Source organism: Pristiophorus japonicus, chromosome 5, assembly GCF_044704955.1.
Source record: "Pristiophorus japonicus isolate sPriJap1 chromosome 5, sPriJap1.hap1, whole genome shotgun sequence".
In the NCBI taxonomy this organism is placed as follows: Eukaryota; Metazoa; Chordata; class Chondrichthyes; family Pristiophoridae; genus Pristiophorus; species Pristiophorus japonicus.
This window is the reverse complement of record NC_091981.1, coordinates 57396992-57469080: the sequence shown is the minus strand read 5'-3', so window position 1 is coordinate 57469080 and position 72089 is coordinate 57396992. Positions and strand designations below refer to the sequence as shown.

At 44.0% G+C, this 72089-nt stretch overlaps 1 protein-coding gene across 2 annotated transcripts; it reads left to right on the top strand.

Annotated features, from left to right (window-relative positions):
- The first annotated feature begins 16664 nt into the window (after positions 1 to 16664).
- rbm24a (RNA binding motif protein 24a) lies at positions 16665 to 53938 on the top strand. 2 transcript variants are annotated; one of them, XM_070880654.1, is made up of 5 exons: positions 16665 to 16774; positions 40214 to 40438; positions 40600 to 40723; positions 41013 to 41067; positions 51807 to 53938. In XM_070880654.1, exons 2-5 carry the CDS (start codon positions 40271 to 40273, stop codon positions 52147 to 52149), a joined length of 690 nt encoding a protein of 229 aa, XP_070736755.1. In that variant the 5' UTR covers positions 16665 to 16774; positions 40214 to 40270; the 3' UTR covers positions 52150 to 53938. The 2 variants fall into 2 exon arrangements, with proteins under 2 accessions (XP_070736755.1, XP_070736756.1); XM_070880655.1 differs by lacking the exon at positions 16665 to 16774 and adding an exon at positions 40013 to 40045.
- The last annotated feature ends 18151 nt before the right edge of the window (positions 53939 to 72089 follow it).

Genomic DNA, 72089 nt, shown 5'->3' with positions numbered 1-72089 from the left:
GAAGCCACTTGGGACCTTGTCCATAATTCAATACAAATACAGGATCATTGATTTCAATTTCGCGTGACACATTTGCACGATCATGATATGTACTTTGTTGAAGTCGCCTGCTCTCTACCTGTTCATGTAGATCAGGGTGAACTAACGAGAGCCTTGTCTTAAGTGCCCTTTTCTTGAGCAGTTCAGCAGGTGGAATCCCAGTGAGCAAGTGGAGTCTCGTTCGGTAACTAAGTAGGACTCGGGATAGGCGAGTCTTCAGTGAGCCTTCAATTACCCTCTTCAAGTCTTGCTTGATAGTTTGCACTGCTCTTTCTGCCTGACCATTGGATGCTGGTTTGAACGGGGCAGATGTGACATGTTTGATCCCTTTGTGGGTCATGAATACTTGGAACTCGGCACTGGTAAAACATGCCCCGTTGTCGCTCACAGGGACATCGGGTAGTCCATGCGTGGCAAACATGGCCCGCAGGCTTTCAGTGGTGGCAGCGGATGAGCTTGCCGACATTATCTCACATTCAATTCATTTGGAGTATACATCTACAACCACAAGGAACATTTTACCCAAGAATGGGCCTGCATAGTTGACATGGACCCTAGACCACGGTTTGGAGGGCCAAGACCATAAACTTAGTGGCATCTCCCTGGGTGCATTACTTAACTGCGAGCATATATTACATCTGTGCATGCAGGACTCTAAGTCTGCATCAATACCGGGCCACCACACGTGGGATCAGGCTATTGCTTTCATCATTACAATGCCTGGGTGGGTACTGTGGAGGTCACTGATGAAAGTGTCTCTGCCCTTCTTGAGAACCACTACCCAATTTCCCCAAAGAAGGCAGTCTGCCTGTATAGACATTTCATCTTTACGCCGCTGCCACGACTTTATCTCTTCCTGCATTTCCACTGGGACACTGGACCAGCTCCCGTGAAGCACACAGTTTTTAACTAGGGACAGTAAGGGGTCCTGGCTCGTCCAGGTTCTAATCTGTCGGGCTGTGGCGGGTGATTGCTCACGATCAAATGCTTCCATTACCATGACTAAATCTGCGGACAGCGCCATTTCCAGCCCCGTGGTGGGCAATGGCAGCCTACTGAGAGCATCGGCATAGTTTTCTGTGCCTGGCCTGTGGCGGATGGCGTAGTTGTACTCGGACAACGTGAGCGCCCATCTCTGGATATGGGCCGTGCATTAGTATTTATCCCCTTACTCTCGGAAAACAGGGATATCAGTGGCTTATGGTGAATTTCCAATTCAAATTTTAGCTCAAACACATATTGATGCATTTTCTTTACCCCATAGACACACGTTAACGCTTCTTTTTCAATCATGCTGTCGGCTATCTCAGCCTTAGACAGACTCCTGGATGCATAAGCAACTGGTTGCAATTTCCCAAAATCATTAGCTTGTTGCAATACAAACCCGACGCCATACGATGATGTATCACATGCTAGTACCAAACGCTTACATGGATCATACAACACAAGCAATTTGTTTGAGCATAACAATTTTCTAGCTTTTACAAAGGCATTTTCTTAGCTTTTGCCCCATACCCATTCGTCTCCTTTAAGCAGTAAGGCGTGCAGTGGTTCCAACAGTGTGCTGAGACCCGGTAAGAAGTTACAAAAGATAGTTCAGGAGTCCTAGAAACGACCGCAGCTCCATCACGTTCTGTGGCCTCGGTGCGTTCTCGATTGCCTCTGTCTTCGAATCGGTGCGTCTGAACCGTTTTTCTGGAGCAAGCAGGTTTTTCATGAGGCCATACGTTGGTGCGCTGCAGATGGCGAGGAGAATTGCCCTTCATTTGGCAGTGTTTGCTTCTCCTTCCAGCTTGTTGGCCACAAAATATTGGTCGAGTCACTCCACGAAGGTTTCCAAATCCTCTCCCTCCGAGAATTTCTCCAGGATGCCCATTGTTCTCTGCATCATTGGGTTCGTCATTTGTATCTCGTCGCCAGTTGTTATGTATGAATAAAAATTCTGACTGGATACTGTGAGCTCAAAGTAAAGTGTGACCTTATTCTTTTATTGCAGGTCTCCAGATTGCCTCTCCAGCCTGTGAGGCCTCCTTAAGTACCTGTGCTCCCAAGGTATTATGGGATCCCTTGGGACTTCAGGGGATGAGCCCTCTGGTGACTGTACAAAGTATATACAAGTTTACATCTATAACAGTGGGGATGTTGCACTTTATCAGGGAGGCTTTGAGGGTGTCCTTGTAGCATTTCTGCTGCCCACCTTTGGCTCGTTTGCCATGAAGGAGTGCCGCTGGAGTGGAACTAAACTACAGAACTATGGGAACCTGTTTAATCTGCGCCGTCTCCAGGTCAGATCCAAGACCACTCAACCTCTGTTGTCGAGCTACAGTATGCAGACGGCGCCTGCGTCTGCGCACATACAGAGGCTGCACTCCAGGACGTAGTCGACGTATTTACTGAGGCGTACGAAAGCATAGGCCTTACGCTAAACATCCGTAAGACAAATGTCCTCCACCAGCCTGTCCTCACCGCACAGCACTGCCCCCCAGTCATCAAGATCCATGGCGCGGCCTTATACACCGTGGACCACTTCCCGTATCTCGGGAGCCTCTTATCAACAAGAGCAGGCATCGACCACGAGATCCAACACCAGTGCGCCAGTGCAGCCTTCAGCCGCCTGAGGAAAAGAGTATTTGAAGACCAGGTCCTCAAAACTGCCACCAAGTTCATGGTCTACAGGGCTGTAGTAATAGCAGACACCTCAAGTTGCTGGAGAAATATCACCAACGATGTCTCCGCAAGATCCTACAAATCCCCTGGGAGGACAGGTGCACCAACATCAGTGTCCTCATTCAGGCTAACAGCCCCAGTGTTGACGCACTGACCACACTCGATCAGCTCCGCTGGGCAGACCACATAGTCCACATGCCAGACACGAGACTCCCAAAGCAGGTGCTCTACTCGGTGCTTTATACACATGCAGACACAGAGCCCAGTGGAAGTACAGTAGCAATTATTGTTTTTTAATGTGAACTGAATTATAGAATCCATGAATTAAGATGGAGATTGCTAAAATATTGGTGACATACTAAACATGCAATATCATAGAAACATAGAAAATAGGAGCAGTAGTAAGCCATTCGGCCCTTCGAGTCTGCACCGCCATTCAATATGATCATGGCTGATCCTCTCACCTCAACACCATATTCCCGCTTTTGCCCCATACCCCTTGATGCCTTTTGTTTCTAGAAATCTATCTATCTCCCTCTTAAATATATTGAGTGACTTGGCCTCCACAGCCTTCTGTGGTAGAGAATTCCACAAGTTCACCACCCTCTGAGTGAAAAAATGTCTCCTCATCTCGGTCCTAAATTTCCTACTCCATATCCTGAGACTGTGACCCCTTGTTCTAGACTTCCCAGCCAGGGGAAACATCCTTCCCGCATCCAGTCTATCCAACCCAGTCAGAATTTTATACATTTCAATGCAATCCCCTCTCATTCTTCTAAACTCTAGTGAATACAGACCTAGTCGACCCAATCTCTCCTCATACGACAGTCCTGCCATTCCAGGAATCAGTCTGGTGAACCTTCGCTGCACTCCCTCTATGGCATGTATATCCAAGGCCCAGTATAACTGTAGTAAGGCATCCTTGCTCCTGTACTCAAATCCTCTTGCAATGAAGGCCAGCATACTATTTGCCTTCTTAACTGCTTGCTGCACCTGCATGTTTGCTTTCAATGACTGGTGTACAAGGACACCCAGGTCCCTCTGTACATCGACACTTCCCAAGCCATCACCATTTAAATAATACTTTGTCCTTATGTTTTTCCTAATTTCACATTTATCCACATTATACTGCATCTGCCATGTGTTTGCCCACTCACTCAACCTATCTAAATTGTCTTGCAGCGTCTTTGCATCCTCCTCACAACTCACAGTCCCACCTAGTTTTGTGACTTCAGCAAACTTGGAAATATTACATTTGGTTTCCTCATCCAAATCATTTATATATATTGTGAATAGCTGGGGCCCAAGCACTGATCCCTGTGGTACCCCACTAGTCACTGCCCGCCACCCCGAAAAAGACCCGTTTACTCCTACTCTTTGTTTCCTGTCAGTTAACCAATTTTCAATACATGCCAATACATTACCCCCAATCCTATGTGCTTTCATTTTCACACTAATCTCTTATGTGGGACTTTATCAAAGGCCTTCTGAAAATACAAATACACTACATCCACTGGTTCTCCCTTATCTATTCTATCAGTTACATCCTCAAAAAACTCCAGTAGGTTTGTCAAACATGATTTTCCTTTCATGTTGACTTTGTTTAATCCCATTGATATTATCTAAATGTGCCATTATCACATCCTTTATAATAGACTCCAGCATTTTCCCTACTACTGATGTCAGGCTAACCGGTCTGTAGTTCCCTGTTTTCTCTCTCCCTCCTTTTTTAAATAGTGGGGTTACATTTGCCACCCCTCAATCTGCAGGAATGTTCCATAATCTATAGAATTTTGGAAGATGACAACCAATGCATCTGCTATTTCCATGGCTACCTCTTTTAGTACTCTGGGATGCAGATCATCAGGCCCTGGGGATTTATCTGCCTTTAGTCCCATTAGTTTCTCCAGCACTATTTTCTTATTAATAATTATTTCCTTTAATTCCTCTTGCTCACTAGACCCTTGGTTCCCTAGCATTTCTGGGACTTTACTCCTCTTCCGAGAAGACAGAACCTAAGTATTTATTTAATTGTTCTGCCATTTCCTTGTTCCCCATTACAAATGATCCGTTTCTGTCTGTAAAGGACCTACATTTGTCTTCACTAATCTTTTTCTTTTTACGTACTTGTAGAGACTTTTGCAGTCGGTTTTTATGTTCCTTGCAAGTTTAATCTCATACTCTATTCCCTTCTTAATCAATCTCTTGGTCCTTTTTTGCTGAATTCTAAACCACTCCCAATCCTCAGGCTTGCTACTTTTTCTGGCAACTTTGTATAAATATCAGGACAGTATTTTACTGAATTTAAAATCATTAGTTAATTAGGCAACAGCAGCACTATTGCAGAGAATTCTGGGGGTCTATTTCAGGTAAATAAATTGCTGATTTGTTCAAATCAGATACTTATGAAAAAATACTGAAAAGGAACAAGCAGCCAATACAAAACCAAGAACTAAATTACTTATTTGCTAATAAAGGTGCCAATCCAGTAGCAGCACCTATCACAGGGCAAACCAATTGCATCACTCAATTTATTTTGTCAAATTGGCTTGATTTGCCATCTTTATTTCTGAATATATAAGCCATGTGACAAACATTAAAAATTAAATAATTAATATTAATGTGTTTAAATGTACCCATACCCATGATTTTCTGTTCGGTTACATGTTGTATGCTGTTCTAAATTACAGTAACATTCCCTTCCAGAGGTCTACCTGCTCTCAGAAGCCTGGAACTTCAGAAGTCCAGTTCTTCTGTTGGACTTTACTGCATTTTGTTTCCCTTATAAATGGGCCCAATCATGGAGTTCCAATGTGGTTGGGGGCCCTATGTGTGCATAGCATTTTACATCTAGCCTTTTGTATTTTCCTCTCAGATATTTCATTCTGTTATCATTTTGGCCTCCATGGAGTTACATTAGTTTGTATTTAATTTAAGCTTTGTTTTACATTTTCCCCATTTTCAATTCAGGCTAATCTTGCATGTGCAATCTGGCCCTGCTTTAGCGATCTTTGAATCTTTCTGTACTCCCATTATTCACAATGTCTATTTTTTTACTTAATTTGTTCAACTGTTTCTATTGTAATATATATAAATATATTCTGGGTTACATAGATTATTAATCCTGTTATAAATAGCATATTATCTAACTCACCATGAGCAATGATATATAACATTCTTGTGTCTAAAAAGAAAGACTTACATTTATATAACATTTTTCAGGACCTCAAGATATCCCATAGTTACTTTGTACAAATGCTCTATCAACAAAACTTCCAGAATGTATCAGTGTCATTATCTGCAAGGAATCTGTGCATTACAACTCCAAGAATACAACTAAGGCTTCCTCACATCTGAGTCTAATGAATACCACCACATTTTGGAGTTGGGCATTGTTGTTTCCCCAGAGTGTATTCCTTGCTTCCAAAGTAGTGTTCAACATAGCGCAGTATTGATTCATCAATTGAGCAGGCTGGTAGATGGTAATCAGCAGGAGGTTTCCTTTCACTTTTCTGACCTGATGACTTCATGGAGTCCACAGTCAATGCTGAGGCCACCCAGAGCCATCTCTACCTGACTATATTCACCTGTGCCTCCACCTCTGCTGGGTCTTTCCTCCTGATGGAGAGCAGAGAGACAAAAGTGAAGGAGGACAGAGAATCAGAAGTAAAGTGAAAGAGAGAAGTAAAGGAGACAGAGTGAGCAAAATGGTGGAGAGCAAAGTGAAACGGAAAGCAGAGAGACAAAATAAAGAAAAAAGACGCGTATATATATGTGCCTTTCATGACCTCAGAATGTCCCAATGCACTTTACAGCCAATTAAGTCATTTTGAAATGTAATGTCGGAAACGCGGTGGGCGCCACAAACAGCAATGTGATAATGACCAGATTGTCCGTTTTACTGACATAGAAACATAGAAACATAGAAATTAGGTGCAGGAGTAAGCCATTCGGCCCTTCAAGCCTGCACCACCATTCAATAAGATCATGGCTGATCATTCCTTCAGTATCCCTTTCGTGCTTTCGCTCCATACCCCTTGATCCCTTTAGCCGTAAGGGCCATATTTAACTCCCTCTTGAATATATCAGATGAACTGGCATCAACAACTCTCTGCGGCAGGGAATTCCGTGGGTTAACAACTCTCTGAGTGAGGAAGTTTCTCCTCATCTCAGTCCTAAATGGCCTGCCCCTTATCCTAAGACTCTGCCGCTGGTTCTGAACTTCCCCAACATCGGGAACATTCTTCCCGCATCTAGCCTGTCCAGTCCTATCAGAATCTTATATGCTTCTATGAGATCCCCTCTCATCCTTCTAAACTCCAGTGTATAAAGGCCCAGTTGATCCAGTCTCTCCTATGTCAGTCCAACCATCCCTGGAATCAGTCTGGTGAACCTTCGCTGCACTCCCTCAATAGCAAGAATGCTCTTCCTCAAATTAGGAGATCAAAACTGGACACAATATTCCAGGTGGGGCCTCACCAAGGCCCTGTACAACTGCAGCAAGACTTCCCTGCTCCTATACTCAAATCCCCTTGCTATAAAGGCCAACATACCATTTGCCTTCTTCACCGCCTGCTGTACCTGCATGTTAACTTTCAATGAGTGATGAACCATGTCACCCAGGTCTCGCTGCACCTCCCCTTTTCCTAATCTGCCGCCATTCAGATAATATTCTGCCTTCGTGTTTTTGCCCCCAAAGTGGATAAGCTCACATTTATCCACATTATACTGCATCTGCCATGTACTTGCCCACTCGCCTAACCTGTCCAAATCACCCTGCAGCCTCTTAGCGTCCTCCTCACAGCTCACACTGTCATCCAGTTTCGTGTCATCTGCAAACTTGGAGATATTACACTCAATTCCATCATTTAAATCATTAATATATATTGTAAATAGCTGGGGTCCCAGCACTGAGCCCTGCAGCACTCCACTAATCACGGCCTGCCATTCTGAAAAGGACCTGTTAATCCTGACTCTCTGCTTCCTGTCTGCCAACCAGTTCTCTATCCACGTCAGTACATTACCGCCAATACCATGTGCTTTGATTTTGCACACCAATCTCCTGTGTGGGAGCTTGTCAAAAGCCTTTTGAAAGTCCAAATACACCACATCCACTGGTTCTCCCTTGTCCACTCTACTAGTTACAGCCTCAAAAAATTCCAGAAGATTTTTCAAGCATGATTTCCCTTTCATAAATCCATGCTGACTTGGACCTATCCTACACTGCTCTCCAAATGCGCTGCTATTTCATGCTTAATGATTGATTCCAACATTTTCCTCAAGACCAATGTCAGGCTAACCGGTCTATAATTAACCGTTTTCTCTCCCCCTCCTTTTTTAAAAAGTGGTGTTACATTAGCAACCCTCCAGTTCATAGGAACTGATCCAGAGTCCATAGACTGTTGGAAAATGATCACCAATGCATCCACTATTTCTCAGGCCACTTCCTTAAGTACTCTGGGATGTAGACTATCAGGCTCTGGGGATTTTTCGGCCTTCAATCCCATCAATTTCCCTAACACAATTTCCCGCCTAATAAGGATATCCTTCAGTTCCTCCTTCTCACTAGACCCTCGGTCCCCTACTACATCGGAAGGTTATTTGTGTCCTCCTTCGTGAAGACAGAACCAATTGGTCTGCCATTTCTTTGTTCCTATTATAAATTCACCCGAATCTGACTGCAAGGGACCTACGTTTGTCTTCATCAATCTTTTTCTCTTCACATATTTATAGAAGCTTTTGCAGTCAGTTTTTATGTTCTCGGCAAGCTTCCTCTCATACTCTATTTCCCCCCTCTTAATTAAACCCTTTGTCCTCCTGCTGAATTCTAAAATTCTCCCAGTCCTCCGGGTTGCTGCTTTTTCTAGCTAATTTGTATCCTTCATCTTTGGAATTAATACTATCCTTCATTTCCTTTGTTAGCCACGGTTGAGCCACCTTCCCCGTTTTATTTTTACTCCAGATAGGGATGTACAATTGCTGAAGTTCGTCCATATGATCTTTAAAGGTTTGCCATTGCCTATCCACCGTCAACCCTTCAAGTATCATTTGCCAGTCTAATCTAGCCAATTCGTGCCTCATACCATCAAAGTTACCTTTCCTTAAGTTCAGGACCTTAGTTTCTGAATTAACTTTGTCACTCTCCATCTTAATAAGGAATTCTACCATATTATGGTCACTCTTCCCTAAGCGGCCTCGCACAACAAGATTGCTAATTAGTCCCTTCTCATTACACATCACCCAGTCTAGGATAGCCAGCTCTCTAGTTGATTCCTCAACATATTGGTCTAGAAAACCATCCCTAATACACTCAAGGAAATCCTTCTCCACCGTTTTGCTACCAGTTAGGTTAGCCCAATCAATATGTAGATTAAAGTCGCCCATGATTACTGCTTTACCTTTATTGCACAAATCCCTTATTTCTTGTTTGATGCTGTCCCCAACCTCACAACTACTATTTGGTGGCCTGTACACAACTCCCACTAACGTTTTCTGCCCTTTGGTATTCCGTAGCTCCACCCGTTACGATTCCACATCATCCAAGCTAATGTCCTTCCTTACAATTGCATTAATTTCCTCTTTAACCAGCAATGCCACCCCGCCTCCTTTTCCTTTTTGTCTGTCCTTCCTAAATGCTGAATACCCTTGGATGTTGAGTTCCCAGCCTTGGTCACCCTGGAGCCATGTCTCCGTGATGCCAATCACATCGTATCCGTTAACTGCTATCTGCGCAGTTAACTCATCCACCTTATTCCGAATACTCCTCGCATTGAGGCACAGAGCCTTCAGGCTTGTCTTTTTAACACACTTTGACCCTTTAGAATTTTGCTGTAAAGTGGCCCTTTTTGTTTTTTGCCTTGGGTTTCTCTGCCCTCCACTTTTACCATTCTCCTTTCTAGCTTTTGCTTCTGTCTCCATTTTATTTCCCTCTGTCTCCCTGCATAAGTTCCCATCCCCTGCCATATTAGTTTAACTCCTCCTGAACAGCACTAGCAAACACTCCCCCTCGGGCATTGGTTCCGGTCCTGCCTAGGTGCAGACCTTGCGGTTTGTACTGGTCCCACCTCCCCCAGAACCGGTTCCAATGCCCCAGGAATTTGAATCCCTCCCTTCTGCACCACTGCTCAAGCCACGTACACATTTGAGCTATCCTGCGATTCCTACTCTGACTAGCACGTGGCACTGGTAGCAATCCTGAGATTACTACCTTTGAGGTCCTGCTTTTTAATTTCACTCCTAGCTCCCTAAATTCGTCTCGTAGGACCTCATCCCGTTTTTTACCTATATCGTTGGTACCTATATGTACCACGACAACCGGCTGTTCACCCTCCCTTTTCAGAATGTCCTGCGCCTGCTCCGAGACATCCTTGAACCTTGCACCAGCGAGGCAACATACCACCCTGGAGTCTCGGTTGCGGCCGCAGAAATGCCTATCTATTCCCCTTACAATTGAATCCCCTATCACTACAGCTCTCCCACTCTTTTTCCTGCCCTCCTGTGCAGCAGAGCCACCCACGGTGCCATGGACTTGGCTGCTGCTACTCTCCCCTGATGAGCCATCCCGCTCAACAGTACTCAAAGCGGTGTATCTGTTTTGCAGGGGGATGACCGCAGGGGACCCCTGCATTATCTTCCTTGCACTGCTCTTCCTGTTGGTCTTCCATTCCCTATCTGGCTGTGTACCCTTCTCCTGCGGTAAGACCAACTCACTACACGTGCTATTCATGTCATTCTCAGCATTGTGGATGCTCCAGAGTAAATCCACCCACAGTTCCAGTTTCACAACGCGGTCCGTCAGGAGCTGCAGATGGATGCACTTCCCGCACACGTAGTGGTCAGGGACACCGGAAGCGTCCCTGACTTCCCACATAGTACAGGCGGAGCATAACACATGTCCGAGCTCTCCTTCCATTGACTTAACCCCTAGATAAACTTAATGTGGCAACAACAAGGCTAAAGGTTAGTTCCTGATATAGAAAAGAAAAAAGAAAAGCTACTTACTAATCACCAGCCAATCACTTACCCCCTTGGCGGTGACGTCACCTTTCAATTTCTTTCTACTTCTTTTTTGCCTTCTCTCCCCACTGCAGCTGCACAAGCTGGGCCTTTATAGGCCTCCCGACACCACGCACTCCGCCTCTCGGACTGCCGCCACCTCTCGCTGCTGTTGGGCCTTTATAAGCCTCCCGACACCACACATTCCCGCCTCTCGGACTGCCCCCGCCTCTCGCTGCCGCTGGGCCTTTATAGGCCTCCCGACACCACGCACTTCCGCCTCTCGGACTGTTGCTGCCTCTCGCTGCCGCTAGGCCTTTATTGGCCTCCCGACACCACGCACTCCCGCCTCTCGGACTGCCGTCGCCTCTCGCTGCTGCTGGGCCTTTATAGGCCTCCCGTCACCACGCACTCCTGCCTCTCGGACTCAGGGATAAATATTGGCCAGGACACCGGAGAGAACTCCCCTGCCCTTCTTTAAAATAATGCCATGGCACCTTTGTGGCCACCTGAGAGGACAGATGGGGCCTTGGTTTAATGTCTCATGAGAAAGACAGCATCTGCAACAGTGCAACGTTCCTTCAGTACTGCACTAAAGAGTCAGCCTAGATTATGTGCTCTTAAAACCACAATGGGCCGAATGGCCTCCTTCTGTGCTGCATCACGATATGATTCTGTGTCTGGAATGGGACTTGAACCCATGATTTTTGGGGTCAGAGGCAAGACACTGAGTCATGACAGACATAAAGTGAAAGACAGCAGAGAGAGATGGCGATGGAGGAGTGCAGAGGGACAGAAGTGTAGGAAAGCAGAGAGGACAGCAGAACAATAACAACAACTTGTATTTATATAGCACCTTTGACATAGTAAAACGTCCCAAGGCACTTCGCAAGTGTATTATAAGAAAAAAAAATTGACACCAAGCCACATAAGAAGAAATTAGGGCAGAGGACCAAAAACATGTTCAAAGAGGAGCGTTTTAAGGAGTGTTTTAAAGGAGGAGAGAGAGGTAGAGAGGTTTAGGCAGGGAATTCCAGAGCTTAGGGCCTAGGCAACAGACGGCATGGCACCAATGGTTGAACGATTATAATCAGGGATGCTCAAGAATTAAACAAGCGCAGATATCTCGGGGGGGCAGGCGGGGGGCGGCGTTGTGGGGCTGGAGGAGATTATAGAGATAGTCACTGGGGGGCAAGGCCATGGAGGGATTTGAAAACAAGGATGAGAATTTTTTAAATGAGGACTTGCTTAACCGGGAGCCAATGAAAGTCAGCGAGCACAGGGGTGATGGGTGAATGGGACTTGGTGTGAGTTAGGTCACAGGCAGCCGAGTGTTGAATGACCGCAAGTGTAGGTAGGATAGAACGTGGGAGACCAGCCAGGAGTGCATTGGAATAGTCAGGTCCAGAAGTAACAAAAGCATGGATAAAGGTTTCAGCAGTGGATAAACTGAGGCAAGGGTGGAGACGGGTAATGTTACGGAGGTGGAGATAAGCGATTTTAGTTACGCCTCTGCTATGTGGTTGGAAGCTCATTTCATAGAAACATAGAAAATAGGTGCAGGAGTAGGCCATTCGGCCCTTTGAACCTGCACCACCGTTCAATAATATCATGGCTGATCATTCACCTCAGTACCCCTTTCCTGTTTTCTCTCCATACCCCTTGATCCCTTTAGCCGTAAGGGCCATATCTAACCCCCTCTTGAATATATCTAACGAACTGGCCTCAACAACTTCCGCGGCAGCGAATTCCACAGGTTACCAACTCTCTGAGTGAAGAAGTTTCTCCTCATCTCGGTCCTAAATGGCTTACCCCTTATCCTTAGACTGTGACCCCTGGTTCTGGACTTGCCCAGTATCGGGAACATTCTTCCTGCCTCTAACCTGTCCAATTCCGTCAGAATTTTATATGTTTCTATGAGATCCCCTCTCATTCTTCTAAACTCCAGTGAATACAGTACTAGTCGATCCAGTCTCTCCTCATATGTCAGTCCTGCCCTCCCGGGAATCAGTCTGGTGAACCTTCGCTGCACTCCCTCAATAGCAAGAATGTCTTTCCTCAGATTAGGAGACCAAAACTGAACACAATATGCCAGGTGAGGCCTCACCAAGGCCCTGTACAACTGTAGTAAGACCTCCCTGCTCCTATACTCAAATCCCCTAGCTATGAAGGCCAACATGCCATTTGCCTTCTTCACTGCCTGCTGTACTTGCATGCCAACTTTCAATGACTGATGTACCATGACACCCAGGTCTCATTGCACCTCCCCTTTTCCTAATCTATCGCCACTCAGATAATATTCTGCTTTGCTGTTTTTGCCACCAAAGTGGATAATCTCACATTTATCCACATTATACTGCATCTGCCATGCATTTGCCACTCACCTAACCTGTCCAAGTCACCCTGCAGCCTTTTAGCATCCTCCTCACAGCTTAGTGTCATCTGCAAACTTGGAGATTTAACACTTAATTCCTTCATCTAAATCATTGATGTATATTGTAAATAGCTGGGGTCCCAGCACTGAACCCTGCGGCATCCCACTAGTCCCTGCTGCCATTCTGAAAAGGACCCATTTATCCCGACTCTCTGCTTCCTGTCTGCTAACTAGTTCTCTATCCACATCAATGCATTACCCCAATACCACATACTTTAATTTTGCACACTAATCTCTTGTGTGGGACCTTGTCAAAAGTCTTTTGAAAGTCCAAATACACCACATCCACTGGTTCTCCCTTGTCCACTCTACTAGTTACAGCCTCAAAAAATTCTAGAAGATTTGTTAAGCATGATTTCCATTTCGTAAATCCATGCTGACTTGGGCCAATCCTGTCACTGCTTTCCAAATGCGCTGCTATTTCATCTTTAATAATTGAATCCGACATTTTCCCCACTATCGATGTCAGGCTAACCAGTCTATAATTACCCGTTTTCTCTCTCCCTCCTTTTTTAAAAAGTGGTGTTACATTAGCTACCCTCCAGTCCATAGGAACTGATCCAGAGTTGATAGACTGTTGGAAAATTGATCACCAATGCATCCACTATTTCTAGGGCCACTTCCTTAAGTACTCTGGGATGCAGACTATCAGGCCCTGGGGATTTATCGGCCTTCAATCCCATCAATTTCCCTAACACAATTTCCTGACTAATAAGGATTTCCTTCAGTTCCTCCTTCTCGCTAGACCCTCAGTCCCCTCGTATTTCCGGAAGGTTATTTGTGTCTTCCTTTGTGAAGACAGAACCAAAGTATTTGTTCAATTGGTCTGCCATTTCTTTGTTCCCTGTTATAAATTCACCTGATTCCGACTACAAGGGACCTATGTTTGTTTTCACTAATCTTTTTCTCTTCACATATCTATAGAAGCTTTTGCAGTCAGTTTTAATGTTCCCACCAAGTGTCCTCTCATATCTACTTTCCCCATCCTAATTAAACCCTTTGTCCTCCTCTGCTGAATTCTAAATTTCTCTCAGTCCTCAGGTTTGCTGCTTTTTCTGGCCAATTTATATGCCTCTTCCTTGGAATTAACACTATCCCTAATTTCCCTTGTTAGCCACAGTTGAGCCACCTTCCCCGTTTTACTTTTACTCCAGACAGGGATGTACAATTGTTGAAGTTCATCCATGTGATCTTTAAATGTCTGCCATTGTCTATCCATCATCAACCCTTTAAGTATCATTCGACAGTCTATTCTAGCCAATTCACGTCTCATATCATCGAAGTTACCTTTCCTTAAGTTCAGGACCCTAGTCTCTGAATTAACTGTGTCACTCTCCATCTTAATAAAGAATTCTACCATATTATGGTCACTCTTCCCCAAGGGGCCTCGCACAACAAGATTGCTAATTAGTCCTTTCTCATTACACATCACCCAGTCTAGGATGGCCAGCCCTCTAGTTGGTTCCTCGACATATTGGTCGAGAAAACCATCCCTAATACACTCCAGGAAATCCTCCTGCACCGCATTGCTACCAGTTTGGTTAGTCCAATCAATATGTAGATTAAAGTTGCCCATGATAACTGCTGTACCTTTATTGCACACATCCCTAATTTCTTGATGCTGTCCCCAACCTCACTACTGCTGTTTGGTGGTCTGTACACAACTCCCACTAGCGTTTTCTGCCCTTTGGTATTCTGCAGCTCTACCCATACAGATTCCACATCATCCAAGCTAATAGCCTTCCTTACCATTTCAGGGTCAAATATGACACCAAGGTTGTGAACCATGTTGTTCAGCCTCAGGCAGATTTTAGGGAGAAGGATGGAGTTAGTGGCTAGGGAACAGAGTTTGTGGCGGGGTACAAAAACAATGGCTTTGGTCTTTCCATATTTAATTGAAGAAAATTTCTGCTCATCCAGAACTGAATGCTGGACAGGCAGTCTGGCAATTTAGAGAGCGTGGAGGGGTCGAGCGAAGTGGTGGTGAGGTAGAGCTGGGTGTCATCAGCACACATGTGGAAACTGACGCTGTGTTTTCGGATGATGTCCCCAAGGGGCAGCATGTCGATGAGAAATAGGAGGGGGCCAAGGATAGATCCTTGGGGGACACCAGAGATAATGATGCGGGAGCGGGAAGAGAGGCCATTACAGGTGATTCTCTGGCTACGATTAGATAGATAAGAATGGAACCTGGCAAGTGTAGTCCCACCCAGCTGAACAATGGTGGAGAGGCAGTGGAGAAGGATGGAATGATCAACCATGTCAAAGGCTGCAGACAGGTCAAAGAGGACGAGGAGGGATAGTTTACCTTTGTCACAGCTGCAAATTATGTCTTTTGTGACTTTGATGAGAACCATTTCGGTACTGTGGCAGGGGCAGAAACCTGATTGGAGGGATTCAAACATGGAGTTGCAGAAAAGATGGGCACGGATTTGGGAGGCGGCAATATATTCCAGGACTTTGGAGAAGAAAGAAGCTAATAAAAGAGAGAACCATAAGTGTAGAAACGGTGCAGAGAGGGAGGGAGGAGAAGGAGGGGAGACAGAGTGATTGAGGAGGGGAGAGAAAAAGAGCAGAAATGGCAGAGAAAACGACAGAAATGAACCAGGAGACCAACAGAGTGAAGAAGGGGAGAGAGGAACATTGAAATAACAGAGACACATGGAGGAGACTGACAAAAGTGATGGGGAGACAGACAGTGAAGTAAGAAAAAGAGATAGACAGAAGTGAACAGAGACTGAAGGGAAGAAACAGAAAGGAAAGGTCGCCCCCTCCCCCCACACACCCATAACGCAGTTTTTTTCAGGTTTTGCGCCGATCTTCCGCCGAAATTGCAGTGGATGATCAGGAGAATCCCTACGGCAATAAATGGATAGAGCGAAGCGAAGAAAGGAAGGCTGAGACTGAAGAAAAGTCATTTTAATCGGCGATCCAGGAATTGTAAGAAAAGCAAAACAGATTGAGAGCTGGACGTGTCATTTCTCCACGATTCTGCTTGACTCAAACACGGTTTGATCAGTCTGGGACTGATTGACTTCGAGGTGCCAGGGATAAATGAGTAGTCTCCAAGTTAATTTAAACCAACATGATGCCAAGAATCGGTTGCCATCATGCTCCCCCATAAGGTAAATAAGGTATGGTGTTGGTATACGTGCGAGAGGGTTTTCTCTCAATAGCTGAATATGAAAACTGTTGTAAGCGGGGTTAATTTTTTTGCAAATGATGAATAAAATTGAATATAGTTAATTAATATAGATCAGTAATGTAGGAAGACCGCCCCTGCAATACTAAACGCGTGTAAACCAAATTAAGTGAGGACATTCCGTATGGTGGTTATTGTCTGTTCAAGGCTGGGAGACGGGCTGTCGAAAGGCGGCGCTCCGGGTCACTACATGGTCCGGTTGAACCCAGGAAGAGGGTTACTGAAGGACAGGGACTCGCTGCCACTCAACGACATCAGCCCAACCGGTACACAGAGCCGGTACAACATACAAACTCGCCTCTCGTACCCGGGTCATTCGGCCACATGACACCGCGGGTCTCGGGCGATGCGATGCGCATCTGGCGATGATAAATAAATAAAGAGGCGTCTGATTACACCCCGATCGGGTAACGCTATTCACCAGCTTGCAGCATTGGGTGAGTTCGCATTTAGCCGCTGCACTTTTATTGGGGGGAATAGCAGAAAACAAAAGCATCATGAGGCAAGTTTGCCAACTGTAAGTGATAGCCCGCGGGTCTGTAATACTCTCGTCAGGAGACCATCTCTTTCTCAAGTTATTTATAAAATGTACATATTCATAAATTATATATATATTCATTATATATTTATAAAATGTATATATTTAACATATATTTATAAAATGTATATATTTATAACATATTTACAAAATACATATATTCAAAAAATACATTTATAAAATGTATATATTTATAAAATATCTTTAGACAACATATAAAATGTCCCGAGTTAATGTTCGAGTCGGCATCTTATAATTTTAAAATAGACCATTTTAAAACTATTTCACATTTTTGAAAGTTCCAATATAGCTTTTTGACATCTAAACGGGTTATTTGAAGGTCAGTGATCCGCTGGTGGTAATTTAAAAACCTGTGGGTGTGAATTGCCCCAAGCTTGCTACAAACTTGCTGCTGTCGTAAACTAGGTGGTGAAATAGGGAAACAGCGGAGTGTGCCTACTTTTTCTCACTTGACATTTGGTAATCGTCAAAATCCACAAGACTCCACTGACTGTGTCAATAACCTGCCGCAAGCTGCCCGCGTAGCACGGGCCGGCCACGGCTCTTACGGGTGTATTTATGATCTTACACCAGGCGAAACACTAAGTGAGCCAAGGCAGACCAAAAAACACACACGCTGTATCCAGTTTTCCATTTCATATAAGTACAAAAAAATCATTATCGACTTGGATCAATTTGCATACATCTATCTGCATGTAGCCATGCATGTTTAGTGTCAGCACTTTACATGTATAGATTTGATTAGGATTGCATTTTGCTCATTGATTTCAGTACAACTTCACATCGCCTTTGTTCAGTTTCACTCCGGAAACTTAGTTAAGCAAAGTACAGTAGTAGCAACGTTTTAGTAAACTCCATCGTCACAAGGTTGGTTCGGTTACCTCAGTATCCATTTATAGGCAGTCTCAATGTATGCTGGTTTGTTTAGTCGGCTCAGTTTTGCAGCCTTTGTTCTCAAAGTACTGGTTTAACACCAGCACATGCTTTGAAGATGACAGCACCGATTTACTGGCTGCTCCGCACTGCTCTCTGATCAAGGAAAAACAGGACTGTGCATGGGTACATAAATGAATGGCCAGTGTTCTGCTAACTGCTGTTGGAAGTTTTAGAGACTGTCTTTCAGCTCTATACTAAAATAAAAAAAACTTAAAGGATGGCCCAGCCCACAAAATAGAAACATTTTAAAACTTTAATTGTAAAGTTTAAAACGATTGTTTTGTAGCAGACCGAGCTATATTGTAGCTGGTGAGAAGCTGGAGCAGTACAAGATTCTGAAGGGGATTGACAGGGTAGATGCTGAGGGGCTGTTTCCCCTGGCTGGAATGTCTAGAACCAGGGGTCACAGTCTCATGATAAGGGGAAAGCCATTTAAGACAGCGATGAGGAGGAATTTCTTCACTCAGAGGGTTGCGAATCTTTGGAATTCTCTGCCCCAGAGGGTTATGGAAGCTGAGTCTCTGAATATATTCAAGTCTGAGGTAGATCGATTTTTGGAGTCTAGGGGAATCAAGGGATATGGAGATTGGGCGGGAAAGTGGAGTTGAGGTCGATGATCAGCCATGATCTTATTGAATGGTGGAGCAGGCTCGATGGGCCGTAGGGCCTACTCATGCTCCTATTTCTTATGTTCTTATGTCGGAGTACTTCAAGCTGGTTTCACACCTGAGGATCAAACTCAAACTAAGGTCATTTTGGCCACATTTGTACTGCATTGCTGCAGAGTAAAACTGCCGTGTAACTGGTCTGTTGGTTAATATGTAATGTCAAATTCACAGAGTTTCTTCTGTTCCCATAAATTTATAAGGAACTTAATAAGCATAGGAATAAATACAGATATACCAAGAAATATATATGTAGTGCATAAAACTAGTTATTGTTTTCATTGATATCCCTAGCACTGTAACCTCCTTCAGCCCCACAAATCTTCAAGAGCTCTGTGTTCCTCCAACTCTGGCCTCTTGTGCATTCCCCATTACCTTCACCCCATCATTGGCGACCATACCTTCAGCTGTTTAGGCCAAAAGCTCTGAAGTTCCCTCCCTAAACCTCTCTGACACTCCACCTCTCTCTCCTCCTTTAAGACACTGCTTAAAACCTACCTATTTGACCAAGCTTTGATCACCTGTCCTAATGTCTCCTTCTTTGGCTCAATATCACTTTATGCCTGATTACATTACTGGGAAGCGCTTTGGGATGTTAAAGGCTCAATATAAATCAAGTTTGTTGTTGATATATAAATTGTTGTTTTTCGGATTTCAAAGAATTAGATTTTAGCCATTTGTGAAGTTTAACATATGTAGTTATTTTGGATAATTAAATACAAAAGTAAAAGCCCATTAAGGGAATGGTATTTTTCTAAAGACAATGTAACACTTCGGATCAGTGAACACAGGTTGTATTTCAGAAATGCTTAAAAAATCTATGTAGAATTCAAATCAACAACCCAAATCTGTGAGCGCTGTAAACAGATCTGAGGTATTTTTAAGTCTGGAATGAAATATGGCACCTGTTCAATGTAACCTTTTTCACTGCTGGGCCAATAGTCCTTAATGCAGTAACCAAATAAACAAGACTGGCCTAAGGGAATGTTATGAGCGATAGATCCAAATATAATAATAAATAAGATGGCATTACTGTGACTTTTATTTGGATCCAACTGAAGAAAGATGCTGAAGTTGAAAAATGTGTGGAGTCCACCTGGGTTTCTGGAAACAAGAATTGTTGCTAGGAGATATGCCTAGGATCAGTTGTTGGAAAAATCAACTGCAAACTGAAATACTTTGCCAATTCAAATCAATCTTCTTTTGAAGTATAATTATCATATTTAAATAAAGACTGCCATTAGATGAAAAAGTATGTTCAGTAGGAACTTTTAGATCACCACAGGATGTAGTAATAAAGGAATGTTCCAGGATCACCACTACAGAAGAATGGTAAATCCTTGGTGTCTGTAAAACCAGTGGAAATTGTATGTTCTATCATATACTATTGGTTTTTGCCAGCTGTAGACATATAAAAACTAAGCATTGATTGGGCTTTGGGAAAACTCCAAATTTGCCTTTGATACCCAATATGGTCTCTCCAAGTCTTTCTATGATCTGTACAACCACAAGGGTTAATTCTGAAATATCTGTCCTTATTGTATGCTATGATTCTAGCTCATACAGAAAAAAAGTGAACTCCTATTTCCTTCACAATTATAATTAGGTTGAAATTGTCCTTTAATTATATAACTATTATCCTTCATCAATACACAGAGGGATAAATTCACAACCCTGTCACACTTTCCAATGGCAAATGAAGACAGATTATCAAACATTATATATAAACATGTCAAATGTACTAGGATAATTACGCAATTCTTGTCAAAAATTGTGCTGAATGAATAGACATGCCAGAATTTTTTCATCCTGTGGACCTTGTGTCAAATGCATGCCCTATCCCACCAAGGTCACCACAATGTAAAATTGCACAATTATTTTTATGATGACATGAATATAGGAGCAAAACATAAATGAAAATAGTTAAGAGAAGAACAATGAGTTAAAATACAATGGCAACTATGAGGCTGACGCAGGGGGGAGGGGGGTGTGAGGGGTGGTGGCGGAAGGGTTGGTTTAAAACAATAGCTAATGAATTAGCAGTGTTAGATTTTTTCTCCTCTGATTGCCTGGTGTATTTTGATCTGATGGGCTTCTATTACCAATCTCACATTCAGTTAAGATAGAAATGTTAAACAAAAGTTTACTGACGACATAGTAAATACACCACAGTTGTATCAAAGTTTCACACCAGGTAATCCCCACATAGCGAGTTCCTGGTTTCAGTACTAATGTTGAGTGAGGTAATAACTGGAGACAAGGGTATTCAGCATTTAGGAAGGATAGACAGAAAGGAAAAGGAGGCGAGGTGGCGTTGCTGGTTAAAGAGGAAATTAATGCAATTGTAAGGAAGGACATTAGCCTGGATGATGTGGAATCGGTATGGGTAGAGCTACGGAATACCAAAGGGCAGAAAACGCTAGTGGGAGTTGTGTACAGACCACCAAACAGTAGTAGTGAGGTTGGGGACAGCATCAAACAAGAAATAAGGGATGTGTACAATAAAGGTACAGCAGTTATCATGGGTGACTTTAATTTACATATAGATTGGGCTAACCTAACTGGTAGCAATGCGGTGGAGAAGGATTTCCTGGAGTGTATTAGGGATGGTTTTCTAGACCAATATGTCGAGGAACCAACCAGAGAGCTGGCCATCCTAGACTGGGTGATGTGTAACGAGAAGGGACTAATTAGCAATCTTGTGCGAGGCCCCTTGGGGAAGAGTGACCATAATATGGTAGAATTCTTTATTATGATGGAGAGTGACAAAGTTAATTCAGAAACTAGGGTCCTGAACTTAAGGAAAGGAAACTTTGACGGTATGAGATGCGAATTGGCTAGATTAGACTGGCAAATGATGCTTAAAGGTTTGACGGTGGATAGACAATGGCAAACCTTTAAAGATCACATGGATGAACTTCAACAATCGTACATCCCTGTCTGGAGTAAAAATAAAATGGGGAAGGTGGCTCAACCGTGGCTAACAAGGGAAATTAAGGATAGTGTTAAATCCAAGGAAGAGGCATATAAATTAGCCAGAAAAAGCAGAAAACCTGAGGACTGGGAGAAATTTAGAATTCAGCAGAGGAGGACAAAGAGTTTAATTAAGAGGGGGAAAATAGAGTACAAGAAGAAGCTTGCCGGGAACATAAAAACTGACTGCAAAAGCTTCTATAGATATGTGAAGAGAAAAAGATTGATGAAGACAAACATAAGTCCCTTGCAGTCAGATTCGGGTGAATTTATAATAGGAACAAAGAAATGGCAGACCAATTGAACAAATACTTTGGTTCTGTCTTCACGAAGGAGGACACAAATAACCTTCTGGATGTAGTAGGGGACCGAGGGTCTAGTGAGAAGGAGGAACTGAAGGATATCCTTATTAGGTGGGAAATTGTGTTAGGGAAATTGATGGGATTGAAGGCCGAAAAATCCTCAGAGCCTGATAGTCTACATCCCAGAGTACTTAAGGAAGTGGCCCTAGAAATAGTGGATGCATTGGTGATCATTTTCCAACAGTCTATCGACTCTGGATCAGTTCCTATGGACTGGAGGGTTGCTAATGTAACACCACTTTTTAAAAAAGGAGGGAGAGAGAAAACGGGTAATTATAGACCGGTTAGCCTGACATCAGTAGTGGGGAAAATGTTGGAATCAATCATTAAGGATGAAATAGCAACGCATTTGGAAAGCAGTGACAGGATTGGTCCAAGTCAGCATGGATTTATGAAAGGGAAATCATGCTTGACAAATCTTCTAGAATTTTTTGAGGATGTAACTAGCAGAGTGGACAAGGGAGAACCAATGGATGTGGTGTATTTGGAATTTCAAAAGGCTTTTGACAAGGTCCCACACCAGAGACTGGTGTGCAAAATCAAAGCACATGGTATTGGGGGTAATGTACTGACGTGGATAGAGAACTGGTTGGCAGACAGGAAGCAGAGAGTCGGGATAAACGGGTCCTTTTCAGAATGGCAGGCAGTGACTAGTGGAGTACCGCAGGGCTCAGTGCTGGGACCCCAGCTATTTACAATATATATTAATGATTTAAATAATGGAATTGAGTGTAATATCTCCAAGTTTGCAGATGACACAAAACTAGGTGGCGGTGTGAGCTGTGAGGAGGACGCTAAGAGGCTGCAGGGTGACTTGGACAGGTTAGGTGAGTGAACAAATACATGGCAGATGCAGTATAATGTGGATAAGTGTGAGGTTATCCACTTTGGGGGCAAAAACACGAAGGCAGAATATTATCTGAATGGCGGCAGATTAGGAAAAGGTGCAGCGAGACCTGGTTGTCATGGTACAGCAGTCATTGAAAGTTGGCATGCAGGTACAGCAGGCGGTGAAGAAGGCAAATGGTATGTTGGCCTTCATAGCAAGGGGATTTGAGTGTAGGAGCAGGGAAGTCTTACTGCAGTTGTACAGGGCCTTGGTGAGGCCTCACCTGGAATATTGTGTTCAGTTTTGGTCTCCTAATCTGAGGAAGGACGTTCTTGCTATTGAGGGAGTGCAGCGAAGGTTCACCAGACAGATTCCAGGGATGGCTGGTTTGACATATGAGGAGAAACTGGATCAACTGGGCCTTTATACACTGGAGTTTAGAAGGATGAGAGGGGATCTCATAGAAAAATATAAGATTCTGATGGGACTGGACAGGTTAGATGCGGGAAGAATGTTCCCGATGTTGGGGAAGTCCAGAACCAGGGGACAGTATTACGATAAGGGGCAGGCCATTTCGGACTGAGATGAATAGAAATTTCTTCACTCAGAGAGTTGTTAACCTGTGGAATTCCCTGCCACAGAGAGTTGTTGATGCCAGTTCATTGGATATATTCAAGAGGGAGTTAGATATGGCCCTTATGGCTAAAGGGATCAAGGGGTATGGAGAGAAAGCAGGAAAGGGGTACTGAGGTGAATGATCAGCCATGATCTTATTGAATGGCAGTGCAGGCTCGAAGGGCCGAATGGCCTACTCCTGTACCTATTTTCTATGTTTCTATGTAAACACTTATTCACAGGGAGAACCAGCCCTTGTAGCAAAGTCCTAATTAAATATTTTTTGAATTTGTTTTTATTATCATGGAGGTACTTGCTCATCAATGTCATATCTTTGGGAAATGCGAAAAGCCAAGATTTCTTAATACAGTTGTGATGTTAAATATTTCATTCCTCTCCACCCACATCACTGCTACATTGAATAGTTGCGAACAATGTGGAAATATAATGTCAATGTATTAAAAATGTACTAAAGTTCACTGAGTTGTTACACAATGAAAATAAATATAAATTTAAATGACTGGTCATCATCATCATCATCCTAGGCAGTTCCTCGGAATCGAGTAAGACTTGCTCGCAATCCTGAACTGAGTTCTTTGGTGGATGAACAGTCCAATACAAGAGCCACAGACTCTGTCACAGGTGGGATAGATAGTCGTTGAGGGAAAGGGTGGGTGAGACTGATTTGCCGCACGCTCTTTCCGCTGCCTGTGCTTGATTTCTGCATGCTCTCGGCATTGAGACTTGATGTGCTCAGCGCCCTCTCAGATGCACTTCCTCCACTTAGGCGGTCTTGGGCCAGGGACTCCCAGGTGTCAGTGGGGATGTCGCACTTTATCAGGGAGGCTCTGAGGATGTCCTTGTTTTGGCTCGTTTGCCATGAAGGAACTCCGGGTGGAGCATTTGGGAATCTCGTGTCTGGCATGCAAACTATGTGGCCTGCCCAGTGAAGCTGATCGAGTGTGGTCAGTGCTTCAGTGCTGTAGATGTTAGCCTAGACAAGGACCTGTCCTCCCAGGGGATTTGTAGGATCTTGCGGTAAGGTTACAGTGAGTCACTTCATTTTACAAAACTTGCTTCAGTTGACTCAGTATCAGTATTCTTCACATTTGTTTATATTATATAATAATTCATCAACATAAGATTCAATGGCACATTGGGTTAGACACCTTTGTGTCCTGGTTTCAGGTCAAGCCCAAACTGATGGCATGAAAGTCCCTTCTGTTGTAAGAACTGTATGTGAAATTAATCTTAGATCGAGTTCCCAGTAGGCATGGATTCTGTGGCACAAAAGTGGTTGTAATCAGTAGTTTTATTCACAGAGGCTGATGGATGTGTGTGTAAAGGAAAAATAAAACTGGTGGAATAGGGCCTTCAAAAGGGAATTGGATAAGTACCTGAAGGAAAAAGATTTGCAAGGCTACAGGGAAAGGGCGAGGGAGTGTGACTAGCTAAAGTGCTCTGGCAGAGAACCTGCATAGGCTCGATGGGCTGAATGGCCTCCTTCTGTACTGTAACCATTCTATGATTCTAGGGCCTGCTTTTTGGAGATTCAGCTATACCTGGGATTTTGCAGTGCTAACAGCCCTCAACTTGATGAACACAAAATTCACAAAAAATTCAAAGGGAAAAGACTGCCATCTTTCACATTGTCAGGTCCATTTACACTACACAATCATGACAAGAGATGGTTTTAGTTACACATGATAATCCATGGCTGTTACAAATATTTATTAAATGAGTAGATGTGACAGAAAAATTCATAAATGACTAAACCACTGTTGTGTTATGGGTTTACAGTCACTCACATAAATATTGCATGACACCAGTACCCATAAACTATATTCATACAATTTAAATGTTAAGTGTCAATTGTTTTATATTTTGTCTCTTTATATATATATATATATACTAGTTGATCTCCCATAGTGTTTCATACAGTGAGTCAGAGAATATGGTCACTCTTACCTGTCTCTAATGTCTTTGTGTTGCTGTTTGTCTCTCCTCCTGCTTCTATCTCTCTCTTCCTCTTTTCCTCTGCTTCTCCCCATAACTTTTTTTTCTTCTCACTCTTCTGCTTCTCTTTGTTTTTCTTTTCTTTCCTTTCAGGTTGGAAGTAGTATGTGGTATAGCACAAACGGAGCCACCAGTGGCTGGTTGTACGCTGAATTTGGGTGGGACTTGCAAGAAGACATGTCGTCTACCTTTTCACTTTCTCTCTACGCATTCTCCTTCCTACCACCTTTTCATTCCCATCACTACCCTACCACTTCTCCACTGAACCATTCACTCAACCTTTATATCCACCCCTCCCCTTTGCAATCACTCATTTCTCCCTTAACCCTCCATCCACTCCTACTTGCGCCCCCCCCCCCCCCCCCCCCACCCCATGGTATCTGGTGAGTGGCTAGGAGGCCTCTCACTCTCAGCAATTCATTCCTCCTGCTACCCTCCATTCCTATCTGTTTTCCTCAAAGAAGCTTTGTTTTTTAATAAAATGTGACTTTTTAAAGAAGTCAAATTAGCAGGAAGAAATTGATGGCCTCTTCTGTTTCTGATTTTTTTCCTTTTTCTCTCCTCTGTTTCATTGATTTTAGAAATTAGAATCTCTATCCCACAGGTGTACGTGTGAGCATTGATCTTTTCTAACTGTTAACAAACCACTGGTGAGGGGGCTTGACAGGTTAGATACAGAGAGGATATTTCCCCTAGTGGAGAATCTAGAACTAGGGGGCATTGTTTCAGAATAAGGGGTCGCCCATTTAAAATGAAAATGAGGAGGAATTTCTTCTCTCAGAGAGTTGTGAATCTTTGGAATTCTCTATCCCAGAGAACTGTGGAGGCTGGGTCATTGAATGTATTTAAGGTGGAGATAGACAGATTTTGAACGATAAGGGAGTCAAAGGTTATGGGGAGCGGGCGGGGAAGTGGAGTTGAGGCCAGGATCAGATCAGCCATGATCTTATTTAAAGACGGGGCAGGCTCGGAGGGGCCAAATGGCCTACTCCTGCTCCTATTTCTTATGTTCATATAATTGGTTGGCAATGCATCTTTTTTTGACAATTAAAATGAAGAAACACACTCGCTGTCTCCTTCCCTTTCTCACCCCTCTCCTCTCTGATCAAAGTCTTTCACCATTCTCTCCTTAGCGTAAATATACTTTCTAAAGTTTATAGTATGCAAAAGAAAAGCTACAAAAGCTGTGAAATCATTTTTCTCACTGACTTACATTCACAAATATACACACATAGACACACATACTTCCCTGTTGTTTTAAAGAAAACACAATATACCTCAAATTTACCTCAATAAAGCTTTTGAAAGTTGTCCTCTAGTTTTTTGTAATAATTTGATGAAAAGCTACTGAGCAAGAAAGTGCTAGAAGCTCAAGAAACATATTCCACCAATATGGCTAACTGATGCATTCTAGGAAATGAGATAGATTGTATATGCTTAGACTTCACAATCCAAATTCAGCTCACAAAGTCATAATTCATATTAAGTCCAAGCTCAGGCTTTTGAAAGAGGCTGAGACCTTCAGGTAAACATTTTAATGAAGGCATTAAAAGATTCAAAAGACAATTCAATTGACTGTCAAATGTGTAATTAATTAGAATTTTAAAATTTTGTTTAAAGCTTTATTTTCAACTTTAGGAATTTTAATTACTGAGAAAAAATGGCTGATAAAGAACAACAACTTGCATTTATAGCATTCCTTTAACATAGTAAAACATCCCAAGGTGCCACATAAAGAGATATCAGGACAGATGACCAAATGCTTGGTCAAAGAAGTAGGTTTTAAGGATAAAATATGTCAGAAAGCATTGAGAGTGACTTTGGGGAACTCTGTGCCCAAATTGCACAGAGTGACAGCAGAGAAAATAGCATGCTCCAGAAATATTGTAAATGATTCCTGTTTGGAATGATGTCCTGAATAAAAGCTCTAAATTTAAGTTATTTGAACTTGTTTATTTAAGCAGAACCGTTTAGTTAAACAAAATCCCAGTGCAATTTATTTGGAAAAAAAGAAACAATACAAATTAATTTATCTCTTAAGTGTTATATTTCTTGATGTTCAATATAAAATCTCCAAATCTAAATGGATTTGATTATGTTGTAATCAGGTATCTATCAAGAAAACTTTTGAAAGGGTATATTATTTCAGCTACAAATATTGCATTTTATGCATCTAACGATGAAGGAAACTGTCATATATGTAAATACCTTGTTTAACCACCAGAGGGCTCATCCCCTAGAGTCCCAAGGGATCCCACAATCCCTTGGGAGCACCTGTACATAAGGAGGCTTCACAGGCTGGAGAGGCACTCTGGAGACCTGTAATAAAGGACTACGGTCACACCTTACTTTGAGCTCATATCTGGTCAGACTCTTTATTCAATACATAATAACTGGCGAGGAGATACAGATGACGAACCCCATCGCAATGATGCAGAGAACAGTGGGCATACTGGAGAAATTTTCAGAGGGAAATGATTGGGAAACCTTCGTGGAGCGACTCGACCAATACTTTGTGACCAACGAGCTAGAAGGAGAAGCGAATGCTGCCAAATGAAGAGCGATCTTCCTCACCGTTTGCAGGGCACCAACGTATGGCCTCATGAAAAATCTGCTTGCTCCAGCAAAACCCACAGAGAAGTCGTATGATGATTTGTGCACACTGGTCCGGGAGCATCTAAACCCGAAGGAATGCGTTCTGATGGCGAGGTACCAGTTCTACACATACAAGAGGTCTGAAGGCCAGGAAGTGGCGAGCTACGTCGCCAAGCTAAGATGCCTTGCAGGATATTGCAAATTTGAAGGACACTTGGAGCACATGCTCAGGGACTTCTTTGTACTTGGCATTGGCCATGAAGTAATACTTCACAAACTTTTGACTGTAGAGACCCAACCTTGAATAAAGCCATAGCGATAGCCCAGACGTTCATCGCCACCAGTGACAATACCAAACAAATCTTGCAGCACATAAGTGCTGCTGCAAGTACTGTGAACAAAGTAATGTTGTTTTCGAATCGTAACATACAGGGCAGGCCTCACATGCCTGCAGCTGCATGTCCACAGATGTCTCAGAGTCCACCATCAAGGGTGGTGAATGCAAGGCCATTAACACCTTGTTCGCGCTGCGGGGATGATCATTGTTTCCATTTATGCCGCTTCAAAGGATATGTTTGCAAGGGCTGTGGAACAATGGGACACCTCCAACATATGTGCAGGTGAGCTGCAAACCCTGCTAATCCTGCAAACCACCATGTTGCAGAGGAGGACAGATCCACGGTGGATCACGACAAACCAGAGCCTCAGACTGAGGAGGCAGAGGTATATGGGGTGCAAACATTTACCACAAAGTGTCTCCCGATAATGCTGAAGGTTGAATTAAATGGACTCCCGGTGTCAATGGAGCTGGACACGGGCACGAGCCAGTCCATAATGAGCAAAAGGACTTTCGATAAATTGTGGTGCAGCAAGACCTCAAGGCCTCAAGGCCAGTCCTGACTCTCATTCGTACTAAACTGAGAATGTACACAAAATAACTGATTTCTGTTATCGGCAGTGCTACTGTAAAGGTCTCCTACGATGGAGCGGTGCACAAGTTACCACTCTGGGTGGTACCGAGCGATGGTCCCACGCTGCTTGGCAGGAGCTGGCTGGGGAAGATACGCTGGAACTGGGACGACGTCCGAGCGCTCTCGTCCATCGACGACACCTCATGTGCCCACTTCTTAAACAAGTCCCCCTCACTGTTCGAACCAGGCAACGAGAAAGTTCCAAGGAGCAAAAGTGCAGATCCACCTCATCCATTACAAAGCGAGAGCGGTACCGTACATGATGAGAGAGAGGGTGGAGATTGAGCTGGACAATTTGCAACGAGAGGGCATCATTTCGCCGATCAAATTCAATGAGTGGGCCAGTCCGATTGTTCCAATCCTCAAGGGAGACAGCACCGTCAGAATCTGTGGTGATTACAGAATAACTATCAATCCTTTCTCCCTGCAGGATCAATACCCACTACCAAAGGCAGACGACCTATTTGCAACGCTGGCGGGAGGAAAAACATTCACGAAGCTGGATTTGACCTCGGCCTACATGACGCAGGAGCTGGAGGAATCATCGAACGGCCTCACCTGCATCAACACGCACAAAGGTCTCTTCATTTACAACAGATGCCCATTTGGGATTCGATCAGCTGCGGCAATATTCAAGAGTAACATGGAGAGCTTAGTGAAGTCGGTCCCATGCACCGTGATCTTCCAGGACGACATCTTGTTACAGGTCGGGACACCGTCGAGCATCTGCATAGCCTGGAGGAGGTTCTTAGTTGGCTTAATCGTGTGGGGCTCAGGTTAAAACGCTCGAAGTGCATTTTCCTGGCACCTGAAGTGGAGTTCCTGGGGAGAAGAATCGCAGTGGACGGCATCAGGCCCACCGATTCGAAGACGGAGGCAATCAAGAACGCACCAAGACCACAGCACGTGACAGAGTTGTGGTCGTTTCTAGGACTCCTGAACAACTTTGGTAACTTCTTACCAGGTCTTAGCACACTGTTATAACCACTGCACTCTTTACTGCGTAAAGGAGATGAATGGGTATGGGGTAAAAGCCAAGAAAATCCCTTTGTAAAAGCTAGAAAACTCTTATGCTCAAACACATTGCTTGTGTTGTATGATCCATGTAAGCGCTTGGTACTAGCATGTGATGCGTTGTCATACGGTGTCGGGTGTGTATTGCAACAAGCTAATGAATCTGGGAAATTGCAACTGGTTGCTTAAGCATCCAGAAGTCTGTCTAAGGCTGAGAGGGTCTACAGCATGATCGAAAAAGAAGTGTTAGCGTGTGTTTATGGGGTAAAGAAAATGCACCAATATCTGTTTGGGCTCAAATTTGAATTGGAAACCGACCATAAGCCTCTTTTCTAAAAGTAAGGGGATGAATACGAATGCATCGGCCCGCATCCAGAGATGGGCGCTCATGTTGTCCGCATACAACTACACCATCCGCCACAGGCCAGGCACAGAAAACTGTGCCGATGCTCTCAGCAGGCTGCCATTGCCCACCACAGGGGTGGAGATGACGCAGCCCGCAGAATCAGTTACGGTAATGGAAGTATTCAAGAGTGAGCAATCACCTGTTACCGCCCGACAGATTAGAACCTGGACGAGCCAGGACCCCTTACTGTCCTTAGTAAAAAACTGTGTGCTCCACGGGAGTTGGTCTAGTGTCCCGTTAGAAATGCAGGAAGAAATAAAGCCCTACCAGCGGTGCAAAGATGAAATGTCTATACAGGCAGACTGCCTTCAATGGGGTAATGGGTAGTGGTACCAAAAAAGGGCAGGGACACTTTCATTAGTGATCGCCACAGTACTCACCCAGGCATTGTAATGATGAAAGTGATAGCCAGATCCCACGTGTGGTGGCCCGGTATCGATGCAGACTTAGATTCGTGCATGCACAAATGTAACACATGTTCACAGGTAAGCAATACACGCAGGGAGGCGCCACTAAGTTTATGGTCTTGGCCCTCCAAACCGTGGTTCATGTCGCCTATACAGGCCCGTTCTTGGGAAAAATGTTCCTAGTGGTTGTAGATTCGTACTCCAAATAGATTGAATGTGAGATAATGTCTGCAAGCACGTCCACTGCCACCATTGAAAGCCTGCGAGTCATGTTTGCCACGCACAACCTGCCTGACGTCCTTGTGAGTGACAATGGGCCGTGCTTCACCAGTGCCGAGTTCAAAGAGTTCATGACCTGTAGTGGGATCAAACATGTCACATCTGCCCCATTTAAACTAGCGTCCAATGGTCAGGCAGAGAGAGCAGTGCAAACAATCAAGCACAGCTTGAAGAGGGTAACTGAAGGCTGACTGCAGACTCGCCTATCCCGAGTCCTGCTTAGTTACCGCACAAGACCCCACTCGCTCCCTGGGGTTCCCCCCGCTGAACTGCTCATGAAAAGGGCACTTAAGACAAGGCTCTCGTTAGTCCACCCTGATCTATACGAACAGATAAGAGAGTAGGCGGCTTCAACAGAATACATATCATGATCGCGCAAATGTGTCACACGAAATCGAGATTAATGATCCTGTATTTGTGTTGAACTATGGACAAGGTCCCAAGTGACTTCCCGGCACTGTTGTGGCCAAAGAGGGGAGTAGGGTGTTTCTGGTCAAACTTTGAAATGGATTCACCTGCAGGAAACACTTGGACCAAACCAAACTCAGATTCACGGACTATCCAGAGCAACCCGCAATACCTTTTTTGACCGTCCAACACACACACCAGTGGCAACCGACCCAACGGTTGACCACGAAGCAGAACCCATCAACCGCAGCAGCCCAGCAGGACTCACCATGCCAGGCAGCCCAGAAAGGCCAGCTGCACAGCAGCCCAGCGAGGACCCAACAAACAACTCACCAAAACTAGCATTTGCACCGAGACAATCAATCAGGGAAAGGAAGGCCCCAGATCGACTCACATTGTAAATAGTTACACTATTGACTTTGGGGGGGTGGGAGGGAGTGTTGTTATATATGTAAATATGTTGTTTAACCTCCATTCCCAATCCACAATTCCTTGGGAGCACCTGTAAATAAGGAGGCTTCACAGGTTGGAGAGGCACTCTGGAGACCTGTAATAAAGGACTACGGTTAAATCTTACTTTGAGCTCACAGTATCTGGTCAGACTCTTTATTCAATACATAACAGAAACATAGCAGAAATTGTGTGATGTTTACAGCTGTGTTTCAAATTGAAAGAGAACCAGTTCTTTAAAACAGGGAACCACTGGCTTTAGTTTATGTATGCAGGTAAATGTAGATTTTAAGATTATACATGTTTTGATTGCCTGTGAAAATATCTATTTATTGGCAGTATTGACTTGGCTTCCATAATAATTTATCTGTATGGCTGTGTAAGGCAATTGTTACAACCACACCGAGTTTACTTGCATGTCTGATAAAAAGAGATACATACAGAAACTAATAAATGAGCTGCAAACAGAATGCAGTGTCCTGTCGAGAAGGCCAAGCACCACATTTCACAATAGGGAAATTGTGGTGGGGCCAACCCCTGTGATAAAACACTTCTGTGCATGCACTACTTCAATGCCCAGTGAAGATAAAAGAAAGACTTGCATTTATATAGCGCCTCTCACAACTACCGGATGTCCCAAAGCACATTACAGCCAATGAAGTTTGGTTACTGTTGTAATGTAGGAAACGCGGCAGCTAATTTGCACTCAGTAAGCTCCGACAAATGACCAGGTAATGACAGCTGCAGGAAAAATGCATGAAGCAGCATCAGCCCTTATACGTGGCCTTCTGCGACCTTACAAAGGTCTTTGACACTGTCAATCGCGAGGGTCTATGGAGCGTCCTCCTCCGTTTCGGATGCCCCCAAAACTTCATCATCCTCCGCCTGCTCCATGACGACATGCAGGCCGTGATCCTTTCCAACGGATCCATTACAGACCCAGTCACGTCCAGACCCGAGTCAAACAGGACTGCGTCATCGCCCCAACCCTCTTCTCAATCTTCCTTGCTGCCATGCTCCATCTCATAATCAACAAGCTCCCTGCTGGAGTGGAACTAAACTACAGTGGGAAGCTGTTCAACCTTCACCGTCGCCAGGCCAGGTCCAAGACCACCCCAACCTCTGTCGTCGAGCTGCAGTACGTGGACATTGCCTGCGTCTGCGCATATTCAGAGACTGAACTCCAGGACATAGTCAACGTATTTACTGAGGCATACGAAAGCATGGGCCTTACACTAAACAACCGTAAGACAAAGGTCCTCCACCAGCCTGTCCTCGCCGCACAGCACTGCCCCCCAGTCATCAAGATCCATGGCGCGGCCCTGGACAATGTGGACCATTCCCCATACCTCTGGAGCCTCTTATCAGCAAAAGCAGACATTGATGAGGAGATTCAACACCGCCTCCAGTGCGCCAGCGCAGCCTTCGGCCGCCTGAGGAAAGGAGTGTTCGAAGATCAGGCCCTCAAATCTACCACCAAGCTCATGGTCTACAGGGCTACAGTAATACCCGCCCTCCTGTATGGCTCAGAGACATGGACCATGTACAGGTGACACCTCAAGTCGCTGGAGAAATACCACCAACGATGCCTCCGCAAGATCCTACAAATCCCCCGGGAGGACAGACGCATCAACATTAGTGTCCTCGACCAGGCCAACATCCCCAGCATTGAAGCACTGACCACACTTGATCAGCTCCACTGGCCAGGTCACATTGTCCGCATGCCAGATACGAGACTCCCAAAGCAAGCACTCTACTTGGAACTCCTTCTTGGCAAACGAGCCAAAGGTGGACAGAGGAAACGTTACGAAACCTCAAAGCCTCCCTGATAAAGTGCAACATCTCCACTGACACCTAGGAGTCCCTGGCCAAAGACTGCCCTAATTGGAGGAAATGCATCCAGGAGGGCACTGAGCGCCTCGAGTCTCATCGCCGAGTGCATGCAGAAAACAAGCGCAGGCAGCAGAAAGAAAGTGCGGCAAACCTGTCCCACCCTCCCTTACACTCAACGACTGTACCTCCTGTGGCAGGGACTGTGGCTCTCATATTGGACTGTTCAGCCACCTAAAGACTCATTCTAAGAGTGGAAGCAAGTCTTCCTCGATTCCGAGGGACTGCCTATGATGATGATGAACGACCAGATAATCTGTTTATAAAGATGTTGATTGAGGGATAAATATTGGCCAGGCCACCGGGGATAACTCCCCTGCTCTTCTTCAAAATATTACTATGGGATCTTTTATACCCACCCGAGAGTGCAGAGGGGGCCTCGGTTTAACGTCTCATCCGAAAGCCAGCATCTCCAACAGTACAGCACTCTCTCAGCACTGCACTGGAGTGTCAGCCTAGATTTTTGTGTTCAAGTCTCTTGGAGTGGAACTTGAACCCACAACCTTCTGACTCAGATGCAAGAATGCTACTCACTGAGCCACAGCTGACACTTGCTCTCCTTGCCGCTGGCCCTTCCAGGTTATATTGTTAAAAATATGTTGTTTGTTTCTGGGAGTCAAACTTAAGTCCTCTCAATCCACTCCTGGTTGTTTCCTGTAAAGCCTGTAAAAGAAAGAAAATGCACTTCAATAACGCCTTTTATGACCTCGGGACAACCCAAAGCACTTGAAGCCAATGATGTGCTTCTGAAGTGTAGTCACTCCTGTAATGTAGGAAATATAGTAGTAAATGTGCGCACTGCAAGCTCCCTCAAACAGCAATGAAATAAATGACCACATAATCTGGTTTGGTAGTGTTGTTTAAGGCGGGGGTTCTCCACCGGGGGTCCGCGGCCCCATAGGGACCCGGAGACGGTCTTAAGCGGTCCGCCAATGTGTGGGCAAAAGAAATGTAAATACTTCATCTTGCTCTAACAACATATGGCGGCACCCATTCTCAGATCCGCACGACCCCAGAGTGCGCATGCAGGACAGTGAGGTGACTGGAAGCTGTCGGTAACAGCGCGTCATTAAAAGCAGCTCGTGCCAGGGATGGAGTCCTGAGCAATGCACTGCCGTGTGGCTCCTGCAGCTATATTGGGGGATGCGTGTTGTGCGATGTAACTGCTGATTACTGCGGAGAAACCTGGCGAAGGGTTGTATTAAAGCGGAGACTGGAGCCTGATGGTGGCTTCATGCACTGGTGCCGCAATCCTGCTCCAGGAACGGCCACATCGCCAAGGGAAATCCTCCCCGAGGCCGCTTAACTTCCAGCGGTTGCATCCCGAGGGATCGGCTGGAGGGCGATTTACGGCATTTGTCGCGGAATGTTGGTGGGTCGTCGATGGTCCTTGCTCCTTTCTGGGAGGCAATACAATCAATTGCTCGATCACGTTGCGATTCGAGCTGAATTCGAGGCTGTATTTAACTGGCCGGCACATGCACGATGGTCTCATGGCCTCTTCTGTGCTGTATTATTTTATGATTCTATGATTACGCTATGTTTGAGAAAGGCGAGTCGTTATAAAGCAGCATGTGGAGGTGAAGGACATGCCTGGAGACAGGCAGAGGCACAGGGGGATAGTCCGAGCAACTCAGCAGGAGACAGAGGTGCAGGGGGAGTCCTAGTAACTCACCTGGAGACATTAAAGCCGCAACTTCTGGATGAATCCCAGTCCCCCTCTTGCGGGTTACGGATGAGTTGCACCCGGCCCTACGCCCCCCGCGGATCCGTCCTCTGTCTTCCCCTGTCCAGACTCCGGCTGTGCTGTGGTCGCTCTTTAGTCAACTACAGGCGGCCGCTCCAATAACCCTGAGGGAAGAGGTCGGGCCTGGCAACTCATCCTGCAACACCTCCCTAGAACAGGGAATTAATGCAGTGCAGATTCACAATATGACTTATCAAAGCATCCCTTTTATAGGGAGGTAAAAAGCAAATAACTGCAACAGTACACGTTCTGGAAAACAGCAAGTCAATCAACATCTACAGGTTTTTTGTTCACCCACTTGGGGTATCTGATTCTTTGCTGGCCAGCATTTTTGAGAAGGTGGTGGTTAGCCGCCTTATTGAACCGCTGCAGTCCTTCTGGTGAAGGTACTCCCTCAGTGCTGTTAGGGAGGGAGTTCCAGGATTTTGACCCAGCAACGATGAAGGAACGGCAATAGACTTCCAAGTCAGGATGGTGTGTGACTTGGAGGGGAACATGGAAGCGGTGGTGTTCCCATGCACCTGCCGCCCTTGTCTTTCTAGGTGGTAGATCGCGGGTTCAGGAGGTGCTGCCGTCGAAGCCTTGGCGAGTTGTTGCAGTGCATCTGTAGATGGTACACACTGCAGCCATGGTACGTCGGTGATGGAGGGAGTAAATGTTTAAGGCGGTGGATGGGTGCCAATCAAGCAGGCTGCTTTGTCCTGGATGGGAATAAGGGGTTATGGGGAGCAGGCAGGGAAGTGGACCTGAGTTCATGATCAGATCAGCCATGATCGACTTAAATGGCAGAGCAGGCTCAAGGAGCTGTATGACCTACTCCTGCTCCTATTTCTTATGTTCTTATGGTGTCGAGTTTCTTGAATGTTGTTGGAGCTGCACTCATCCAAGCAAGTGGAGAGTATTCCAACACACTCCTGACTTGTGCCTTGTAGATAGTGGAAAGGCTTTGGGGAGTCAGGAGGTGAGTCACTCGCCACGGAATACCCAGCCTCTGACCTGCTCTTTTGCCACAGTATTTATGTGGCTGGTCCAGTTAACTTTCTGGTCAATGGTGACCCGCAGGATGTTGATTGGGAAGGGGGGTAGGGGTGCGGATTCAGCGATGGTAATGCCGTTGAATATCAGGAGGCGGTGGTTAGGCTTTCGCTTGTTGGAGATAGTCATTGGCTGGCACTTGTGTGGCGCGCATGTTACTTGCCACTTATCAGCCCAAGTCTGAATGTTGTCCAGGTCTTGCTGCAGTCATGCATGGACTGCTCCATTATCTGAGGAGTTGCGAATGGCACTGAACACTATGCAGTCATTAGTGAACATCCACACTTCTGACCTTATGATGGAGAGCAGGTCATTGATGAAGCAGCTAAAGATGGTTGGGCCTAGGACTCTGCCCTTAAGAACTTCTGCAGCAATGTCCTGGGGCTGTGATGATTGACATCCAACCACCACAACCATCTTCCTTTGTGCTAGGCATGATTCCAGCCAGTGTAGAGTATTCCCCCTGATTCCCATTGACTTCACTTTTAGTAGGGCTCCTTGAAGCCAAACTCAGTCAAATGCTGCCTTGATGTCAAGGGCAGCCACTCTCACCTCACCTCTGGAATTCAGCTCTTTTGTCCATGTTTGGACCAAGATAATGAGTTCTGGAGCAGAGTGGACATGGAGAAACCCAAACTAGGCATCGGTGAGCAGGTTATTGGTAAGTAAGTGCCACTTGATAGCACTATTGACGACACCTTACATCACATCGCTGATGATTGAGAGTAGACTGATAGGGTGGTAATTGGCTGGATTGGATTTGTCCTGCTTTTTGTGGACAGAACAGGACATACATGGGCAATTTTCCACATTGTCGTAAAAATGCCAGTATTGTAGCTGTACTGAAACAGCTAAGCTAGTTCTGGAGCACAAGTCTTCAGCAGAACAGCTGGGATGTTGTTGGGACACATAGCCTTTTCTGTATCCAGTGCGCTCAGCCATTTCTTGATATCACGTGGCTTCTGTGATGGTGGGGCCCTCAGGAGGAGGCCGTTATGGATCATTCACTTGGCACTTCTGGCTGAAGAAACGCTTCAGCCTTGTCTTTTGCACTCACGTGCTGGGCTCCACCATTATTGAGGATTGGGATATTCATGGAGCCTCCTCCTCCTGTTAATTGTTTAATGGTCCACCAGCATTCACGGCTGGATGTGACAGGACTACAGAGCTTTATTCTGATCTGTTGGTTGTGGGATCACTTAGCCTTGTCTATAGCATGCTGCTTCCGGTTTTTAGCATATATGTAGTCCTGTGTTGCAGATTCCCAGGTTGGCATCTCATTTTAGGTACGCCTGGTGCTGCTCCTGGCATGCTCTTGTACACTCTTCATTGAACCAGGGTTGGTCCCCTGGCTTGATGGTAATGGTAGAGTGAGTGATATGCAGGGCCATGAGGTTACAGATTGTGGTGAAATACAATTCTGCTGCTGCTGATGGCCCACAGTGCCTCATGGATGCCCAGTTTTGTGCTGCTAGATCTGTTCTGAATCGATCCCATTTGGCACGGTGGTTGTGCCACAGAACACGATGGATGGTGTCCTCAGTGTCCAAGCTGTGGTCAGGGAATAGAAGCAATGTACTCACATCTTACGGTAAGTTGTGCTGATCACCATGCCAATTGTGAGGAGCTCCTGATGCCTACCTAGTGAGGGCTCAGACCTGTAATTAATTGTTCAACAACCAACTAGTGACTATCATCCAGGGAGAGGGAGTGTGATAAGCGGGGGGTTCAGATTGCTCCAAGGTGACAAGCATAATGAAGCTTATACCAAAGTCAGCCATGTATGGCAGGCAGTACACCAGGGTGCTTGTGATGATTAACCAGCTAGTCTGGCTTACAAATGGGTTGACATTCTTACCAGTCGGCTCCACATGATCCTGCAAGCCAATGCCTCAACAAGTAGGATAATCCTAACTGGACAAGCACCAGGGAGCAGCTCCTGAATGCCATATGGTTTTAGCTCGTTAAACTTCAGCAGAACCTCTGTTCACATTTGGGGGTCCCCAAGCCTTGGTTCTGCCAACCTGCATCTAAGCTCTGCGGTTTTGGGTTAGTGGGATATGTTCCTGCCAGGAAAAAAGTGTGGGCTGCTTATTGGGAAAACAGAAGCCTTACAGGCAGGTGTACATTTCTTAGTTGCTTGTTTTGGAGATTCTTAAACAAAGGAAGGGAGTGCACATCACATGTGTTTCTTGCAGATCCCTGGTTGACCAAAATAAATTAATTCAATTTTAATGAAATACCTGTTTTGATGTAAGTTATGCCCTTAATATTGGACCACTTTAATGGCACCAGAGACTTCATTAACAATGTAAGTTACATTAATTCAAAGCATTTATTTGACATCAGACTTTATAGGCCCGAGCATTAAGCACTGCTTGTATTTTTCTAATAATCATTAACTACCTGCTCTTTGAGCCACTGTGTTGCAGCAGTTCCCTGTTACTCTAGCAACATAAGCACTGCAATGCTGTATTTCTTCTTTTATGACAATGTAACTGTTTACACAGGATCAAAACAACATTAATCAAATAATAAATCATCTTACTCCTGGATCTGTGTTAGTTCAGACAAGTCGGCCTGTTTTTGTTTTCATTTTCGCAGGCAGTTTTCTCTCCTGTTTCGGTAAGCATTGGCCTCTCGATTGGTAACAGTTTCAATACGTGCTTTGGACCCTCCGGTACCTCATCCAGGATTACGTGAGCGTCACTGAACAGCCCTGACGTGTCCCCACCCAATGTCAACTCCACGCACTTCAGACAGTGGTCACTGGATCGTAATCTGGGCCATAAACCATGGCCGATCTTTCCTTCCTTAATCTGGGGAGCCAATTGGTCTATTTTGATGATTTTAGTGTCTCTTCCCCCTCGCCTGATTCTTTATGCGGCCCTATTTATTCACATGTTCTTTTATACCCTTGAACAGATGGAGGAATAAAGTGGGGGATGCATTCACTGGTTTACATATATTCAGCCTTCATCTTTGTCAAATCCTATCCAATTATGCACAATAAAAGCGCAACTTCACCCCTGACTCATTTTGTTTTCGTTTTAACGTTGAACTCGGTTTCGTTTCTCATTTTCGAAACTAAGCTCAGCTCTTGTGTAATTTAAACAAGCGAGTTATTCCTGCCTCACTTCTCTCGCCCCTTCCCCTTATTAATTGCACTTTTTAGTGCACTGTGCACATGCTTTGACCGCCAGCGCCGCCCGCTCCAGCAAAACCCCAAACCTGCCGCCAGCCAATCCGCCGACGACCGAACCCTCCAGCTCCGGCGGCACAATGATTGGTCGGTGTGCGGGGCGGGGGCGTGGCTCGATGAGCGACACGCGCAACCGGCGCACCCCAATTGGAGGAGATGGGGCACAGCAAGAGGGGAGCGGCGGTGTGAGGGGTGGGGCGTGGCCAGAGAGGGGGCGTGGTCCACAGGGGCGGGGTTAGGGGGCCGGAGAATGACAGGAGCAGCCAGACCGACAGCGGGCACTTAAAGAGCCCAGACAGCGGGCAGTGGAAACAGCGGATTGCGAGCGGGACGGCAGCGCAGCCCACAAGTGTGTTTTTTTTTTGCATTTTATCTACCTCACGGGGGAAGCTGGAAACTTTTATTTATTTATTAATTTATTGGGGAAGTGCGGGGCGGGGTGGGGGGTGGGGGGAAAGGACAAGTAAGACAGGGTGCATTTACATCATTTCTCCGCCGGCTCGTGTCATTGTGACAGGATCAAAGCCCATCGTCGCGTGTCTCGTGTGAGGTTTACAGCCTGCGCCGGGGCAAGATGCACACCACCCAGAAGGACACCACCTTCACCAAGATCTTCGTCGGCGGGCTGCCCTACCACACCACCGACGCGTCGCTCCGCAAGTACTTCGAGGTGTTCGGCGACATCGAGGAAGCGGTGGTCATCACGGACCGGCAGACGGGCAAGTCCCGCGGCTATGGCTTTGTAAGTACCCAGCAAGGCAAGAGTCTGGAACTGAACCAGCAGTGATCATGAATACATGGCGATATAATCATCGTGACTGCGAGTGCGGTGGCTGGTTTGCTGCGTTGAGTGGTTTGACTGATGCCGGGCTGTGTCCCGGATTTTCTTTTCCCTGGTTACAGGTGACCATGGCTGACCGGGTAGCGGCGGAGCGAGCATGCAAAGATCCCAATCCCATCATCGACGGCAGGAAAGCCAACGTCAACCTGGCTTACCTGGGGGCGAAACCTCGGATCATGCAGCCAGGTGAGTGTGTGAGTCCGGGCCAGGAGCTCAAGATACCCACCCGCAAAAAAAAAACATTGTCAGAATCAATTCAAAAGAAAATGTCTTAAGAAAAAGCACAACAAATAAGTGCAAAAAAAGAAAGGGGACATGCAGATTAGGATATTAATGTGGGCACTGATGTGTTTTCACTGTTGATGGTCAATGCACTTGACCTAAAGGTGGGACCGTGTCTCTGTGTCAGGTTTTATTCTTGTGCTGAGTGAAGTTATGTTTCCATTTGTAAGATTGAATCTGTTTGCCTTGACAGGTTTCGCTTTCGGAGTACAGCAGATTCACCCTGCTTTCGTCCCTAGGCCATATGGGTAAGTGTCGTACCGTTCCTACCGCGGTGAATAACCGGTTTCCGCTCCACTTAAAGGCAGATATATTTATATTGTTAACGCTTTCCAACTTCACAGAACTGCAGTTAATCAAACTGTGCATCTCAACGCTATTAAAAAAAACAAGCTAGAAAGCGATTATATATGTATGTTTAGCAAACTATCCTAACTCTATCATAGGACGACTATAGTTTAACACCCTTCTTCAATGACTAACAAACTCTTGGAGCTGTACAATCTCTCAATGAGTCAAGTTCTGAAAGCGTTTCCGTTCATCCAACCAACCACCCAGACACAATACTTTTTGGTGCTGTACAATGGTGTTATTTACTTATTTTAACAAATCGACTTTGTGCCCCCTTTTGGCTTGACTCAATTCTATGTATTTCTTTCTGATCTGACAGGGGTCGTTTACAGTTAAGATAACATGATGATGAGAGAAGGATTTGATGATATGAGGTGGAATAGTTACCGAATGAGCAGATCTTAAACTGTAACCAGTAGACTCAAACACACAAACAAGCTAAAAATGGTGATTAACTGTTGCATGTATGTTATTTCTCAGAGTGTCATAGAGCTGCGTGTGCTTTTTACTTTTAATGAAGTGGTGTTTAGAGCTAAACAAGCAAACTGCGTGCTTTTTAATGAAGAGAGCTGTAGTGAGGACTTTTCTGGAGTTTTCTTTGTTCAAGAGTGTTGATTTGTTTTGCCATTGGGAGCAAGGGGTCCCACTTTATTTTGCTTTGTTGCTGTAGCCTGATTTCCAGTTTAACAATTCAGTTTCTGGGTTGTAGTGAGTGCTAAATTCTGTGTGACTTTATTTTTTGATTACCAAATCAATTCATCGCGTGCATGTTGCGATGTTTTTATTTATTTTGGGTTTGGTTGATTTTTATTTTGTTAACACAAGTGCTTCCATTCTATGTTCTATAAAATCATGCGTACAGTACCTGATAATTGTCCACAACATTATAATTCAGCGTGACTTTCAAGTGCTACATTTCCTAACGACATTTTGTATGTTGGGCCGTCTAGTTTTAGGCTGGGTACCATGTCTGATATCCTGGTAGAAAAATTGAAAGAGACTGCCTCAACATCAGTACACTTCGCCACTTCTTGTCCTTTGTCCTATTAATTCGTTCATTTTCAAAGTTACGCTGTAAAATATCTTTAAATCCAGAATCTTTAAACCCACGTTGTAAATATTTTTCTAGCATACCCGCACATTCTCCCGGATGAGTAAATGTAAAGTTGAAAATAATGTGTGTGTGTGTGGGGGGGGGGGGGGGGGGGCAACATTGTAACACATTTTTTCATGTTAAAGTATTTTAACAATTGTTGAGAAATTGCCGAAAATACAAAATACGACAGTTCCACAATAAAATGGGTGCGCGTATCGTGTACATTTAAAATAGGTGTGCACACAATTTCAGTCTGCTAATCTGCTTTTTCGCCATGAATAAATAATGACACATAACAATAAGCTAAGTAAATAATGAATGAGTCATGCAATAATGCAGGTGGAAAATACCACGCGGTTTTATGTTTTGAAAGGCAGCATAATTATTTCATTGTACTCGGTAGTCTGAAGGACTCATCTAATTTTTATAACTGCAGACCCAGGTTAGCACTCGAGACCTTTACGTCAGCCCACCTGTCTAAATCAATCCTATTTACAACAATTATTTTACTAAAGCACTTGCTATGGAATGATCTAGGATACTTCAAAATTCTATTCTTCCCCCAAATATTAGTTGTGTGCAGAATTTGAAGAAAACAAATCCAACTAGATCATTATGGCTGATACTATATTGAGGCTGTAAAATTGAAATGTTTTCATTAACATATTTAAATTACAGATCAAACAATTTCTGATCACTAACCTTGTGGGTTACATAAGGAAAGTTGCTCATTTTGCCTTATGCACACATTCCTTCTCTTTGATAGATCACTTTAGTAGAAGATTAAAAATAGAGTAGGGAGTCATACTGCAGCCTGTCTTGTCAGTCATCCAGTGTGAAATGGCACGGGCTTGGGAGTGTGCTAAGAGTTCCTATGAGTTTAAAAGAGAATGATCCTGGGGAGCTTGAGTTTCACGTTTCAGCACCTGTTCAGTTTTCTGTGGATTTTAACCAAAAGCCACCCCCAACACACACAAATAGGCCTACGAGAGTCCGATGAAGGACACATTTTATATATCTGAACACAATAGACGTCGGTTCCAAAAAATCTAGCCAATTTAATTTGCATATAGGATATAGAAGCACTGGAGAAAATGCTAAAAATATTTACAAGGATGATACCAGAACTGAGAGGTCAGAACTATCAGGAAAAACTGAACAGGCAGAGGCTCTTTGCTCTAGAAAAGAGAAGACTGAGTGGAGACCCGATAGAGGTCTTTAAAATTATGAAGGGGTTTGATAGGATAGACATAGAGAAGATGTTTCCACGTGAGGAGCATAAAACTAGGGGCCACAAATATAAGATAATCACTAAGAAATTCAATAAGGAATTCCTGGTGAGAATGTGGAACTTGCTACCACATGGAATGGTTGAGGCAAATAGTGTAAATACATTTAAGGGGAATCTAGATAAGTATATGAGGGAGAAAGGGATATAAGCATATACTGATTGGGTGAGGTGAAGTAAATAGACTGGGAGAAGGCTCATGTGGAGCATAAACAGTGAATGGGCGGAATGGCCTGTTTCTGAGCTGTAAATTCTATGTATATACACATGAAAAATAACACTTTCTAATCAATATGCCTTAACCTACTCGGTGAATTGTAGATGTAACAATTCAAAGCTGTATGTTTACATGTTTCTCACAAATTCTGAAATATGACATAGGTCATTAATTTGAAGTAATGAACTGTATAAAATCTGCTGTAACTACTGGATTATGGTACAGGGCATACTTGTACGTACAGGCCACTATCAAAGATGTGTTGGTTCGGAATTTACGGTGTATAATAACAGCGAATGAACATCATTTGCTGTTATTACCCCTTTGAAACTGACCGCAACTTCAGAATGTAGCGCATGTGCATCCTAACGCAGAAATACTGAAGTTGCGGTCAATCATTCACTGCTCCGACATTGTTTTTTAAAAAAGTTTGTTCATCTTTATTTCAGGTTTGCCTTTTCTCCATGTGAGAACTCCATCTTTGGTTTGCTCTCTATAAAATTTTTAAACGTTAGAATCAAAGGAGCTCACTCACTTCCTGGTTCTCGGTCTGTGAGAATTCTGCATTGTGATTGGCTGTTTAGATAGCTTGTTGATGTCACAGCAGCTCGCACTATGGGATTCCACATCAGAAAAAACAAACTTCTTGCCACAGAGAACGCGAGACCTTTGTGGAAAGCTTACTTTGGGGCCAGCGGCGAACGCCTTTGCTTCACCGCTGACCGCAAATTATGGGTGTTTAAAAAGCCAATTTTGATTGGTGGAGGGGCCTAATGATAGCACTTTCTTTACATTTCACAAAATTGCTCGCTTATCTTTTTATTTTTTCAACAAGTATTTATTTACTTAAGTAATAACTGACCTTTTTTTGTTCCAGTTTTTTTTACATGGTATCTGGTAGTATGTTTGCTAATATAGCTGGATGGAATTTTAGACAGGTGATTAATTTCAGTCAATTCTTTTCTCTTCCATCCTACTGCAAATATTATGGGAAAAGATGTGGGCGGGGGAGGGGGGGAGGGGTAGGGGGGGGGAGGGGTGGGGGGGGGGACTTAATTCTACCTATGCATAATTTTAGTGTATTTTAACCAGCCTATGGAAACCGGCCATTTCAGTTGACTCTGGGAGTATCAATGAGCAGCTCGACAGGTGCAATCAGGAAATGTATGAAAACTCCATACTAGCACATTATACACCAGAAACAGGCCATTTGGCCCAGCCCCTATTTATGCTCCACACAAGCCTCATGGGTAGGCTCATGACTAAGGTCAGAACATGTAGAGTTTGGGGACAAGTAGCAGAATGGATAGCAAGGTGGCTACAAAGCAGAGAGTAGGGGTTAAGGGTAGTTACTCAGACTGCCAAATGGTGGGAAGCGGTGTTTCACAGGGATTGGCACTGGGACCACTGTTGTTCGCCAGTTACATAAACAGTTTGTACTCGTGATTCGGAAGTACAACGTCAAAATTTGCGAACAACACCAAATTGAGGTGTGTAGTTAATACAGAGGAAGTCTGTGACAAAATATAGGACGACGTTAATAAACTTGCAGAACGGGGTGAAATTGAACTTCAATATAGATAAGCGTGAGGTGGTACTTTTTGGTAGGAAGAATAAGGAGGCCATATACTCCTTGGAAAATAAGTGTATAAATGGGGCAGAGGAGCAGAGGGATCTGGGGGTACTGATACACAGAGCACTAAAAGTAGCAACGCAGGATAATAAGGCCATAAAAAAAATACTAGGGTTCATTTCTAGAAGGATAGACTGAAAAGCAGAGACGTTATGTTAAACTTGAATAGAATCTTGATTAGACCACACTTTGGTGTATTGTGAACAGTTCTGGTCTCCATATTATAAAACGGATATAGTGGCACTGAAGAAGGTGCAAAAATTATACTAGAATTATACCAGAACTGAGAGGTTACACCTATCAGGATAGTTTGTACAGGCTTGGGCTATTTTCCTCTAGGAAAAGGACTAAGGGGGTGGCCTAATAGAGATCTTTAAGATTATGAAAGTGTTTGATAGGGTAGATGTAGAGAAGATACTTCCACTTGCGATAAGGGAGTAAAGAGTTATGGGGAGTGGGCAGGGAAGTGGAGCTGAGTCTATGATCAGATCAGCCATGATCTTATTGAATGGCGGAGCAGGCTCGATGGGCCAATTGGCCTACTCCTGCTCCTATTTCTTATGTTCTTATGTTTGCAGGGGAGAGCAGAACTTGGGGCCATAAATATGAGCTAATCACTAATAAATACAATAGGGAATTCAGGAGAAACTTCTTTTCCCAGAGAGTGGTTAGACTGTGGAACTCGCTGCCACAGGGAGTAGTTGAGGCAAATAGCATAGATGCATTCAAGGGAAAGCTGGATAAGTACATGTGGGAGAAAGAAAGAAAAGGATATATTGAAGGGATTAAATGAAGAGGGGTGGGAGGAGGCACGTGTGGAGCATAAATACTGGCATGGCCAAAAGTCTTGTTTCTGTGCTGTAAATACTATGTAATGCTATGTACTTACCCACAGAAACTACTGGATTCACTTTGGAGCTGCCTACTGGTGTTCCTATGACTGTTGTTAGTGGTGTGACTCCCTGATCACAGTGAAAACCCCAAATGGCTGGTCTTCAAGGGCCAGAAAAATATGCCAAAAATAGACCGACCCCATCGTCACTGCTGAGATGACTGATGGGACTTCAGCAGTATATGAAATAGGAGATTTACATTTCTTTTACAGTAGTTTTATGAGGGCAGCACATTTACTACACATACAACAACAACTTGCATTTATATAGTACTAAAGTAGTAAAATATCCCAATGCACTTCACAGGAGGAGAGAGAGGTAATGAGGCTGAGAGGTTTCGGGAGGGAATTCCAGAGGTTAGGGCCTAGAGAGCTGAAGGCACAGCCGCCAACGTTGGAGTGATGGAAAGTGGGGATATGCAAGTGGCCAAATTTGAGGACTACAGAGATCTAGGAGGGTTGTAGGGCTGGAAGAGGTTAAGGAGATAGGGAGGGGCAAGACAATAGAGTGATTTTAAAATAAAGATGCGAATTTTAGAATTGCGGCGTCATCAAACTTGAGTCAATGTAGGTCAGCGAGCGCAGAGGTGATTGGTGAATGAGATTTGGTGCAGGTTAGGATACAGCAGCAGAGTTTTGGATAAACTCAAGTTTACAGAGGATGTCCGGTTGCTCCTCCCACCATGCATACCTATAAGACCTTCAATATTTTATCATTTTATTAGCCCAGAGTACCTTAAATGAAAGGGTAACATTGGCTACTTTGACTTAACTGTCAAACTACAGCAAATTCGTGTGAGAGGATTGAAATGCAAGATGTGTTTTGTTTTGAAAACTATTCTGCACCCAGTTTTGTTGTTCTAAAATAAAGTGCATCCATAATTTAGCTAAATATTTGTAACTTGCTTGTTGTTGCTTAGGGCAATCATCAATCATTAATTAGTTGGAGAAAAATTGAGAACTTTGTTCAAAGTGTTTTAATAATCTAGCAGAATTCAAGTGTGATCATAAGTTGAGCAGCAGTCATCACCAAATGTGGGGAAGATAATTGAACATGTTGTAAGATTGATTTGGTGAAGCAATGACCTCTCCAAACACTATATGTATGATAATACGTCTTTATAATGCTAGAGTATTATTTTAAAATGGTAATATCTGACAAACTAGTGTCTCTAGTAGTAACTATCATCTGGATTTTCCGGGGGCGAGATGGGGGTGGGGGTGGGGGGGTGGGGGGGCGGTCAGCGGGCGCGATCGGTGGCGGGACGGGTGGGAAAATGTTTTTTTTCTCCTAGTGGGCCAGGATCCCGCTGTGAACCCGCCACCCCATGCCCTTCTCCAATGTTGTGTCTGTCAGCGCTGAACAGGCCTGACACGCAGCGACGAGTTCACAGCAGCAGACCCAATTCAGGTAATTAGTGGCCTGTTTAGAGCCGCTTAAGAATGACACCATGTCTCTCAAGCTGAAGCAGGAGATCAGTGGCCATTGAATGAGCTGTTGAGTTAACAGCTTCAAATGTACAGTAATAGCTCTCACCTTACAGAGATATCTTCCCTCAGCGACTGCATTTCCACAACAGATTCACTTTGTTGCAAGTCTTTACACAAGTCTGCACCCAGTCTGACCTCATTACCTCTCTCACCATTGACAGATCGCTTCTGTCATCTTTACTTCACCTACCATCTATTCCATCAGCATGGGTATCCTTTATACTCTCACACCTTGGTCTTCAGAATCCCACCACGATCAGCCCCAACACCAGCAGCACCAGGCACACCAGCAGCATTAACAACAACACCACCAACTTTCTCTCCAATCACCTGATGTTGCACAGGACAGAGAGCACCCAACCACATTGCTGCCCGGGAGGCCACGGATTGCCTCACCATGGCCAGATTTACTTCACTTGATGCTGTACACCCTGGCTGCCACATGATGCGCCAGGTTGGCACCATCCTGCTCCAACACTATAAAGCATCCCTACAGTGCCCAAGCCATTTCTTTCACACTCATGACCATTGCAGGGAATACCATTTTGTCTCACCATTCACTGCAACTCACTAAGCTACTTCCAAAGGTGCACACAAATCTGTCCAAGGACACAAAGTGTTGAACATAAACTTTACATGAACATTGCATTAAACTCCTGTGCCTACCCTTATGTGTTGTTAGTGGTATGATTGCATTAGGATGAGGGTGAGTGTGAGGGGCAGCTAGTGAGATGGGGATGTGATAATGTAGATAGAGAGGGATGGGTGCAGGTGTAAGATAAGTTGGTGTGAGTAAGGATGTGCAGCAGTAGGGTAGGGAAGGCAGAGGAATGGGGATGTGATGCAAGGTACAGCAGGATGAGGTTGAGTGTGGCATTGTATTAACATTTCGTGATCTACTGAGATCATTGAAACGTTTGCAGCACTGCACCGAGGCCCTCCTGACCATATCCTTGCTTGTGCCCTCCTCTGCAATGTGAAACCACGCTATGTTGGTCTCCTGGGGAGGTCCCTTCTGCCCATGGAAAGGGAAGAGGACCTCCCTGGGGCTGTGACTCCCTCCATAAGCATATGAAGGGAGTCATGGGAGAGCCTGGGTGTAGTCCTGCACCTCTGCAGTGCTTGTCAGTGTTTGCAGTACCTTAATGCTGTAGAACACTTGACAGCACAAATGTCAAAATAAAGTTGGACATGGGCTGTTTAAGGAAACCGGCTGGTGGTGCGTCATCAAATGACGTCACCAGACCCACTTCCTCTAGTTGGCCGGCAAACGGCTGGGCGAGCTTAACAAGTCCAATCTAGGGAAATTCATTTCAGAGGCCGGGATTGAGCCAGCAGCGGGGTCGGGACCCGCCATCAACGTCACCCGCCACACACCCGCTGATGTCTGTAAAATCGTGGCCAAAATATCCAAAAGACAGAGTTTGAATCCCAGCCTTGACATCATTTGAATACTACTATCATCATTGATTACTAAGTAGGATATTGCATAATATTGGAGCATTCTCTCTGGGCAAAATCTGCTCACGACCTGCCTCATGTCACATGCACCTTCTGTCTTTCTGACTGCCATAGGCAGTCTTCAGTTCAGACTATTTCTTCCCATTCTTTGATCAAGGATAATAGGAAGGCAGCAGTGGTCAGTAAACAGTTTAAAAAAACTATCTTCCATCTGGCACATACAGATTAATTTACAAGGTTTAATTGTGTTTAACTCTACAACTTGAGAGTATCTTTAAACCCAAAACAGTTGTACTCCAATATTGTTATTCAAGATGTGTTTTTTCACATTGAGTAGATTGAAAGCCATATGCTTAACAAGACGATATTCAGTGTGCAAATTTATGTATACTTCACCTTAACTAGAAGGTTCAAGTGTCTGACTTTATAGATATTGGGCATGGTTCATTGGTCTTTGTTTCTAAATTGGGTTCCTACAGCTCAATCATCAATATAATTGTAGACAGGATGGAAGGTCACTTACAATTAAAGGAAACTTTGCTTTACTGGACTGAGGCTCGAGTACTTTAGGTTGTAAGGGTAATGATAATGCTATTGTGCTTTGATGCCACTGAGGTTTGCCAAGGAAGTTGTTTGTCAAGAATTACTATTGTAGGAATAATCAAAACAGATAGATTTTATAATTTTGAATGCTTTTCATCGTGTATGTCATGGTCATGATATCCATAAGTTGGAAAACACCATAATATGACTTTGCAGTCGATAATTGATGCATTTTAATGACCATTAGTAGTCTCACAGCATCTTTATTCACAAAGTGTCTGGGTGTTCATGTGTTCTTTCTATAGCCAACCTCCTACAGTCTTTGATTTTTTTTCTTTGGTGGTTTATTGCACATGGAGTTATGCAAAGAACTGTTGAAGGACTAATTTTGAAGCAGGAAGGGAATTACTTCTACCATTACCCTAAAACTTGAAAAACAAACGCCACTGTGCTTCTGCCAATAGCAGCTCTGCTGAATTGGACTCACCAGCTAACTCCCAATGATCTTTTCAGCTTATCCACATTTAGAAATAAGGTGGAGCTGCCCTTCAAGAATAAAACAGGACAGTTCGATTGTTCCATCAACCATCTACCTAACTGCAAGACAGCATGACAGAAAGAAGCTACAAGTGACTGTCGCCACAGGTGTTGCAACATATCTCGTATGAGATGAGTTTGTAGCAGTTTTTAATCCAGCTGCTTGGTGACGAGTCTGTGGGTTTTAACGTTTACTTCACTTTGATAAATAATAACCTGAGGAAGGGAAGTCATGGTTACTGCTGAACTAATATGATAACCTTCTACTAACTGACCTGGAGTTTACATAGTCACTGCGCTGTAGAGGAGTGTGCAGAAACACTGGGCTGGTTGAACACCAGACTGGGTACCGTCATTGTCATCCCATAGATTGTAGAACACCTCAAAAAAAATTAAGTTAGATAATCCATATTGTCTTTCCAAAAAAAATGTAATTTTTCTTGAGTCTCTGCAGCCAACTTTCTCCCCCTCACTGTGACATGTTTTCCTTTCATCCCCCAATCTCTTTGTCTTTTAGTGTCTTTTTTCTTTTGCATGTCATTAGGCGGATCGTTGCAAGCCAGCTGATGGGGTCCAGGTCTATATGTTTTCGGTTTGCCCAAGGACTTCCCGTGACCTTTTCCTAGAATGTAATGCACATGTACTGGGGTTCAGTGCTGTGTTGTTAATAGTGTCTGTTGGGCCTCTATTGGAGCCTTGTTGGTGACGAGTGAGAGCCTCACTAGATTTCACGTGTAGAGTGATCTTGCTGTGTGACCATTTGTTTATCACCTTGTGGCCTTTGTTTGGTAATTTTTCTTTTTTTTGTTTTTTGTTTTTTGCCTGTGTTTTACTTTAATTAGGGTGATGGGGTTGTGAATCTGTGATATGATATTAATGAGTGCTGAGACTGCATAGCAACACATAGGGTTGCCATGATATATTTATAACTACTGCAGCCAAAAATATCAACAGAAGTTGCCCTGCAAAATGCCACGGTGAAATATTGTCAAAAAAAATTATTCAAAGACAAGTTTTGAATTTTCAGAAACTAAGTCCAAAAACCTGTTATTTAATGAAAGTTGGTGAAATGTTTGCAATTTTGTATGGGTTATCTCAGATTTCAACTTGTGCTACCAGAATAGAATCATATCTCTTTCATGATTAACTGCTTAATTTAGTTATAAATGTAAAATGACACAATGTCGAAATTTGCTTTTTGCGATGTAATAATTGTTAATGCCCAAATGTTTCTCTCTCAAGTTCTAATCACAAATCATTCTGTAAGTAGTTGGCCAAAAAATTCTGTAAAATTTATTACACTTATAAAGGTCCTTGGGCATTCAAAGGTTTATACAGTAGATTCATTAACCTTCCCTTATTGTGGCAACCCTATATGCACAATAACAACTAGAACCTTAAAAAGACTGTGGATGGTTCGAGCCAAAAGCAGTGTTGGCTGTTTCTTTACTGGTATTTTCTTCTTCCTTATCCCACAGGATCCCTGCTCATTATGTCTACCCACAGGCCTTTATGCAACCTGGAGTCGTCATCCCGCATGTCCAACCCGCAGCTGCCGCGTCCCCTTACATCGACTACACGGGGACTGCCTATGCGCAGTACTCTGCAGCCACAGCCGCAGCCGCCGCTGCCGCTGCCTACGAGCAATATCCGTACGCCGCCTCCCCTGCCGCTGCAGCAGCAGCTGCCGGTTATGTCACCGCTGCCGGGTACAGCTACGCGGTGCAGCAGCCCATCCCCAGTGCAGCTCCTGGAGCTGCCGCAGCCGCAGCTTTCAGCCAGTATCAGCCACAACAGCTGCAGACAGACCGCATGCAATAACGGCGGGACGTTTAAAAGAAAAACTAAAAGTGCACACTACTTTTAGAATCAGGAGAGCAACCATATATTCCAGAACTCCCCAACCAGTTACAACTACAGCACACAAGAATAATGGACATGGGGGTGGGGAAAACAAAGTATACTACTTTCTGATTGCGAGAAAAATATTTTTGCAGCTTTTGACTACTACAAACAATTGTGCTACATATTGTCATAACATAAGAAGACGGAACGGCAGAAAATGTTTTTTTGTTTACGATCAAGAAAAACTTAAGATGCAAGTCCAAAGCCTTCAACCAACCTGCAACTTTCATGCATTAACAATGGGACATAACATAGTGTAATTGTCTTGTGCAAACCGTTTCTTCATCAGGGAAAATGCTGCAATACTTTCAACCTGTACCAACTGCAGGAGCTGCATGCAATAACACTGCAACATGCAATAATAATGATAACTAAAAAAAATGAAATGTGCACATCAGGGGGTTAGTGAGATACAGAGACAACTCTACATTATGGTAACGACTACCATTTGAATTTCAAAGCACTGAATGTCATTCTCATTTTTTTAACTCTAACCTATGCAAAGTATTTGAGATATTTGAAGTCTCTCTCGGGCATCGAACAATCAAAGCATATGACCATGTGGCGTGATGGACAGGCACCGAAGTTATTTATTTTTTTAATATATTCTTCCCTTTTATGCATGAATGGAGCTCTGAGCAAGTGATCTGGATTTAATGGACAGAACAGCTGTGTGGACAATCAATAAAGCAGACAGTTCTGGAAATACACATCACTTGTGCGTGTTTGATGACCTGTCACATTTTAATCCCTAACCCCGCCCTCCCCCCCGCCATCCTGTTTCACTTTTCGGGAAACTTTAACTGCTGCTGTCAGCACTTCGGATTCTGAAATCAGATCAGCCCCTGACAATAACAGTCTCCTCTTTCTGTTTTATTGCATCTGTCCATGGTCATTGATTGAAAGCAAAAAGGAAAAAAAATTGTGAATTTTAATAGTCATTGGTTGAAACTGTGCCTTATAAAAATATTGTAAAACTATTTTAAAATTATTTATTGTAAATGTTTTTACAATCCTGCGCACTATAGAAGGGGACATAAGTGCGAAACTGTATATGTATTCAGCTCATTGCAGATAAATTATTCAGTAGGTATTAGTTTATAATGTTAAACCATATCAATCTTCAAAATGTTGACTCCAGTTTATTTAAAATATTTCTATGACGCACTATTCAGTGGTTTTGTTACCTTGACACTTGTCAATTTTAGGATATTAAATTAATATTTACTCTTGAGGGTTTTTTTCGTAATGTTATAAGCTGTACACAGACAGACCTCTGACTTTAGGAGTTTAGAAATGTATAACTTTTGGATTTATGTTGAAATATTTTAAACTATTATTCTGCTTGGTAGAAAGTTGTAACTGCTGCTCTGTAGCCTGTTTCTAATTCTCAATTGCTTGCTGACTTAAATGTTTTTATTCTTATATATGCTGCAAACAGGTGAAATGTAGATTTTTTTTATACTTGGGTGAAAAAAATCTAAGATTTTCTTACAAGGGAAAGACAACCAAGCATTTTGAAGACCTTTTTCATGTCGCTGGACTAGTTTAAATATTCAGGCAACTGTAGCTAGTATTTTTCAAATCTTAATCTTAGATGTAAAAGTACTGTTGCTATCATGTTTCTATAACAGTGTAAACTGCTTTATAATAAATCAACATTCACCTCTACTAAATACATTCAAAATAAAAAAAAGATTAAAAAGCTGGATGTCATGGTATTTGTTTTACTGATAGTTTTATTTTTGCTTAAACATGGAAGTCTTTTCTTTATCACTAAACTGTGAATATACAAAAAGTGTCAAAACTAGTTCACAACAGATAAAAGAAAACTGAATGGGGAATTTGTGTGGTGATAGTGTAAAACAGGTGATGTTCAGCCATCTGTTATACATCTCCTCTGATTTTAATTTCCAGTGAAGTGCCTGAATCGATATCGCCAATTTTATCCTATCACCCAAAGTCAAAATATCCCCCAAGGTGTTTCAGCTCTGATACAAGACTGTGCTGGGTACTTGACATACTGGTGCAACAACATATAAAGAGTTGGAGGGGACAACAGGTAATTCCAGGAATTGGAGCAAGGTGCTGTATACCTAAACTCAGGTTCAATGTATTAAATAAAATTACACACAATGGAAATAAATCTTCTACAAGTGAAATTAAAAAGTACATTGATAACTATGGCCCAAAAATTAAAGAAATGAACAAACAAAAAAACTTCCATTTATGTAGCACCATTGACATCCCAATGTGCTTTACAGCCAATGTGCTTTATTTTTTGAAGTGTAGTCACTGTTATGATGTAGGAAACGTGACAGTCAATTTGCACACAACAAGGTTCCATGAAGAGCAATGAGATAATGACCATATAATTTTTTTTTAATGATGTTGGTTGAGGTCAGGACACCAGGGAGAACTTCCCTGCTCTTCTTCAAAATAGTACCATGGGATCTTTTATGCTCACCTGAGAGGGCAGACCTTAGTTTAATGTCTCATCCAAAAGACAGCATCTCTGACAGTGCAGCACTTATTCAATACTGCTCTGGAGTGTCAGCCTAGATTATGTGCTCAAGTCTCAATATTAGTGGACACATGTTTAATGTGTGTGCAGGCACTTGTTTGCTATTTTAATAGAGGCATTAATCTCTTTAAAACAAATGGGTTAGTTATTGTGTTAAAATGACAAACAAAAGAATCTCATATTAAACATTGTCCACAAATATCACCAAAACTAACTTCTAAGCTCAAATCTTTATTGGTTCACCATAATACACATGATGACTTAATGCTGAACAATGCAAGGTAAGAGCTAAACTGTGTTTCGAGGCACTTCTAATGCTCATGATGATATGTCATTATACGGAATATAAAAATGTATATTTTGTTTGTATCATTTTTTGGGTAGTAAAGTGTGGAGCCAAAGTTTTTAACTTGTTTTAACATTGTATTGTGCAAATTTATTACAATCTTGAAAGTAAATCCCAAACCATTTTACTTATTTCCACTACATATACTTTTATTCAATATATTAAAACTGGGTTTATGTGTACACTTTTTGAATAACGATAATTTGTTTCCTTTGTGATAGCAGTGAACAGATACATAGCAATTTTAAGAAAGCCCTGATACCTGTCTTTCTCAATGGGAGAGCAGATTGTGGAATCAGGTAAGAAGGTCAACCTGCCTGATGTGCAGTGCTCCCGATTTCTAGCTATTAGTCTCCAAATATCTACGTAGTGAATCCTTTAAGGATTATTTCTAAAATCACAATTTGGGGGATTTTACACAGATTTGAAATCTTATTTATTTGATTTTGCAAACTCCTCTCCTGGACAATTTATTTTGTAAAATGATATATTGGCTTCCAATGTGAATGTTTCAATATATACTAAGCAACAACTGCAGAGCATTGCTCACCAGCATACCTATTATCACAACACCAAATCAGATTAGGAGCAATGCACTCCATTGAAGATCATTATCTCCAGTGGAAAATAGCATTAATGGCTGTGAAAATAGCTGACATATTAATGTGATACATTAAAACATATGACATGATTTTATTCCTCTGGTCTACATAGAGACTTGACTGTGCTCATGGTGTTGCAGCATAAACCAACCAGCATTGGTAACTTCTTGTATGGTATGCTGAGTGCTGCATAACCTAACAGTTCTGAATGGTATCCACATTGAAATAACTGAACAGACCCATGCCCTGACCATTTAACATAAGAACATAAGAAATAGGAACAGGAGTAGGCCATAGGGCCCCTCGAGCCTGCTCCGCCATTCAATGAGATCATGGCTGATCCGATCATGGACTCAGCTCCACTTCCTCGCCCGCTCCCCATAACTCCTTATCCCCTTAACGCACAAGTAACTGTCTATTTCCGTCTTAAATTTATTCAATGTCCCAGCTTCCACAGCTCTCCGAGGCAGCAAATTCCACAGAATTACAACCCTCTCAGAGAAGAAATTCCTCCTATCTCTGTTTTAAAAGGGCGGCCCTTATTCTAAGATCATGCCCTCTAGTTCTAGTCTCCCATCAGTGGAAACGTCCTCTCTGCATTCACCTTGTCAAGCTCCCTCATAATCTTATAAGATCACCTCTCATTCTTCTGAACTCCAATGAGTAGAGGCCCAACCTACTCAACCTTTCCTCTTAAGTCAAACCCCTCATCCCTGGAATCAACCTAGTGAACCTTCTCTGAACTGCCTCCAAAGCAAGTATATCCTTTCGTAAATATGGAAACCAAAACTGCACGCAGTATTCCAGGTGTGGCCTCACTAATACCTTGTATAGCCGTAGCAAGACTTCCCTGCTTTTATACTCCATCCGCTTTGCAATAAAGGCCAAGATACCATTGGCCTTCCTGATCACTTGCTGTACCTGCATACTATCCTTTTGTGTTTCATGTACAAGTACCCCCAGGTCCCACTGTACTGTGGCATTTTGCAATCTTTCTCCATTTAAATAATAACTTGCTCTTTGATTTTTTTTCTGTCAAAGTGCATGATCTCACACTTTCCAACATTATACTCCATCTGCCAAATTTTTGCCCACTCACTTAGCCTATCTATGTCTTTTTGCAGATTTTTTGTGTCCTCACACATTGCTTTTCCTCACATCTTTGTATCGTCAGCAAACTTGGCTACGTTACACTCAGTCCCTTCTTCCAAGTCATTAATATAGATTGTAAATAGTTGAGGTCCTAGCACTGATCCCTGCGGCACCCCACTAGTTACTGGTTGCCAACCAGAGAATGAACCATTTATCCCGACTCTCTGTTTTCTGTTAGTTAGCCAATCCTCTATCCATGCTAATATATGACCCCCAACCCCATTAACTTTTAGCTGTGCAGTAACCTTTTATGTGGCACCTTGTCAAATGCCTTCTGGAAGTCCAAATACACCACATCCATTGGTTCCCCTTTATCCACCCTGTTTGTTACATCCTCAAAGAATTCCAGCAAATTTGTCAAACATGACCTCCCCTTCATAAATCCATGCTGACTCTGCCTGACCAAATTTTGTTTATCCAAATGTCCTGCAACTGCTTCTTTAATAATGGACTCCAACATTTTCCCAACCACAGATGTTAGGCTAACTGGTTTATAGTTTCCTGCTTTTTGTCTGCCTCCTTTTTTAAATAGGGGCATTACATTTACAGTTTTCCAATCTGCTAGGACCTCCTCAGAATCCAGGGAATTTTGGTAAATTACAACCAATGCATCCACAATCCCTGCCGCTACTTCTCTTAAGACCCTAGGATGCAAACCATCAGGGCCAGGGGATTTATCTGCCTTTACTCCCATTATCTTACTGAGTACCACCTCCTTAGTGATTGTGATTGTGTTAATTTCCTCCCCTCCAGCACCCCCCCCCCCCCACCCACCCCATAGCCCCTTGATTATCCACTGTTGGAATATTGTTAGTGTCCTCTACTGTAAAGACTGATACAAAATATTTGTTCAGAGTTTCTGCCATCTCCATATTCCCCATTACTAGTTTCCCAGTCTCATCCTCTAAGGGACCAACATTTACTTTAGCCACTCTTTTCCTTTTTATATACCAATAGAAACTCTTGCTATCTGTTTTTATATTTTGTGCTAGTTTACTTTCATAGTCTATCTTCCCTTTCTTAATCATTTTTTTAGTCGTTCTTTGCTGGCTTTTAAAAGCTTCTCAGTCTTCTGTCCTCCTAGTAGTTTTGGCCACTTTGTATGCCCTTGTTTTTAATTGGATACAGTCCTTTATTTCTTTAGTTGGCCACGGATGGCTATCTTTTCTTTTACACCCTTTCCTCCTCACTGGAATATATTTTTCTTGAGAGTTGTGAAATATCTCCTTAAATGTACACCACTGTTCATCAGCCCTCCTATACTTTAATCTATTTTCCCAGTCCATTTTACCCAACTCTGCCCTCATACGTTCATAGTCTCATTTATTTAAGCTTAGTACGATGGTTAGAGATCCAACTTTCTCACCCTCCATCTGAATTTGAAACTCAATCATGCTATGATCACTCATTCCAAGGGGATCCTTTACTAGGAGATTGTTTATTAATCCTGTCTCATTACACAGCACCAGATCTAAGATAGCCTGCCCCCTGGTTGGTTCCGTTACATAGTGCTCAAGGAACCCGTCCCTTATGCACTCTATGAACTCCTCCTCAAGGCTACCCTGACCAATTTGATTTGTCCAATCAATATGGAGGTTAAAATCACCCAATCAATATGGAGGTTAAAATCACCCAATAATCAAAACAGATTATTGCTGTTCCCTTTTTACAAGCCTCCACTATTTCCTGGTTTATGCTCCGACCAACAGAGTTGTTACTGTTAGGGGGCCTATAGACTACGCCCACCAGTGACTTTGTTCCCTTTTGGTGGAATGGCCTCCACTGAGACCGCTGACTAATTGGCAAGAGATTTTGCAGCAGTCACATTGAACAACTCCTCAGCTGAAGTAAACTGTTCCATAATGTGACCTCAGTTAAGCACACTTTCTATTCCAGTACTATAGTATTGTGAACCAACTTATTACAAACTGCTGCCATCTGCACTTGCATCAGCTTAATTTCTAGGCTAAACTACTCACAAAAATGGCTGAACTAATGACATCCTGAGGTTGTGAAAGGAGTTCTATAAAAACAAGTATTTATTTTTATGGTACAGGAGTCAAGAAAATTATTTGAAAGTTTTAAAATTTTATACAAAAGCAAGATGAATTCACCTGGGTGGAGGGTTCATTTTCCTGTCCTCTGATCGCCCCAGTGTAGATCAGGCAGCTCTCATTTGAGAGACGCCGAATTGTATTCTGCTGAACTTGGACAGATTTTGAGGTTCAGCTATTTTAAATGTTACAGTTTAGTGCTGTATGACTTTAAAACCTCAGATATAGAACTTGCACAAGGTAGGAGGCAGGAAGCTATGCGCTTCGAGTTTACAACAGAACAGGAGTTTAGCATCAATAGCTGCTATTTTTGCACCACCCACACAGTATAGGCATATGCAATAAACTGAAATGACAAATAATCTATAAATCATTGAGCTGAAAGTTGCTGGCTGTCCTTTGAAAGATTTTCTGATTTCAAGGCGTAGCCTAGCAATGCCCAATCTCCAGTTTCTATGGGTAATCCTCAATCTAGGCCTCAGCTTCATTGGCTTCAGAAAATGACAGTTGAAAACATTGTGGCCTAGAAATTCGGCCCCCCCAATGAAAGATTGGTTTTCCCTGAGTTGTTTAAATACTTACCCCACATTAAAAGAACGCAGGCTGTTGACACCAACACACCGCCCAGAATGCCGCCATTCCCCCTTGATTGACACCAACACCACCCCGATCACTGCTGCTCGCCCCCAATTGCTGCTGCTGCCTCACCTTCCACTTCCTCCCCCCCTCCATTGGCCACCGCTACCTCCCAACCCAAATGCACCCACCTTCCCGCAGGCCCCTCCTTCCCACCCCCTCTCATTTACCTGAGGCATCACAGCGGCCCAATCTTCTATCACGCTTCACTAAGCCTGTTGCTCTCTGTAGTTTGTGAGCTTGATGGAAATGAGGCTCAAGGCCCAAAATTAGGGGCTCCTTGGACGTCACCATTCAGCTGCAACCCCTCCCCCTCCATACCTAAAAATGGCCGTGCTAAATTTATAGACCTGTGTCATTACATCCAATTCATTTGTGTCTTGAAAATGCTTCAGGCAAGAGCTTCCCATGTGCCAGTTTGGCCCTGAAAATATGCAAAATGCACAAAAGGGTTATGGGTCTCCATCCAGTTTTCTATTCAAAATCCCTCAGGAACTGGAGCACAAAGGAAATACAGACAAGATCATCCCATTACACACCAATAAGGATTTATCTACTGCACAATGAAAATAATTTTTGCACAGTGAAACACATAGGCACTTTAGCCCAGTGAAGTTATAAAATTGGGCTCCAATTGCTTATTATTAGTTCATTGCCACCCCATAAGTGTGAAAATAATAATTTCTTTTACTGGTCTGGAATTTGTGGTCAGCAGCAAAGCAAAGGCATTTGAGGCTCTCACATAGGGAAAAGGCAATCTTGAAATAAAGATGAACAAACTGTAAAAAAAAATGTAAAAGGTCTAATTTTAGTGAGGAACTTAACAGTGGTTTTGCAGCAGAATAGCCAAAGTTTTGGTCACGTTTCCATGATTTGAGAAATGTCACTGATTGCTGGCTCTGTGGAGGGGTGGGTGAATGCACAGCACAGCCTGTGAATGACAGACCACAACGTCAGGATTTCCATGGTAGGCTGCGCATGCGCTAAATTCTGAAGTTGTGGTCAGTTTCAAAGAGAAAATGTCGACAAATGCTGCCAGTTCGCCATCATCAGAATCACAAATTCTGGGGCATTATTTCCATGTTTCAGCATCTCTTCAGTTTGTTTAGTCCATCCACTAAAACAGACCCAAAGCCGCAGTATGTGATTTTAATTGAACTTTAAATTGTTTATGTTTATGTATCCAGAATCAGATAAGGACATTAGGCCACTATACTTGCTCTGTCCATTAACTGATGTCATCCCTGTGCACCAACCATCTCTTCCCCCCAGTTCCTTGGAGAAGTGAAAATCCAGAAACTTGCTATTTGTTCATAAAGGATACAGGAACCACGGCTACAAAATAAAATCACTGCAATGAATTTCATAATTAGGGGTCAATATTGTCGAAACCATTTAACAAGTAAATTGATTTCAGCTGCAACTGGGCTAGCTGAATTTTTATTTAGTAGTAATCTTTCTCTGTGTTTATGTGTGCGGGAGTTCCAGTCAGTGCGTTAGATGGAGAGAATTAGAGAGGGAATTCCAGAGCTTAGGACCCTAAATTCTGGAATTTTCTCCCTAAACCTCTCCACTCCCCACCTCTCTCTCTTTTAAGATGCTCCATAAAACCTACCTCTTTGACCAAGCTTTTGGTCACCTGTCCTAATATCTCATGCAACTCGGTGTCAATTTTTATCTGCTAACACTTCTGTGAAGCACCTTGGGCGTTGTTACTATGTTAAAAATGCTATATAAATGCAAGTTGTAGCTGTTGTGTAAAATGGATGATTTGGCATTTCATCTTTTGAAGTCAATGGAAATAGAAAACGGGAGACATGTAAAACAGAGCGTCGACTCACTTTCAGATATTTTACATTATCGCACAAAGTCAAAATCTACCCCAGTATGTGAGCTGTTCAACACCAGGGGAAGCTTCATCAGAACCCTTTGTATTAGGGCACCAATGAGCTCTTAAATAATAATAAATATTATCAGAAAGAAATTCTGGCGGGGTGGAGGACAGGCAGCAGATGTGGGGTGAAGTAGAACCCACTGTCTATGCTACTAACCCCATCTGAAATCCCGAGGCCGAGATTATCTGCATATTTTGGGAAGGAAATTTTGCTGCTACACTTTGCCTCATCATACCCAAGTAAAAATAAAAAGACCTAAAAGGCCCAGGATTCAGATTTGCCATTTCCCCAGCAGATAAGGCAGGGAAATCCACTTTTAAAAAGCTGCTGGGCTCCAGTTCCGCCAGGATCTAATACCTGGAATACAATATTGGGTACAACTGAGGCGGAACTGGTGGGGTTCAGGGCGGTTGACCTCATCCCACCAGTCTAGCCTCTTCCTGTGATACTACCATGGAAGGGTATTTTGAATTCATTCTCTGGAAATGTGCATTGCTGGCAAAGATGGCATCTTATTGCCCATCCCTAGTTGCCCCTGAGAAGGTGTTGGTGGGCCTTCTTCTTGAACCGCTGGGTAGCAGTTTGGTACAAATGAGTGGCTTGCTAGGCTACTTCAGAGGGCAGTTAAGAGTCAACCATGTTGGTGTGGGACTGGAGTCATATGTAGGCCCAGACCAGGTAAGGACAGCAGGTTTCCTTCCCCAAATGAACCAATGAACCAGATGGGCTTTTATGATGGGCTGCAACTGTACAGGGTATTGGTGAGGCCGCACCTGGAGTATTGCGTGCAGTTTTGGTCACCTTACTTAAGGAAGGATATACTAGCTTTGGACGGGGTACAGAGACAATTCACTAGGCTGATTCCGGAGATGAGGGGGTTACCTTATGATGATAGATTGAGTAGACTGGGTCTTTACTCGTTGGAGTTCAGTAGGATGAGGGGTGATCTTATAGAAACATTTAAAATAATGAAAGGGATAGACAAGATAGAAGCAGAGAAGTTGTTTCCACTGGTCGGGGAAACTAGAACTAGGGGGCACAGCCTTAAAATACGGGGGAGCCAATTTAAAATCGATTTGAGAAGGAATTTCTTCTCCCAGAGGGTTGTGAATCTGTGGAATTCTCTGCCCAAGGAAGCAGTTGAGGCTAGCTCATTGAATGTATTTAAGTCACAGATAGATAGATTTTTAACCAATAAGGGAATTAAGGGTTATGGGGAGCAGGCGGATAAGTGGAGCTGAGTCCACGGCCAGATCAGCCATGATCTTGTTGAATGGCGGAGCAGGCTCGAGGGGCTAGGTGGCCTACCCGTGTTCCTAGTTCTTACGTTCTTATAATAATCTGACAGCTTTTTATTTCCATATTTCTTTTAAACTGAATTTGAATTCGTAAGGTGCCACAATGGGATTTGACCTCACTTTCTCTGGATTATTAGTCTGATCTACTGGATTACTAGTCCATAACAGAAGGACCATACTACCATCCTCCCTGAGTTGCAAGAAATGACTCTTCCCACTTGCTCAGGAATTTGCATTTTGTTAAAAAAAAAGGATGAAGTCCCAGTGGACCAGGTTTCAGATTCCTCCCCCAATCCCGCCACCATCTGATGCTTCAAAATGCCATTCTAAGCTCCTATTTATTTATCTTGTACTAGATGGAATGAGATCATGGCTGATCTGTGACCTAGCTCCATATACCCATCTTTGCCCCATATCCCTTAATACTTTTGGGTAACTAAAAGCTATCAAGCTAAAAGCTATCAATCTCAGATTTAAAATTAACAATTGATCTAGCATCAATTTCCATTTCCAGAAGAGAGTTCCAAACTTCTACCACCCTTTGTATCTAGCAGTGTTTCCTAATTTCACTGCTGAAAGGTCTGGCTCTAAATTTTAGACCATGCCCCCGAGTCCTAGGCTCCCCAACCAGCAGAAAGAGTTTCTCCTTACTGACCCTTTCTGACCCTCTTGAAAACTTCAATCAAATCACCCCTTAACCTTCTAAATTCCAGAGAATACAACCCTAGTTGCTGTAATCTTGCCTTGTAATTTAACCCTTGGATACAGGTATCATTCTGGTTGGCGAGGTTCTTTACTGGTAATGTGGACTTGTACAGTCACTCCCACAGATTTGTTAGTGCCAGATAGTTTCCACCATGGAATTCTATGGGGTCGAAATTCCCATTATAACGCCATCCGTTAGCACCGGTGCTAGGTGGCTGACGGGCAGCGAAGGCCTACCGTCAGTGTTAATTGGCGTCCACGGTTCGGGAGAAATTCGGTAGGCTCTTTTGTAGAGCGCCAAGAGGTAACGCTATGCCATCTAACGCCACTCACATGGTGACGTCATCCAGCGTTGGTTTGTACGGAAGCCTGACGGCAAGGCGTCCGTACTGCCTGAGAAAAGTGGAGGCAACATCGCGGTGCCTGGGGTGTTCGACCAGAGATCAAGGTAAGTTTTTTTTCTTTATTTATTTCATCTTCTTTTCATTAGTTGGGGCAATTTGTGCGTCGGTTGAAGAAGTTTGAGTTTTTTTTGCTTCCCTTTTCTTTCCGTTTTGCAGCAACATGACGGCAGCCTCCTGTGGCGGAATTCAGTAGGGATCCTGAGCTCCTGCCCGAGGATGAATGTGAATCGCCACTTTGTAGTGCTGCTGTCTCGCCTTTGGGCTCAAACAACTGGGGCTGTAGAGAGGGCTTTAAACTAATTAGTGGGGGGAGGATTCAGGTGAGCGAAAATTTAAAAAGTCAAAGAATAATAAGAAGGCAACAGAGCAGGGTAGCACTGGGGGGAATGAAAACCAGAGCATGGGACAGAATGTATAAACGCAAAGGTGAATCAGAAATTGGGGTCAAAGCAGGAAATAATGGTTAAAAAAAACAAATTAAAAAGCTCTTTATCTGAATGCACGCAGCATTCGTAACAAAATAGAGGAGTTGATGCCACAAATAGATACAAATGGGTATGATCTGATAGCCATTACAGAGACGTGGTTTCAAGATGACCAAGACTGGGAACTAAATATTCAGGGGTATTTGTCAATTCAGAAGGACAGACAGAAAGGAAAAGGAGGTAGGGTAGTACTGTTAATAAAGGACGAGATCAGTGTGTTAGTGAGAAACAATATTGGCTCAGAAGACCAAGATGTTGAATCAGCTTGGGTGGACATAAGGAATAATAAGGGGAAAAAGTTGCTGGTGGGCGTTGTCTATAGGCCCCCTAACAGTAGCTACACTGTTGGACGGAGTATAAATCAAGAAATAATGGAGGCTTGTAATAAAGGAACGGCAATAATCATGGGCGATTTTAACCTTCATATTGATTGGACAAAGCAAATTGGCCAGGGCAGCCTTGAGGAAGAGGTCATCGAGTGTATCCGGGATAGTTTCCTTGAGCAGTACGTTGCAGAACCAATCAGGGAGAAGGCTATCTTAGATCTGGTACTGTGTAATGAGACAGGATTAATAAATGATCATGTAGTAAAGGATCTTCTAGTAATGAGTGACCATATCATTGTTGAATTTCAAATTCAGTTGGAGGATGAGAAAGTTGGTTCTCAAACCAGGGTCCCAAGCTTAAATAAAGGAGACTACAAAGGTATGAGGGCAGAGTTGGCTAAAGTGGACTGGAAAAATAGATTAAAGTATGGGACGGTTGATGAGCAGTGGCAGACATTTAAGGAGATATTTCATAACTCGCAACAAAAATATATTCCAATGAGAAGGAAAGACTGTAGAAGAAGGGATAACCATCCATGGCCAACTAAGGAAATAAGGGATGGTATCGAATTGAAAACAAGGGCATACAATGTGGCTAAGACTAGTGGGAGGCCAGAGGATTGGGAAACTTTTAAAAGCCAGCAAAGCCTAAAAAATGAAAATACGAGGAAAGATAGATATTGGGCCCAAGTTTGCCCAGGAGTTGCTCCATTTTTTTTGGAGCAACTAGATTTTTTTGGAGTATCTTAAAAATCACAATTCTGCCCATTTAATTTGCTCCAGTGTAAGTGAGTTAATTAGGTTTTTTTTAGTTTCGTTTTTTTTTCAAAAGGGGGCGTTACCAGCCAGTTAAGCCTGTTTTGGCCATTTAAGCAAGTTTAGACAGCTAAAAGTTATTCCAAACTAGCTTAGGCCAGCGTATGTGGCCACTTGTGCCGCACAGAAAAACCTTGCGGTGAGCTAAGAAATTAACGCAGGTAAGTACATTTAAAGCACCAAGCACTAAACAAAGCACAAAAATAACCATTCAATAACAAATAAAAAATACCAGGAAAGCACCAAGACTTACAAAGCTCTAAACAAAGCACAAAAAGTAATAAGCAAGTCATTAACAAATAAAAAATAGAAGGAAACCTGCACCTAAAGCACCAACTGAGAGATTTGTTAGCGATAAGTTTAAACATTGTCCACTCTTCTTTCCTTACGAAAGAGCAGCACAAACTAAGGTTTGCAGAGACCGATCAGGGCTGTCGCCCCACCGACTTTCAACCCTTTTCGGGCGGGAATTTTTTCTCTTTTTGTTCATTTTTCGGGTTTTTGGTCGGGCTTTAAAAACGGCAACCTAAAACCTGGCAGAGGTATGGGGCTTCAGCTCCCTCGAGTGAAGGACTGCAGATGATTCCATTTAGCCCCGAAAGGAATTCGGAGATCGGCCGACACGCCCGAATTCAGCCCTGCGAAGGTTGGGGGCGGGTCAAATTGTTAACCAAAAGTCGAGACTTGGTCGCTGGAAAAAATAAGTGCCAGGCTGGATAAATCATTAACCAGTAGTCGCTGGAGAGCCAGAGGCGACCAGGGCCGAAAGTTGAGGCTGGTTGAGGCCATCCATAGCCGGGAGCGTCAAAATCCCCATTTCTGGAAGTCCGATGAGGTCGGATTCGGCCGCCTTACCGGGCCTACGGTTGAAGGTTTCCTGCTTTGGGGTGGAGGGAGGGTGAAGGAGAAAAACGGGGGAAAAATCGACCGGTTCGTTCAAATTATTTAAGTGTTAATATACAGCTGCTTTAACTATCTTAATATTAAAATATTTAATTTAAAATACAAGCATATATTGACATGATTGCATCTAAAATTTTAGTCATTGAAATTGCAACTTCAAATTTCCTGATTCATCACTTGAAATTAATGTGATTTCTCCTTCTCTTCCTACACATAAAAGTTACCATTCACAATATTCTTCCCCCCACCCCCCCCCCCCCGCGATCAAAACTCAGTCTCCCCGCACCAACCTGTTTCTTGCAGCCCTCAGTGGCCAGCCATTCAGCCTGGGATAGGAGCGGGACACGATCTGCAGGTATCATCATTACAATATTGGGAGTAGCTACTGCGCATGCGCGACCGCTCTACTGCGCATACGCGCAGCTGCTGACACTATTTTCGGCACAGGGCTGTAGCTCCGCCCCCCACTCCACGAGGAGCGGCGCACCAAGACCCGGGACACACAGCAGAGTGGGGAGAATACCTAGGTAAGTTTCCGGTGCCGTTTTTAGTGTAGAAAGTCGGCGCACCTCAGTGCGCCATTTTAACCGGGGGGGAAAACTTGGGCCATATGAGAGTAAACTAGCACGAAATATAAAAACAGATAGTGAGAGTTTCTACAGGTACTTAAAAAGGAAAAGAGTGGCTAAGGTAAATGTTGGTCCTCTAGAAGATAAGACTGGGGAATTAATAATGGAGAACAGAGAAATGGCAGAGAGGTTGAACAAATATTTTGTTTCGGTCTTCATGGTAGAAGACACTAAAAACATCTCAATAGTGGATAATCAAGAGGCTATAGGGAGGGAGGAACTTACTACAATCACTATCACTAAAGAAGTAGTACTCGATAAAATAATGGGACTAAAGGCGGACAAGTCCCCTGGACCTGACGGCTTACATCCTTGGATCTTAAAAGAGGTGGCTGCAGAGATAGTGGATGCATTGGTTGTGATCTACCAAAATTTCCTGGATTCTGGGGCATTCCCAGCGAATTGGAAAACCGCAAATGTAACGCCCCGATTTAAAAAAGGAGGCAGACAAAAAGCAGGAAACTAATGACCAGTTAGCCTAACATCTGTCGTTGGGAAAATGCTAGAGTCCATTATTGAGGAAGCAATGGCAGGACATTTGGAAAAGCATAATTCAATCCAGCAGAGCCAGCATGGTTTTATGAAAGGGAAACCATGTTTGACAAATTTGCTGGAGTTCTTTGAGGAGGTAATGAGCAGGGTGTATAATGGGGGAACCAGTGGATGTTGTCATGTATCTTACTTTATTATATATAACTGTATCCTAACATGCTATACATGACTGTAATAAGATATGACCTGTAACCACCAGCATACCTTACCACAGGGGTGCACTTGCAAGAGACAGGTATATAAGGACAGGTCTCAGGCAAGTGCAGCATTCCAGAGCTGTGAAATAAAGGTGCGGGTCCAGAGTGACCTTGACTTCACTACATGCCTCGTGTGAATCTGTACTGAGGGGACAGGACTTTACAGTGGCGACGAGTTACGGGATTACAGAATCCACAGAATGGCGAACAACGGATCAGATGAAAAGTACAATGCAGGAGACAATTGTGAGGACTTTATAGAAAGGCTCCAGCAAAGCTTTGTAACCAAAGACTGGTTAGGCGATGATAAGGCAGACAAGAGAAGAGCCCATCTCTTGACCAGCTGTGGCTCGAAAACATACGCTTCAATGAAGGATCTGTTGGCACCCGAGAAACCAGCAAGCAAGTCGTTTGAAGAATTGAGCACACTGGTAAGAGACCACCTGAAGCCAGCGAGCAGCCTACACATGGCCAGACACAGGTTCTACAACTACAGGCGCTGTGTGGGCCAGAGCATACCCGACTTCGTGGCTGAACTTCGGAGGTTGGCTAGTTTATTTGAGTTCTCCGATGAACTGAGGAGAGAAATGCTGAGAGACTTTTTCGTTGAAGGAATAGGCCACGCAGGCATATTACGAAAGCTCATAGAGACCAAGAACCTGACCTTAGAGGCAGCAGCACTGGTTGCACAGACATTCTTGGTAGGGGAAGAAGAAACGAGGTTGATTTACAATACAGGTATGAAAACGAATGAAATATCGGAACAAGAAGGTCACAGCACTAAACAAGCTGCTACCCCCACACACAGACAAAACCGGGAGAGCAGGCTCTCGACAGCACGCAGAAGCCATCAAGGGCCACAGGAACGGCCATTCACACCTCATCAACCCACAGTGCGAGCAATCAACTACAAACTGAGAGAAGCTCAAGAGAGATCAGCCAGACGCAGCTCATTCTTTGGGAACACTTTGAACAATAGAACAGGTCTGTGCTGGAGGTGTGGGGGTGGGCACTCATCAAGGGGATGTCAATTTCAGCAGGCTGTTTGCAGAAATTGTGAATATACAGAGCATTTGGCCCGCATGTGCAAATAAACGGCAGCTCAGCTGGTATACGAATCGGATGGGTCAGAAAGCGGACCAGAAGATGGTGGGGACAGTACCCGGGACACCGATGTACAGCGGGTCAACACGATCAATGGCCGCTGCTCCTACAACAGGACGCCTCCTATAATGATGAGGGTCCTACTCAACGGGATATCTGTCAACATGGAACTGGATACGGGAGCGACTCAATCTCTCATGGGCGCTCAACAATTTGAACAACTGTGGCCGCATAAAAGAGACAGATCAAAACTCACAAGGGTCGACACCAAACTAAGGAGCTATACCAAAGAAATCGTTCCAGTCCTCGGCATCGCCATGCTCTCTGTCACAAACAAAGGGACAGTGAACTGACTTCCCCTGTGGATTGTCCCCGGAGACCCCCCAGCACTGCTGGGGAGAAGCTGGCTGGCAAAACTAAACTGGAAATGGGATGATGTCCATGCCATGTCATTCGAGGAACGGACCTCCTGCTCAACAGTTATAAAGCGATTTGAACATCTCTTTCAGCCAGGTGTGGGCACTTTCAAAGGGCCAAAGTCAAAATCTACATCACACAGGATGCTAGACCGGTCTATCACAAGGCCAGAGCTGTACCCTATGTGATGAGCGAAAAGATTGAACACGAACTAGACAGGCTTCTGCGGGAAGGCATTATATCACCTGTGGAATTTAGCGACTGGGCAAGTCCCATCGTCCCAGTCATGAAGCCTGATGGATCTTACGAATCTGTGGGGACTACAAATCTACCATAAACAGAGTCTCCCTACAGGACCAGTACCCGCTGCCCAGAGCGGAGGATTTATTTGCCACATTGGCTGGAGGTCAACTTTTCTCAAAATTAGACCTCACATCTGCGTATATGACGCAAGAATTGACCGAGGAATCCAAGCTACTCACCACCATCAACACACATCGAGGCCTTTTCATGTACAATCAATGCCCATTCGGCATCGGGTCGGCAGCTGCCATATTCCAGCGCAACATGGAGAGTCTGCTCAAGTCCATCCCGGGGACGGTTGTATTTCAAGACGACATACTTATCACGGGCAGGGACACCGACTCCTATCTCTGTAATTTGGAGGAAGTACTAATCGGGTAGGCCTACGAGTCAAGAAATCCAAGTGCCTGTTTCTCGCACCCGAGGTTGAATTTTTGGGCAGAAGGATTGCCGCTGATGGAATCCGCCCAACAGAGTCCAAAACCGAAGCAATTCGCCTGGCACACAGGCCCCAGAATGTCTCAGAACTGCGCGCCTTTCTTGGGCTACTCAATTACTTTGGGAACTTTATGCAGAACTTAAGCACGCTGCTGGAGCCTCTCCACGTGCTACTCAGGAAGGGGTGCGATTGGTTTTGGGGGGACGCCCAGGAACGCACCTTCAATAAGGCACGCAACCTTCTGTGTTCCAACAGTGTTTTGACTTTCTTTGACCCAGGCAAAAAGCTAGTTCTCACATGTGATGCGTCAGCGTATGGGATTGGGTGCGTTTTGCAACATGTCAATAGTGCGGGCAAATTACAACCCATAACTTATGCCTCCATGTCACTTTCGCGGGCAGAGCGCGGGTACGGAATGGTAGAGAAGGAGGCACTCGTGTGCGTGTACGGTGTCAAAAAGATGCACCAATACCTTTTCGGGGCCAAGTTCGCGTTAGAACCCGACCACAAGCCCCTCACGTCCCTCCTATCCGAGAGCAAGGCAATAAACGCCAACGCCTCGGCGCGAATTCAATGGTGGGCACTCATGCTGGCGTCCTACGACTATACCATAAGGCACAGACCAGGCACAGACAACTGTGCCGACACGCTCAGCAGGCTACCCCTGGCGACCACGGAAGGGTCTGACAAACAGGACTGTGAGATAGTCATGGCAATCAATGCCTTTGAGTCCACAGGCTCGCCCATGACGGCTCGCCAAATCAGAGCCTGGACGGCCAGCGACCCCACGTTATCCTTAGTAAAAAGATGTGTCCTAACCGGTGACTAGGCAGAGGCTCGTGATGCCTGCCCCGAGGAATTAAAACCCTTTCACAGGCGCATGCATGAGCTATCACTACAAGCAGACTGCCTGATGTGGGGCAGCCGAGTAGTCATGCCTCTGCGAGGCAGAGAGGCATTTGTCCGGGAGCTCCACAGCGAGCACCCGGGGATCGTTCTCATGAAGGCCATAGCCAGATCCCACGTCTGGTGGCCTGGTATTGACGCGGACTTGGAGCTCTGCGTCCGAAGGTGCACCATTTGTGCCCAACTCAGCAATGCCCCCAGGGAGGCTCCACTGAGCCCCTGGCCCTGGCCTACAAAACCGTGGTCGCGGGTGCACGTAGACTATGCGGACCCATTCATGGGCAAAATGTTCCTCGTAGTTGTAGATGCATTTTCAGAGTGGATCGAATGCACCATTTTAAACTCGAGCACAACCTCCACCACTGTGGAGAGTCTCGCCACCATGTTTGCAACGCACGGAATCCCTGACATATTGGTCAATGGTCCGTGCTTCACCAGCGCAGAATTCCAAGACTTTATAATTGATCAAGGCATAAATCACGTCAAGATGGCACCGTTCAAGCCGGCCTCCAACGGCCAGGCGGAGAGAGCAGTGCAAATCATTAAACAAGGCATGCTTAAAATCCAAGGTCCCACGCTGCAGGGTCGCCTGTCGCGACTGCTGCTGGCATACAGATCTCGTCCGCACTCACTGACTGGGATCCCCCCCATGCAACTGTTGATGAAAAGGACTTTAAAAACAAGGCTCTTATTAATCCTCCCAGACATGCACGAAATCGTTGAGGCAAAGCGCCGTAAGCTGACTGAGTACCATGCGAGAAATTCGAGGGGGAGATGGAATGAGATAGGGGACAAAGTGTTAGTACTAAACTATGGCAGGGGTCCCAAATGGCTTGCAGGGACAGTAACGGGCAAGGAAGGAAACAGGCTACTGGTAATACAAATGGACAATAGCAAAACCTGCCGGAGGCATGTAGACCAAGTCAAAAGCAGATTTACCAACAACACTGCGGAACCAGAGGCAGACTACAATGTGGAATTTGCACCACACTTGGTGGACAGACAGAGGGAACAACCTGAGGAAAGGGCAATCCCAACAGACAGCCCAGGCGAGTCAACAATAATCACACCAATCGAAACAGACAGCCCAGCAACCACACCCAAAGAAAAACAGACACCAAGGCAAACAACTGAGCCACAACTCAGACGCTCCACGCGAGAGC

Coding starts and splice junctions, on each gene's coding strand:
- rbm24a (XM_070880654.1), top strand. CDS start 40,271: ATGCACACCACCCAGAAGGACACCACCTTCACCAAGATCTTCGTCGGC. Junction 40,439..40,599: donor AGTCCCGCGGCTATGGCTTT/GTAAGTACCCAG, acceptor CCCTGGTTACAG/GTGACCATGGCTGACCGGGT. Junction 40,724..41,012: donor ACCTCGGATCATGCAGCCAG/GTGAGTGTGTGA, acceptor TTGCCTTGACAG/GTTTCGCTTTCGGAGTACAG.